This window comes from Nicotiana attenuata, chromosome 6, assembly GCF_001879085.1.
Source record: "Nicotiana attenuata strain UT chromosome 6, NIATTr2, whole genome shotgun sequence".
NCBI lineage: Eukaryota > Viridiplantae > Streptophyta > Magnoliopsida > Solanales > Solanaceae > Nicotiana > Nicotiana attenuata.
Genome location: NC_031994.1, coordinates 84,196,370 through 84,268,458, shown reverse-complemented (window position 1 = coordinate 84,268,458; position 72,089 = coordinate 84,196,370). Strand labels below are relative to the sequence as shown.

General features: G+C 38.5%; 2 protein-coding genes and 1 long non-coding RNA gene across 3 annotated transcripts; all 3 read right to left on the bottom strand.

The window, feature by feature from the left end:
• LOC109228049 lies at positions 31,879-35,585 on the bottom strand. Its single transcript, XM_019393234.1, has 6 exons — positions 35,453-35,585; positions 33,166-34,484; positions 32,890-32,903; positions 32,770-32,776; positions 32,473-32,673; positions 31,879-32,361 (listed from the first exon to the last, which is right to left on the bottom strand). The coding sequence occupies exons 1-6, from the start codon at positions 35,583-35,585 to the stop codon at positions 31,879-31,881; spliced, it is 2,157 nt and encodes a 718-aa protein (XP_019248779.1).
• Positions 39,303-42,488, bottom strand: LOC109227346. The gene is made up of 3 exons (XR_002068257.1): positions 42,383-42,488; positions 41,227-41,284; positions 39,303-39,824 (listed from the first exon to the last, which is right to left on the bottom strand). It is a non-coding gene; the product is annotated as an uncharacterized LOC109227346 (long non-coding RNA).
• On the bottom strand, positions 43,772-53,388 carry LOC109228048. Its single transcript, XM_019393233.1, has 7 exons — positions 53,246-53,388; positions 52,865-53,186; positions 48,780-48,901; positions 48,230-48,527; positions 47,803-48,036; positions 45,119-45,184; positions 43,772-44,224 (listed from the first exon to the last, which is right to left on the bottom strand). Exons 1-7 carry the CDS (start codon positions 53,386-53,388, stop codon positions 44,075-44,077), a joined length of 1,335 nt encoding a protein of 444 aa, XP_019248778.1. The 3' UTR covers positions 43,772-44,074.

Genomic DNA, 72,089 nt, shown 5'->3' with positions numbered 1-72,089 from the left:
ACTCAGCTTTCTCGATGCCTATTCGAGGTACAACAAAATCCGGATGGACCCAAGCGATCACGAAAAAACTTCATTCATCACTAAATACCGCACCCATTATCATAACGTAATGCTGTTTGAATTAAAGAACGTCGGTGCCACTTACCAAGGCCTAGGGAACCTGATATTCGAAGAACAAATAGGAAAATCAGTGGAGGTTTCTATTGACCACATGTTAGTTAAGTCCATGCGAGCAGATGACCATTTGGAGCATTTGCAAGAAACCTTCAGCATATTGAAGAAGTACAACATGAAGTTAATTCTGGAGAAGTGCGCATTCAGGGTCGGGTCCAGGAAGTTCCTCGAATTCATGGTGCCTAATAGGTTACAAGTACTTTGGTCATAAGTACTCCGCTTTATATTTTGATGATCTGACAAACTTACTATCCAGAACCAGATAAGGAACCTATTACACATTTACAAGACCTTAAGATCACAAGGTTCCAGGTTGGGATCCAACTTGCGTGATGATTCAACTCTTCAGAGTGAAAGGAACAGCTGAGGGAACAGGTCCCTGCCAATTCCCGAGGAGACTCTGCGAAATCAATTCTCCAGCTGGAAAGTTGCTGCCTGCAGATGATACAGTGCATGAAAAATGCAGCAGTCAACTTTCCAGGGACGACTTTTTACCAACCTTGCTTACTCATTGTAAGTGATGTCACACATGTATATATACAATCAAGGGAGGTAAAATACATTAACCTGAACATTTTAGAAGCTCACTCACGTGACTATCCAACAAGCAAGTTTCAAGTGCTTCAAGAACAAAGAACAAAGCAACTACGGACCAGTTCCCACGTTGAGTCATTGTATGTCCTTAGTTGAGTTGTAACTTTGTAATAGTTCTTCAATTGTAATTCCTATCTATCTTGTTTAGAAGCATTCAATAGGAACCCCTTTGTAAACCCTAAACCAGTGTGTTTGAGTCTTGGCTAGGTTTAGTCATGTTGTAAAGTCTTTGTAATAGAGTTATTACAAAGTGGCTTGTAATAGGTGTGTTACAAGTTAGTGAGGGATTAAGAGGTTAATTCCGAGATTACATAGGTTGTAATCTAAAAGTTGCTCAGTAGTGAAGTTTAAATCCTATAAGGATAGGTCGTGGTTTTTAATCCCGTTGAGTTGGGAATTTTTCACGTAAAATTGCTCTTGCCATATAATTACTATTGTGTGTGTACTGATTGAATCTGATAGAGAACCTTGTTCTCTACAGAGTTTGGTGGACCCTTATATTCTATCAATTGGTATTAGAGCGGGTTCTTTCTATCAGGTTAACACCTAGAAAGGATCCTCATGGCTGCTCCTCCAAACTTCGAAGAAGGCCAGTCTACTTACAGACCACCTAGGTTCAATGGACAGTATGACGGATGGTGGAAAACTAGAATGCATGACTTCATCATAGTTAATGATTCTGAGCTATGGGATGTCATATGTGATGGACCTTTATTACTACCAAAAACCTTGGCGACCCACCAGTAGCCATTCCCAAGACAAGGAAAGAATTCAATGGTGCGGATAGAAAGACCATAGAGAAGAACTTTCGTGGTAAGAAAATTTTGGTGTGTGGTATTGGTCCTAATGAATACAACAGGATATCAGTATGTCAGTCAGCCAAAGAAATCTTGGAAGCCCTTGAGACAGCTCACGAAGGAACAACGCAGGTCAAGCAATCCAAAATTAACATGCTCACAACTGAATACAAGCTCTTCAGGATGCAAGACGATGAATCTGTCCATGAAATGCATACCCGGTTCACCTCTATCATTAATGAGTTCACTCCCTTGGCGAAACTATTCCAAGAAACAAGCTGGTTAGAAAAATCCTAAGTGTCTGCCCAGTTCTTGGGAAAGCAAAGTGAACGCCATTACAGAGGCGAAGGACTTGCAGGATCTAACTATTGATGAGCTTGTTGGCAATCTAAAAATATATGAAATGAAGAAGAAGAAGGACAGTGAAAGAAGAGATCCCAAGAGGGAGAAGAACCTGGTCCTCAAGACGGAAACAAAGACTCAAGTGGTGAGGATGGTGATATGGCATACCTAACAAGAAGATTCTAGACGATGGTTCGTAGGAATGGAGGCATCCCAAAAAGGGGAAGTTCTAGCAAGCCAAAGAATTATGACCTCTGTCATAAATATGGCAAGCCAGGACATTTCATCAAGGATCGCCCTCTCCTAAAGCAGGATCAGTACAAGGAACAACTCTAACAAAGCAGCCAAAAGGAACCTGGTTCCTGACAGACGCTTCAATAGAAAAAATGCGGCTGACAATGTCGTGGACAAGCTCTTGCTGCATGGGAAGATTCATCAAGCGAATCTAGAGAAGATGATGAACCAGGTAACAGCTCTATGATGGCAGTAGAAAGTGAAGCAACCGAGTGTGATTCAATTTTTGCTTTGATGGATCAGTCTGATGATGAAGATGACGATGATGATGAGCTAAATTTTCTGGATGTTCAGAGAAATCTGAAATCTTATTCTCCTAAGAAACTCATGTCTTTGGCAAATGTGCTAATCGACGCTTATCATAGTCTTATAAATGGCAGAGATGTCTTAACAGTTGATCTAGGAGAAGCAGAACAGTCTAGAGATGACCTAGTAATAGTTGAAGTTGATTTAAGAGAGTCAATTCAGAACCTGAAGAAATAAATGCCTTAGAAAAAAGGATTGAAAATGCATAACAAGAAAGAGATGACCTTGTAGTGGTAGTAATGGATTTGAAGGAAACCATTGGGAAACCTAAAATGGAAAGTAGGGCTGAAAACTATCAAAAAGGAAAGGAAGTTGCAAGCGAGGCACACATTAAGCTTGAAAGTGAGTTAAATTCAGTGAAGTTTAGTCTGTATGCTGAGCTTGAGAAAAACAAACAACTTCAGGAAGAACTAGGAAAAGTGAAGAGTGATCTTGAAAGATCACTCAAGTGGACCTGGTCCTGTGATGCTATCACTGCCATGTACACCAACAACGGGGGAAACAGGTGGGGGATTGGGTTTCAAAAGGAAAATATTCGTTACAACCGTCATAGCAAGTACGTTACTCTTCCTGACAATTGTCTTTGCACCCACTGCGGTAACAATGGGCACCTTAAAGAAACCTGTAAGGCCTGATTTCATCATATCAGAAAAACAAATCCTATGCTGAAAAAGTAACTACTTGTAGAGAACCTGGTCCCTCATTTAAAAAACGCATAATTCCTGCATGGACCAAAAAATCCCTAATTCACCCTTTTCCTCATTACAAGGGACCCAAATTAGTTTGGGTTCCTAAAGATAACTTCTAACTCTTCTTGTGCAGGGAACAATGAAAGGAAGCAGCCTACAATGGTACATGGACAGTGACTGCTCAAAGCATATGGCTGGTAATACAAATGATTTCCTTTCACTTAAGGCCCTGCAAGGAGGGAGTGTATCCTTTGGAAATGGCAAAAAGGGATACATTCTGGGAGTTGGTAGAATTGGGAAGTCTCTTTCTCACTCAATCGAAAATGTGTACTACGTGAACGGGTTGAGGTACAGCTTGCTAAGCATTTCTCAAATCTGTGACAAGGAAAACAAGGTGGAATTTTTGCCAAAAACCTGTGTAGTCACAAACCTGGTGACTGGTGAGGTGGTAGTAGTGGCAAAATGATACAAGAATATCTATGTAGCTGATTTTGAGTCTCTAAAGAATGGTTATCTAAGTTGTCTAAGTGTTGTTGATGATGATGATGAATTATGGCACAGGAGGCTGGGTCATGCAAATTTCACGTTGTTGAACAAACTAGTCAGCAAGGACCTGGTTCGTGGTCTGCTCAAGTCAAGCTTCAAGGAACACAAAGTATGTGACACATGTGTAATAGGGAAGGAAGTTAGATCCTCATTCAAGCCCAAAAAGGAAGTCAACATCATAAGGCCACTCGATCTCCTCGCATGGATCTGTGTGGACCTATGAGGGTGCCAAGCAGAGGAGGAAAGAAGTACATCTTTGTGATAGTTGATGACTACTCCAGATTCACCTGGACCTTGTTCCTCAAGACCAAAGATGAAACCTTTGAGGTGTTTGTTGCCTTTGTCAAGAAAATCCAAGTGAAGATGGCTAATAAAGTAGCCTGCATTAGGTCTGATCATTGGACGGAGTTTGACAATGTCAAATTCGATGAGTTCCGCACTGAAATGGCATCACTCATAATTTCTCAGCTCCAAGAACACCTCAACAAAATGGTTTTGTAGAAAGGAAGAATAGAACTCTTGAAGACATGGCAAGAACCATGCTAATTGACAGTGGGATAGCAAAGTATTCCTGCGCAGAAGCTGTCTATATTGCGTACTACTTGGTGAACAGGTGCATGATCAGGTCCCTTCTGAACAAAACTCCATATGAACTGCTGAATGGAAGGAAGCCCAAGCTGACACATCTAAGAACTTTTGGGTGTAAATTTTTTATTCATAACAATGGAAAGGAAGCTCTTGGGAAGTTCGATGCCAAAAGTGATGAAGGAATTTTTCTGGGATACTCATCTCAAAGCAAAGCTTACAAGGTATACAACGAAAGGACTCAATGTGTCAAAGAAAGCATACATGTGATCTTTGATGAAGCTCACCTCTCCTGTGAGAAGGACATACATATTGATCAAGATGGAGAGCCCTTATCTATTCCAGGTGAATTAATTGACATGGCAAATGGAAAGGCAGATATGATGAACCATGTCAAGGAATCCCGTGAAGAAGATGCAAATACATATCCATCCTTTGGAGAGGAATCTGGTCCCCCGATTACAACAGCTGAAGTTGAAAACAAAGTTGTTGATGCAGTCCAAGGAACTCCACTCTGTGAAGTAAGAAACGCCCAAAAACCCCAGTCTGATATACCTGGTTCCTCTACCAATAAGACTCAGGCACCAAATTGGAGGTTCAAAAGCTCACATCCACTTGACAACATAATCACTCCTCTTGACTCAGAGTTCAAACCAGATCGAAATCAAGAAACTCTCTTACCTTCTCAGCCTTTCTTTCCCAGATAGAGCCCAAAAATATAAAGGAAGCGCTAAAAGATGCAGACTAGATCATAGCCATGCAAGAGGAGCTGCATCAACTTGAAAGGAACAAGGTATGGCACCTGGTTCCACGACCTGCAGACCGAACCATTATAGGAACCAGGTGGGTATTTAGGAACAAACTTGATGAATTTGAAAATACAACAAGAAATAATGCAAGGCTTGTGGTTCAAGGCTACAATCAGGAAGAAGGGATTGATTATGATGAAACATTCACTCACGTAGCTCGAATGGAAGCCATTAGATTTCTGATTGCCTTTGCATCTCATATGGAGTTCGAACTGTTCCAAATGGATGTCAAAAGTGCATTTCCAAATGGCTATATAAAATAAGAAGTCTATGTCAAGCAGACTCCTGGTTTTGAGTGTCACGAGGACCCTGATCATGTGTTTAAATTGGATAAAGAATTGTATGGGTTAAAACAGACTCCAAGGGCTCAGTATGAAAGGTTGTCGAAATTCCTTCTAGAAAATGGCTTTGCAAGAGGGGAGATTGAAGACGCTCTTTTTCTGAAGAAAGAGGAAGGAACATGCTCATTGTTCAAGTGTATGTAGATGACATCATCTTTGAGGCTACAGCTAACTTTCTCTGCGAAGAATTTGCAAAACTCATAGGGAGTGAATTCGAGATGAGTATGCTGGGAGAACTAAATTTCTTCCTAGGACTTCAAGTGAAGAAACCTAAGAAGGGAACATTGATAAGTCAGCAGAAGTACATCAAGGAGCTGCTGAAAAGGTTTGTTATGGAAGCATCAAATGTCATCGACACGCCTATTGCCACAGCCACTCGTCTAGACATGGATGAACCTGGTTCTCCTGTAAATCAGACCATGTATAGAGGTATCATAGGGTCACTCTTGTATCTTATTGCAAGCAGACCTGATATTTTTTTTAGCGTGGGTAGCTGTGCAAGGTTTCAAGCCAATCCAAAAGAATCTCATATGAAGGATGCCAAGAGAATACTGAGATATCTCAAGGGAACGTAGGACCTGGTCCTATACTATCCCTAAAAAGACAGCTTTTATCTTATTGGGTATGCTGACGTTGATTATGCAGGATATGTGGTAGATAGGAAAAGCACGTCTGGAATGGCACATTTCCTGGGTTCGTGCTTGATCTCATGGGGTACAAGGAAGCAGAACTCTGTGGCACTTTCAACTGCAGAAGTTGAATATGTAGTAGATACCTTTTGTTGTGGCCAACTTCTGTAGAACAAGCAACAATTGGAAGATTTCGGAGTATTCTCAAACTGTGTGCCTCTCTTATGTGATAATACTAGTGCACTCAACATGGCAAAAAATCCAGTTCAACATAAGAGGACCAAGCACATTGGCATACGTCATCACTTCCTCAAAGACAATGTTAAGAAAGGGCATATATGCATGAAATTCTGCAGCACTGAAGATCAAATTGCAGATATATTTACCAAAGCCCTGAGCAGAGAACACATCGAGCAAAATCGTCTGGCATTGGGGTTGATAAACCCAATTGAGAACCTGGTCCCTCAATGATTGGCTATGAAAAACAAGTTCAGGTAAACTTAGCTAAAAGGTGTTTTCTAGAAAAGTCTAACTCATCTCTATATCGTTACAGGTAGACACGTTTGATGATTACAGAGCAAATAAGCATTTGAGGCTGTATATACTGGTAAAAAGGCCAAAGCTTACAGACAAGAGATCAATCAGGGAAACTGGTTCTCCTGACACAAGTTAGTTGTTTCTCTATTCTCTCATGCACAATTCTGAACAATTAAAACAAGTGCCACATCATTAGCATATCAGTTTTTAGTTTTGTGTCTTTTGAACCCAAAGCCTCACCAGTTATTAATCGACCCATCTCCATAAAACTTCCCGCCCTTTTTCTAACTGATCCCTCTGTCATCATAAATACATCTATCTTTGTCACTGCACTTCACACATCAACACTTCCAAACATGTTTCCTATTCTTTCTCTCTTCAACTCACCAAATCTTCTCTCTTCTTCCCACCATGGCTGAAGATCAAATGATCTCTAGTATTATCAAGTCTTCACCAGTCAAAACACCAACGCCAGACTCTCCTCCTCACAATTCTGATAACCAAAACCCTAGAATAAAGTAGCCCCCACACTCCATCTCCTCTCCTACCCATTCGAGTTCCTGCTCTCACAAGAGTCACCAAGCATAAACTCTCACAGGAACCCCAGGTCAGTACTTAGCCTACTCCCTCTCCTCATTTAGATGTTGAGCCTCTAAGTGTAATTATGCTTGAGACAAGCCCTGTGTCTGAAAATCAAAAGAAGGATAGTGAAGAAGATTCTGATAACATACCAATTGCCAGTCTGCCTAGGCATAGAGTAGCTATTGGTGGAGAGCCAACTCTTAAGCAACCCACAACAAGGTTGCAAAAGAAGGAGGCTCTTGAGTCTACTCTAAGAACAGTCAGACTAAATCAAGGAGAAGAAAATTAGTGAAAAATGGAAAAGATATAAATGAGAAGATAGTGCCGGTTATAAGTGTGGATGAAGAATAAGTGGAGGAACCTAGTACGATGACTAGGAAGTTATCACAAAAGCATGGTCTTCTCAAACAAAAAGGGGGATCTTCTGTGTCTACTAAACGTCTGACTAGGTCTGCTGATGCTGTTGCTACTGAGAATGTGGAGAAATAGTCAGGTGAAAAATCTATGAAGTCTGATAAAAAGGAGAATGGTGTTCGCAAGACTGCTAAGAGAAAGGTTGGTATTGATGAAGAGCTCGGTTCCTCATAGAAAGCCAAAGCTGATAATCCGGGGAGTGCTGGGAAAGAAAGATTGAGAAGTCAAAAGGTACTATGGGGGCACACATTTGCCTCTGATGTCTTGGAGGAGGCTGGTATGAGATAGTTAGTTGAGATCTGTGATTTCCAACAATGGACACACTTGTTCACAAGCGACGCTGCTAGGGTATATGACGAGGAAGTTCAAAGCTTTTATGCCGACTTGTACAAGGTTGAGGATGGTCACATTTGTGCATTGGTGAATGGGGTGTATATAGTAATAGACTCTGCCTTGCTGGGATCTATTCTTGGTGTGCCCACTAAAGGGCTCTCTAGTGTTCAGGGAGCTTGTACTAAGAAATTCAGAAACGCAATCTTGAAGAACAGAGCAGTTCAGCAAGGGGAACGGGTGTAGAAGTAGGCCCTCCTTCCTGTTTACCAATTGCTATTTGAGATGGTAAACAAAGTGTTACTACCTCGAGTTGAGCGTAGATCCATCACCTCTCGTGTAGACCTGTTCCTCATGGAAGCACTGGACGACTTCACTACCATCAATCTGCCTATGATCATGATAGAGCACATGAATAATGTGGAAGGCTTTAAAGATGGTAATCATGGGCTGACATATGGGTTCCTTCTTACTAAGGTCATTGATCACTTCAAGGTTCCTCTCGGACCAGTTAAAGTGGGTGCCAAGAAGCAAACTTTTTCGAAAAGCACTCTTGAAGAATGCGAGTGTATAGAAAAATTTGGAGGGGTGACAAGCACTTCTACCATTTCTCAGTTAATAAATGCTCAAAACAATGCTACTACTGAGATACAGCAATTGAAAGCAAGGAATTCTATCCTTGAGACTCAGATAAGTTAGCTGCAAGAGGCACCTGGTTCCACCTGCTCTCAAAGCGAAGAGGTTGCTCGCCTAACAAAAGAGAACGTTGAGCTGAGGAAATAAGTGGAGGACCTGAAAGAAAGACTGCTCAATGAGCAAATGTCAGTAAATGCTCGTATCGATGTAGTCCTCCAAACAATTTCCTCTGCCTCCAAACCATCTCTTCCTCGTGTTTCTTAAAGTCTGTCCCCTCAGTGTCCAGTCTATAACCTGGCTTGTGCTCCTGTCTCTTCGTGTCAGTTCTTATGATGATAACTTGTGGTATTTTTGTTAATTGTTCTACTGTGTGGATGTGGAAGTAACATTGACTCTGCTCCTGCTGTAACATCCAAAACTATGTTAATGCAAGATTTTCCCTTGTTGCTGTTTATGTCGTGCTTTTATGCTCTTTTCTTAATCACGACTGTATGAACACAAGTGGCATGAGTTAACTTAAAACTGGACTTCCTTCTTGCTTAAATGACCTGTTTCTGCTCTTTTTATGATACCAAAAGGGGGAAAAATAATTGGGGAATGTAGAAATTCAGGGGGAACTTAAGGTCTTTCTGGTTCACAGTCTGGTTCTATGTGGTTTTTCTGATTTTTTCAAATATGAGTTTGTCATCATCAAAAAGGGAAAAATTGATAGGTTACAAGTACTTTGGTCATAAGTACTTCGCTTTATTTTTTGACGATCTAAAAAACTTACTATCTAGAACCAAATAAGGAACCCGTTACACATTTACAAGACCTTAAGATGACAAGGTTCCAGGTTGGGATCCAACTTGCATGATGATTCAACTCTTCAGAGTGAAAGGAACAGCTGAGGGAACAGGTCCCTACCAGTTCTCGAGGAGACTGTCCGAAGTCAACTCTCTATCTGGAAAGCTGCTGCCTACAGACGCTACAGTGTAGGAATAGTGCAGCAGTCAAATTTTCAGGGAAGATTTTTACCTACCTTGCTTACATCATTGTAAGTGATGTCAGACATGTATATATACAATCAAGAGAAGTAAAATACATTAACGTGAACATTTTAGAAGCCCACTCACATGACTATCCAGCAAGCAAGTTTCAAGTACTTCAAGAACAAAGAACAAAGCAACTTTAGACCAGTTCCCACATCGAGTCATTGTATATCCTTAGTTGGGTTGTAACTTTGTAATAGTTCTTCAATTGTAATTCCTATCTAGCTTGTTTAGAAGCATTCTATAGGAACCCCTTTGTAAACCTTAAACCAGTGTGTTTGAGTCTTGGCTAGGTTTAGTCATGTTGTCAAGTCTTTGTAATAGAGTTATTACAAAATGGCTTGTAATAGGTGTGTTACAAGTTAGTGAGGGATTAAGAGGTTAATTCATAGGTTACATAGGTTGTAATCTAAAAGTTGCTCAGTAGTAAAGTTGAAATCCTACAAGGGTCGGTCGTGGTTTTTAATCCCATTGAGGTGGGAATTTTCCACGTAAAATTCCTCTTGCCCTTTAATTACAACTCTGTGTGTGTACTGATTGAATCTGAGACCCTAGTTCTCTATAGAGTTTGGTAGACCCTCATATTCTATCAATGTCCAACCGGAGAATCGAGATCAATCCCGACAAAATCAAAGCTATAGAAGACATCACCGTAGTAGACAATGTCAAGGTCGTTCAGAGGTTAACCGGGCGTATAGCGCCCTAGGCAGATTCATATCAAGGTCCTCCGATATAAGCCATCGGTTCTTCACATTGTTGAAGAAGAAGAATAACTTTTCATAGACCCCGGAGTACCAGAAGGCTCTAGAAGAACTCAAGCGGTACCTTTCGAGTCCACCCTTGCTTCATACCCCGAAGGCAAACGAGCAATTGTACATGTACTTAGCGGTATCCGAGATAGCGGTAAGCGGAGTCCTAGTCCGAGAAGAGAATGGTATGCAATTCCTTATCTATTATATTAGCTGGGCTCTAGACGCCGTAACAAGGTATCCTAACCTGGAGAAATTGGCAATCACTTTGCTAAGCGCCTCCAGGAAGTTATGGCCGTATTTCAGTGCCATCCCATATGTGTCGTAACTACTTACCTGTTGAGAAACATAATGAACGAACCCTAGCTCATGGGACGATTGGCTAAGTGGGCCGTGGAAATCAGCAGGTATGCCATCAAATATCGACCCCGAACCGCCATCAAATTTCAAATTTTGGTAGATTTTACGGCCAACTTCACGCCGGCCCTACTACCCGAAGTCGATAGGAAATCGTTGTTGAACTCGAGGAAATCCCTCGGGGATCTGAACCCTTTTTATGGACGGTGCCTCGAATGCGAAAGGGTCCGGACTTGGCATCGTATTGAAGCCACCCACATGTAGCATAGTTAGACAATCTATTAGAACTGTGAAATTGACTAACAATGTGGTCGAGTATGAGTCGATAATTGCAGGTCTCGAATTGGCTAAAAGCCTGGGAGCAAAGTGATCGAAGCTAAATGCCATTCCCTCCTTATGGAAAATCAAGTCAATGGGACGTTTAAAGTAAAAGAGGAACAGATGCGAAGATACTTAGACAAATTATAGGTAACACTATGTCGATTCAAAGAATGGACGCTAAAACACGTACCCTGGATCAAAATAGTGAAGCCGACACTCTGGCTAACTTGGGGTCGTAGGTTGATGACGATGAATTCTGTTCGGGGACGGTCGTGCAACTTATAAAATTGGTAGTGGAGGAATGCCACGCTGAGATAAACTCAACAAGACTAACCTGGGACTGGAGAAACAAGTATATAGACTACCTGTAGACCGGGAAGTTGCCCCCGGATCCAAAAGAATAGAGAGTGTTGCGCACAAAGGTGTCTAGTTTTAGCCTGTCCGAACACAACACTCTATTCAGGAGAACGTTCGATGGCCCACTCACCATATTCTTGGACTAGGAAACACCGAATATGTTTTGAGGGAAGTTCACGAAGGAACCTATGGAAACCATTCGGGAGCAGAATGGTTGGTTCATAAGATAATAAGAGTCGGCTCTTATTAGATCGACATGGAGAAAGATACGAAGGAGTTCGTGCACAAATGTGATGATTGTCAGAGGCGCGCACCAATGGTCTACCAACTAAGGGAGTTACTATACTCGGTCATGTCACCCTAGCCATTCATGAAATGGGGAATGGACATTGTCGGTCCCCTACCATGGGCACCTAGTAAGGCTCAATTCATACTATTTATGACTGACTATTTCTCCGAATGGGTTTATGCTCAAGTGTTTGAGAAGGTCCAAGAAAAAAAGCCATCGACTTCATTTGGGACCATATAATGTGCCGGTTCGGTATGCCGGCCAAGATAGTATGTGATATCGGGAAGCATTTCATCGGCAGCAAGGTAGGCGAATATTTTGAGGATCATAAGATCAAAAGGATCTTGTCAACACCCTATCATCCTAGTGGGAATGAGCAGGCTAAGTCTACAAACAAGACCATACTCCAAAACCTCAAGAAGAGGTTGACCGATGCAAAAGAAAATGGAAGGAAATTTGGCCCGAAGTCCTGTTGGCATACCGTATGAACTCAAAGTCTAGTACCGGGGCCACCCCATTTTTGTTGGTCTACAGTAATATCGGTCGAGGTAGGAGAACCGAGTCTCAGGTTCTGATATGCGACCGAAGAGTCAAACGATGAGGCAATGAGCAAAACCTGGAACTATTGGATGAGAGGCGCGAGGCCTCCCTCATCCAGTTGGCCGCCCTAAAATAGTGGATCGAAAGGTATTAGAACCGGAGAGCCAACCTTCGACACTTCAATATCAGGGACTTGGTGTTAAGGAAGGTGACACTGAACACCTGGGACCTGAACTAAGGGAAGCTAGGACCGAATTGGGAAGTTCCGTATCGAATTATCGGGATTAACGGTAAAGGTTTGTACAAACTCGAAGTAGGGAACGGTGCGCAGCTACTGAACAACTAGAATGTGACCCACTTGAAACTATACTACTGCTAAGGTACGACCTCATTCATTCTCTTTTCTTATATTGCGAATTGGACTAACACTTACAGGCAACAACCAAAGGACAATGTAGCTGTTAGGCCTGAAAGCACGTATTGCACTCTTTTTTTCTTGAACCGGTTTCATCCCAAATAGGTTTTCCGACAAGGTTTTTAACGAGGAAACAATGGATCGTGCTAACTTAGAGTTGAAGGCCGATTTTTGAATCGGAGTAGATGATCACATCAATAGTATCCGAGCCCTCTCAAAGATCAACCTCAAATACTGGGGGCCATGAACCTCGAGTTATCATTTCTAGCAAGGAAGAAAATTTCGTACTTGAACAGTATAGGCTCGATGGAAAGGATTTATTGTAAGAGCCAAACAGTCAAATGAATTGTGCCCCCATAGACCGCCTAAGCCATTATATGAAACTTTTACATGCTCACGATCTTGTATATTACGCACAGGAATGAAAGAAAGTTTCTACTTTGTTGATACAGATTTTGTTCCTTATGAGTATTACATTTTGCTCCGTAAGAATATCGAGCCCAAGGGACGCCTCTATCCGGATCTGAATTTCTTAAGAATATCGAGCCCAAGGGCTGCCTCTATCCATATCCAAAAGATTGCACCTATATGGGGACTATCATTAGGGACGAACTCGAACGGCTCGGGTTGCCGAAACCCGCAGGCACAAAGCCTATTAGGCAATGCCTAAACATAAAAGGCTAAGGCCACCCACACTCGGGGACTATCGTCCAATACAAACTCGGACGACCTGGGCTATCGAAGCACAGAGGTACAAAGCCTATTAGGCAGTGCCTAAACTTATAAGGCTTTGACCACCCTAAAAACGGTTCGGAGACGTCTGAAGTCCATTATAGAAACATAAGGCCTTCAAACAAACTTGCTCAAAGGGTACCTTCAGTAAAGATATAGTCTTAAAACCTTTAATCAAGCACCTTGGGGAAAGCTCCCGGTCGCCCCGAGCCCCCATGAGTTTTGAGCAAAGATCACACTGAAGACGGGTCTTATTCGGACCTCTGAAAAATGGCTTATTGCAACATTTAATTTCATGCTAAGGCATTTGAAATCTTTGCAATTATGAAAAGATGCTAAAGACAATAGTCTCAAAAATTGCTGAAAGGGAAAAAAAGCTTTATATACATTCCAAAATGTCTTTACAAAGGCCAAAGAAAACGGCCTCAACAAAATAAATATAAAAAGTGAAAAAATAAAGAAAAAAATTCCTAAGCCACCTAGGCCTTATCTTTATCGGAACCCGCCTTGTCACCAGAGCCATCGGGGTCTCTCCATCTTCGGGTTCATCGGAGCCCTCAGAGCCTTCTTCACCCTCGGGTTCAACTAGCTTCTTGGTCTCAACCTCGAGCCTCGAGCCTCTTCGATCTTGGCCGACAGGTCAAAACCTCGGGCATGGATCTCTTCGAGGATCTCTCTCTGAGACAACTGCTTCACGTACTCAACAATGACTTTCAGGCGGGCCTCGGTTGCCTCAACATCAGCCCTATACTAGGCCACCATCTCTTCAGCATCAGCCCTGGTTGTTTCCGACTCAGTCCTTGTTATTTTGAGCTCCTTGCCAAGGGCATCCCGTTCAGCAATAGCCGAGCCTAGTTGAGCTTGGAGGTCCTCATTTTTTCAAGCTCGTGCTTCGGCCTTCTCTTTCGCCACCCGGGCATCTTACAGGACGGGTGATGATTATCAACCTCTTACGGCCGAGATCCATACTTGGGGTGGGGAACCGGTTGATTAACTTTCGTCTCGAGCTCAGCCCGCCGACCTCTAAAGACGGATCCTTCCTTGGCACCTACAAGTCGCCCAACCCGAAGAGGTTCTCTAGAGCGGTCGAGTCCACCGGGCCCAGTGTGAAGGGATAAGTGTAAACACTTAGATACCCCTCCACATGGGTAGTAATGGCATCCTCAGGCCCGGGGACTACGACGTCCTTGCCTGCCCATTTGCGATCCTTTTAGGCCGCGAGAAGGAAGTCTTCGGTAGTAGAGCATATATACCTTGATACTCTCTCACCTTAGCCCTGCACCGATGAGGGCTTTTCGACCTTAAAGTCATCTACGATCGAGCACCCCTCGGGGATAAACATTTTCATTGGAGGCTTGGCAGTCAGTTCATTAGGAGCCGCACCAGGAGCAGGTCTCTCGAGGAAAACCACATCAGGAGTGGTCTTCTCGATTTCAGCGGTCGGTTGGGAAGAAGAAGAAGAAGAAGAATAAGAAGAAAAAGAAGAAGCGACTTTTTGGGAAACAGATTTGGATGTTTTAGCCATTGTTATATGGAAAAATTTTGAAAAATATGAAGAAAGATTGAGAGATGAAAGGTCAAGTGCGCTGATTTGGGTAGAAAATAAGTAAAAACTTGCAACTTACTGAGAAATCTTGAAGAACGAAGGTAAAAATATGGGAGTATAAAGAAAGGTAGTGATAGCCTAAAAACTCGAAGGTAGAAGCTTGGTCAAAAGGTAAAAATTGAACGAAGGATAGAGGTATTTATAGAGGGTTCACGTCGTTTCGCATTCAGGGATCACCTGCCGACGGCTGAAGCATGTTTGAATTCATAATGACACGACTGACTGGATGTTTCGGATTCTTTGTCGTTTCTTTCACGGCATATTGGAGAAGGAATCGAAATGCATATGTTGTTTCTCATTGTTTTCGTAAACTTACTCTCCGAGAAACGAGGGAACTATTTGTATACGGGTGAAACTGAGCCTTTTGGATGCCTCGGTACATGATCAGGTAAATAGAGCAGAGATGTGACTGTAAGGAACTTAAACCGGGCCAAGGAGCCTCTCGAGTAGGGGTCAAGGCAAGACACCTGCCCTCGGAGGAATTGGGGCCATGCCCCTTCCCCCCCCCCCCCCCCCCAGGCCCAATTCGTATCCCAAAACCTCGGAGAACATTATCATATAATCAAGCACGACTAACAAAGGGTCGTGATATCCGTGTCCAGCTGTATGTCACGGCGTGGATCTCGGCACGTATCGGCAGAAAAATAGTGATTAGTAAAACGGAAGATTTTTACCTTTTACGAAATTGTACTTCGGTTAAAACTTCCCTACTTATAAAGGGGAGTCTGACTATTCATTAAAACGCATTGTAACACACATATCAAGGTAATATACTCTCATTTTCTCTGTTATTCGAAGTTCTTGCTTTTGTTCATCAGTTCTTCATTATTGTGAGTTCTGGATCGAAGGCAGCCATTTCATTAAAGTTGTACTGAGTTCGGGGATCACTCCTCTTAAGTGGTCTGACAATTTATTACGTCATTTATTTGTTTAATCTAACGCAATTTATCATTTGTATTGAATGAATCCTCATATCCTTAAAAATCACATATAAATTTAGTTGTTATCCGTTTTTGAGGGTAAACAATGTCAGAATTCAAATCATGTTATCAGACTTCAAAATTTTAATGTGTTACTCATGTGGAAGTAAGAAACTTCCTTTTATACATACGGAGGTCAACATAACCAATGGCGATAGACGTTAAAATCTGGAGCCCTCTAATTACCAATTCAAGTTCATATATATAGTAGTACACTAATCTCTCTGTGCGTGCATTGCACGTGTATTTCGTATTATTTCCTAATTGAATATATAAAATAAAATATTAAACGCATACATATTAGAATAATAGTAAATTTAATTATAAATTATAAATTGGATATATTGAAACCTAGCTAGTATTCTCACATAATCTTAAGAACCTTTATTTAAAAAAATCAAAACGCATACTCTATCTCAATTCTTCTGGCCATCACATTGTCAATTAAATTTAGTTATACCTCCCTTCTGAAGTTTGATTCTTTCTATAGATGATGTCGAAAGAAGTATTCTTTGATAAACTTTGTCTTCTCTGTATCCTTCAACCATAACAGTATCGATTGTACTTTAGAATAATTGGCTTCTCAAGGTTGATTGCTCTTTTCTGAAATATTCATGTCCGATCTTTTCTATTTTAATGTACATGTCATGCACAAAAGCTCCAACTTCATCATATACACCTATAAGTATAATTTATCTATACATCAATAAGTGTTAGAGTTCAATCTCATAAATGGATATGAAAGATTAAATTGCATAATAAGTTATTTTTTATCTAGTTAGTAAAAATTAAGTAATCAAATAAGATAAAATAAAGGGAAAAGGTCCATGTATCCCATGAACTATTTAAAATTAGTCGATTTGTTATTTTTCAATAAAATCTTATAGCTTGATGTCTTTCGCAGGTGACGATTCCTTCACACGAGGCTTAACACCACAAGAAGCTCTCCTCTATATTAATTCAACAAAGAAACATTTATAAGATTTGGCAAAAAATTAAAATAGGGCTTAGATAAAGAAGAAAGCATAGAAGAGATTGATACATTTATCAAAATGGTGGGTTTTAGTGTTTCTTGGCCCCTCTACTTTCCTGAAATAATCCACATATAATAAAAATATATTACTTTCTAAGAAGTATATTTTTTATATTAATGTAATTATTCGAATGCAACAAACTAAAAGAATAAAATAAGGACTCACAGAATTGTAGATAAATATATGTGTGATTTCATCTTTATTAAATTTATTTTGGATCTTGTCTGCAAGAGTAAGAAACAATTTATAGTAGAGTTATATGTCATATGGCAACATATTTCATTGAACATTCATATTCTGGAGCAATTTGTATTATGAAATTTTTTAGTACAAATATTTTCGATACTTCATTAGAGTTATCTTATAATCGTATTTTACAAGGAGAATCTTGGGATAAATTAGAGAGAGAGACAACGAAGAAAAAGTCAAATGTCAATGAGAAGGAAGAAAGGGGATGATAACTAAAGTTTCAACCAAACTTACATGTGCAATTTTTTACTTTTGTAAGGAATTGTTTCATTGTTAAACTTATTATTTTGGTCAAGTCATATTTCATATAAAAAATTTGTGTATGTTTAGATATTGTTAAACCTTCCATGCAGGAAAATAGACATAGTATCTGAAACACAAAGTTATAGTTAGTATATTAAAGTATTTTTAATTATTAAAAGCAAAAATATCATCAATGGTGTGAGCGAGTAATCCAAAGAACATGTTAGAATAGTACAAAACAAAATTATATTTGAATACAATATTAAATCTATAAGGGAAAAATAGCAATTTTCAACTTCAAGTTCGTTCCAAACAGATACTAAACTTTTAAAGTTTGTTCCAAACAAACACCAATCTTGCAAGTAACGGTAAATATTTCTTCTTTGACGATATTCATATTCTATTCCCATTTCAATATAAGTTTATAGAAACTTTGCAATGATCGTTCAAAAAATATAAACTTTGCAATGATCAAAGCAGACAAGTCTTTATACTTTGAGATAGAAAGTCAACTAAGCTTGAAATTCGGTGAAGTCTTTTGGGTCAAATCTTACTGGTAGATAAAATAAAGAAAGCATTATTTTCATATTGTAACTGCTGCAATGGCACAATTTGTTTACTTGTACAGTAGAGTTCACCCGTAAATTCACTCATGATCACATCTTGAAAATTCAATGTACATCCAAACAATTCGAAGTTTAATCATACTTGCTGTTATCTTTATTTAGCTATTTGGATAGGAAACAAAAATTTTGCTTATTCTCGGTTAGATTGATATTCATTCTTTTAATTGGCAAGACATAAATGTAACTAATATTAATCAAGAAACAGGAAACCAGAAAACTACGGTTAATCGCCAATTAAGACATTATTTTACCATTCAGTTAATTATGTGTAACGACCCGACTGGTCGTTTTGAGCCCTAGCACGCCGTTCAGCAGTTTGAGGCCATGAGCAGCTTCATTTCAGGCATTACGACTTGTACGCGTGGTCAATTGAATTTCGGAAAGTTCGGGGTTGATTCGGAAGGAGAATTTTTATTTCGGAAGCTTTAAGTTGAAAGAATCGACTAGGATTGAATTTTTGAGTAAACGACACCGGAATCGGGATACAAAGGTTCCAACAGGTTCGTATGAGGATTTCGGACTTGGACGTATGCCCGGATCGGGTTTTGGATGACCCGGGAGCGTTTTGGCGCCTAATTTGAAGGTTAGCATTTTGGAAGAAATTTCATAGGTTTGGGTTGCAGTGCATTTTAGTGTTACCGACGTCCGTTTGGGAATCCGAATCTGGGAGTAGCTCCGTATGGTGATTCTGGAGTTGGGAGCGCGATCGGAAGTGAATTCGGATGTCCGTGGAGCATTTTGGAGTCATTTGGCTAAAGATAGAAATTTGAAGATTTTTGAGAAGTTTGACCGGAGGTGGACTTTTTGATATCGGGGTCGGAATCCGATTCCGGAAGTTGGAGTAGGTCCGTAATGTCGAATATGACTTGCGTGCAAAATTTGAAGTCGATCGGACGTGATTTGATAGGTTTAAACATCAAAAGTAGAAGTTTGAAATTCTAAAGTTCATAAAGCTTGGATTGGAGGTCGATTCGTGGTTTTAGCTTTTTTTGATATGATTTGAGGCCTCGAGCAAGTCCGTAATATGTTTTGAGACTGGTTGGTATGATTGGTTGGGGTCCCGGGGGCCTCGGGTGGATTCCGGGTGGTTAACGGATTGAATTCGGAGTTTGAAGAAGAACTGAAGTGCTGGTTGCTGGTGTAACCGCACCTGCGAGATTAGGGCCGCAGGTGCGGAGCCGCAGAAGCGGCCCTATGGTCGTAGATGCGAAATTGGGGGAAGTGAGCTGGGACCGCATATGCGGTCGTTTTGCCGCAGGTGCGGTATTGGGGGAAGTGAGCTGGGACCGCATATGCGGTCGTTTTGCCGCAGATGCGGGACCGCACCTGCGGTGGGCGAAGCGCAGAAGCGGATTTGGACTGGGGAGCCTCGGACAGCAGAAGCGGCTATTATTCTCACACCTGCTGAACCGCAGAAGCGGTCAAGCGACCGCAGGTGCGAAAACTGCCGGAGACAGAATGGTTCTTTTGAAAATCGGGGGTTTGGTCCTTTTCTCCCATTTTTCATTGGGTATGGGCGATTTTGGAGAGCTTCAAGTGGAATTTTCATCATCAACGATAAGGTAAGTTAATCCCACCTATCTTGAGTTAAATACATTGATTATGTATGGATATTAGCATGTAAATTGGTGAAAATTTGGGATTTTGGTAGAAAGACCTAGAAATTTATATTCTTGGGATTTGACCACGATTTTGGGTATGGAATTAAGAGAAAATTATATATTTGAGTTCGTGAGGCTATGGGTAAACTTATTCTTCAAAAATTTTGGAAATCCGGGCACGTGGGCCCGAGGGCGATTTTCGTCAACCTTTCGATCGGGGTTAGGAATTATTAAAAATTGGATTAATATGAGTAGTTTATCGTATATTAATGAAATTGCATAATCATTGGCTAGTTTTGGAGTATTTGGCATCGATTCAAGTCTTCGGAAGGGCGTGGAATGCCGGTTATGGATTTCCGTAGCGAGGTGAGTCTCCTTTCTAACCTTGTAAGAGGGAATTGTCCCCATAGGTGAAATAATTGGTTATGTGCTCCTATTTGTGAGGGCTACGTACGTACGAGGTGACGAAAGTCCGTGCGTAGCTACTATTATGCTTTAGTCCAGGTAGTTTAGGGCCCAAAAGCATGCCTTCTTGTAATACTTGCAACCTAGTTGACAGGCTTAAAATGCTTAAAACATATCGAACGTGTAACTGAATTTCTCAAAAGGCTAGATATCATTTCTTGACTTTTAAAAGAGGAACTTGCCTTTTTCTGAATATTTGCTCCTTGATGGATTACTGATTTGATTGTTTGAATGTGTTTATCTATTGTGGAACGGGTCGAACACCTCGGTAGATCAAATAGATGCATCTATGGTTTGCGCCATTCGACCCTCTGGTAGTGCACAGTTTAAATATTGTTGGATCGGGCCGTACGTCCTCGGCATGATTTGCGCATGCTAGTATTGCTTGCCTTGAGATTTATTGATATAGCTATATTCTCTCCCGACTTGAGATAATTGTTAATTAATGGCTTATGAATCCAGAGACTTTTAATAAAGAGGAACTTTTACCTGTTTAGTAATTCACTTGAATCTACTGTTGTTCTTAATAAATCTGTGAGTCATCGCATTAATAATATTATTACTAGACCTTTAGTAAGTGTCGAAGTTGCCATCTCGTCTCTACTTCTTCGAGATTAGGCGGGATACTTACTAAGTACGCGTTGTTTTCGTACTCATACTACACTTCTGTGCATTTTTGTTGCACAGGCACATGCATCTCTAGTGGCCTTGTGGGCTTAGCAGCACGGTTGACACGGAGACTAGGTGAGCTGTATTTCCTCGAGGCGACCCGCAGCTAGTATAGTCTCTCTCAGGATTCTATTTATTTTCTGTCCAATTGTATTCCGGACAGCTGTTGTACTTTATTCGATTTTTCTTAGAAATTGCTCATGCACTTGTGACACCGGGTTCTGGGATGGTTATGAAGTTTTGTATTAATTGCTTATCATTTAATTTGAATTGAGGCAATTATCTTTTTAATTGGTAAATTTGAAGGAAAATCATAGATTTCAAGAGTATTAAAACAAAAATTTAATTAAGTATTTTTGATTGGCTTGCCTAACACTGGTGTCCGGCGCCATCACGATCCTTAGTGGATTTTGGGTCGTGACAACATGGTATCAGAGAACTAGGTTCCTGTAGGTCTCACGAGTCATGAGGAAGTCTAGTAGAGTCTCGAGGATCGATACGGAGACGTCTGTACTTATCTTCGGGAGGCTGCAGGACTGTTAGGAGTACTTCCCTTCTTGATTCCTCATCGTGCGATTTGGTTCCTTGAGGCTTATGCCCCTGTTTCCTTCCTACTCGATCTTATGCGACGCGAAACGCCTGTTATAAACCGAGAATTGAAGAATTGTAATGGTACTACCGATGTGGTACGGAATATTTCTTCCTGCATAGTTGTCTGAGCTATTATTATCGCCTTGTGAAAGGATATTCTGTCGTTTCGACTCAGTAGTGGTGCTTCTAAGAGTTCTGAGGCTAGGCACAAGTTGCCTTGATGCTATGAAGGATTGTTCCGCAGTATTGATATGATGGTAGGATGTTTGCCTACGTGTCGGGGCAGTGAATGACTTGAAGGAAGGTTTACTCAGTGCACGATCTAGAGGTTCGGTATTTTATTCCCGGCAGAGGAAGGGCAATCGGACTAAGAATGGTCAGATGTGGGCTAATGGAGTAATGAGACTTGGTATTTGCGAGCGTGGTGGAGTTTTCTTCTATGATGAGGTGTCGTTGTCCTAATTGAACGTACTAAATTCACCGATGTTATGATCTTCTACAATTCGCCTTTGGGGTAAGATATTGTGAAGTAGTATTGAAGATGCGACTGTCAGATATCGCACGGTGCGGTAGTGCAGGATTGAATCAGTGTTCCTAATATCGACGGTTTGAGGAAGATGATCTTCGGAAAGGTTTAAAAGTTAGCAACAATTGTGGGTTCAAGTGCCACGAAGATAGATTTTATTTAAGGCAACAACAGAGCAGCAAAGGATGAGGAAGGACATGTGGGGAGTGTCAGGCGGTGGTCAAAAATTTCTAGAAGGCCAGGTATAAGAAGCAAAGCTCGAGTAGTCGACTAAAGGGGTGAGTTTCGCCAAAGTGGGAGAGTTTGGAGTGATTTGGGAATTTTATTGATTGGTGATTTGGGCCTACGGATTAATTTGGAGTATGGGCTATTAGGCGGCAGGAGATTTGATATAACGGAAAGGAGCTGCTAGAAATGGAGAAGGATACAACCTAACTTTGAATTGGAAGGATGTTGCCTCGCACTTAATTGATGTCCACGAGGGGTGAATGGATTTGTGCAGCTAGAGAGTAAGCTTTGACTCAGGACTGTCATTAATGTCGTGGTGTTTGCACCCCGTGTAGCAGCGTTGGGAGACGTCGGCACGTAGATTCCACAGGCGGGATATCTCCAGTGAGCAGGTCGTTGGTCGCATGGTTGGCGAGGCTTCTGCAAAAGGTTCTATTGGCTATACAGCAAGGAGATCGGTCGTGTAAACGTGGTTGATGATTCAGAGCATAACAAGAGGGTTTTACAGAAAGATTCCGAGAATTTTGGCGGTTGATTGCGCAAGGTTATGTCAACAAGAGATAAAGGATCCCGGTGAATTCCAAAATTTGTGTTATAATGGCTTCAGGCTAAGTGGGAGAGTCCCACCGCCTATGATTAAGGATTGCCTGGTTAACTACTTGCGAGGTTTCTGATTATTAGCATATTGATGGGTTATTTCAGCTACAAGAAAGGAACATAAGTGGTAAATTGAGCAAAAGAATTATTAAAGGTGTGCTATGGTTGGCCTTATTGGCCCATGTTCAGACTTGGGGAAGGATTCAGGATTTATGCCTTGTATAGATGTGGGTTCCAAGGGAAGTGATTCTGCCGGGTGCTTCGCCGAGAGGGTATTCATGTGCTAGAAGATTTATGGAGTTGATTATATTCGGGTCCAAGTCAGAGCGGGTGGCTCTCAACAACGGTCCTAGTAAATTCAAAGGCTAAAAATACGGTGCCTAAGGATTCAAGTGCCTAAGGATTCAAGCCCGCAATGTGTTTAGGAATCGGGCTTGTGAAGCAGCTTATGATAAGAGGCTTAGAATGCTCTATGATGTTTTGACTTGCAGTGTAGCATTGAGAAGAAAAGGAGAAAAAGACTTCGGATTCGTAGAGGAATGATCAGAATGGACTTGCCAGTCGAGATGCGAATAGGCGCACAAGGAAGGTATGAAATGGTTTGTGGGATTTGGGACAGCATGGTCTCGTGTTTCAAGGCCACTCGGGTGGAGTGCACTATGTGTTGAATGAAGTTATTATTATTCTAAGACAGTTAAGGATGAACAGGAAGAGGCTGGATTGGATAGCCATGGTTGAAATGGCATATTGGTGGCAGTGATCAATTCCTTCAGCGTGATTAAGTTATGCAAGTGATTTGTGATGATACGTGTGAGGCTTGTCGACCGCCGTAATTGATGTTATTCAGGAGTATTCCACTGTTACGGCCTGTCATGTGTAGGCGGATCCCGGAAGGGCTATGGTGGCTTAGACCACTACTTAGAGATTTTCATATTCTAGGGTTATGAGGATTCACCTGTGTGTTGCAATGGTTCTCCTGAATTGAGTTAAGTGAAAAGTTTTATATGATGAAGTGTTAATCTATTAGTGGTTATGGAGTTATGATGAAAATCGTGTTCTATCATATATTGGCATGCTGGGTGTAGTGAGTGGTATGGAATTTGAAGTGAGGATCAAGGTTTCAGTTCGGTGTTGACAAGGATGTCACGAGCTCGGATGAGCAGTAAAGGAGTTTCGATGTTTAAAGTAAGTGGGTATCGTCTTCAGCATCACCTGAGATCGGTGTTTTGTGAAAAAGGCCTTGCATCCTGGTTATGGATTCTTGAACGCTTTCTCAGCGTTAGTGCGGCTTGTGGTATGGATACGCATACTTGTTGTCTGTTACGGAAGGTCGTGGGAGTGTGCCCCACAGGAAGATTGTATAAGTGTGGCATGTAGTCACTTGATTGATTGAGGATTTAAACCAAGTATGAAGACGGTGGTGATATCATTAATTTGAGAATTTATGCTTGTAGGGCACTCGACTTATTGGGTTGTGGACCGTGGAAGATTGCCCCGGTTATGATGGTAGTTCTCGTGTGTTATTAGAAAAAAAGAGTTATTATGGACCTTCGAAAGGTTATTAGCCTAGTTCAGTGTGATCAGAATCAGCTTGAGGTCTGTGGATGGATCTAAATGTGAATATGGGCTCTATATCAGGCCAGATGTGTTCATTTTAGCAATGCGCTCCTTTGGGCAAGTAGTCGGGGTACTATTTCGTCGTCAGCTATTTCATGTAATGATATATTGTGCCGTATGAGTTGTGAGATGGCTTGGTGAATTTCTTATGTGTTCGGGTTCCGCGTAGAGATGATGTTATATGAGCAGGATGGCTCTCGAGATTCAAATCGTATATCGCACCTTAGTTGTGCTTGAGCTTTGTAGCCTATGGCACTATATGTCTCCCCGGGGATGGTATTATGAACTTAGCGTGCTTGTGACCGATATTTGGTATTTTGTTGTAATGAGCAATTTAGCTCGATGTATATCTCCTTATGTGAATTCTATGAGTGGATCGGGTGGCACGCCTCCATGGGTATGTAATTTGGATCGGGTTGCATGCCGCAACAGTGTGATGTTGAGTACAATTCCCCGTATCTATTTTTATGTGTTTTCTTTCCTCTTTTCCTGAGAGGAACTTATATTAGTTGTGTGCCCGCGTCACATGCATGATTCGCGAGCGGGGTGCCTGTTCAAATATGTTGACCGCATCGCATGTATGATTCGCTAGCGGGGTAATTGGATTTCCTTTTCAGAGTTCGTTTTCCTTTTGTCACGTTCGAGTTCATAGCCTATTGGCACATTGTGGCATCATATGAGACTTTTGATCGTGTCCGGGGTGGCTTATTGCCTGAGCGGTTCGTACTGGGTGAGACGAGATCATTGGATTTAAGATCAGTGCAACCTGATTACATGAAGTATATTAAGGAGCAAATACCATTATTTGGTTCAAAATGAGGTGATGGTTCTTGTCAGGAGTCTAGGCTTGATGAATTGTTGGTTCGATAGTAGGTTATGAATTTCTACACACCTTTTCCGTCTTGGCGGTATTGTAAGAGTCAAAGCAAGACCTATGTAGGTCATGAGGTGCAATGTGAGCATCAGATTCGTGGAATTTTGATTTATTCTATCAGAGAATGCTATTGTGGTCCTGTGAGTAAAGTGGTGCAAGGCGTGAATTCAGCAAAGATATGCAGTTGTGTTTTGGTGCTGCGTGTAGTTATTGATATGGTTAGCGTATGTTGGAACAGGCCTGACAGAGAATTTCGGACGTTGAAACTGGGCTCCAAGGCTTATTTGCCTAAATAAAAGAGGTTATCTTTAGATTTGATCGAGCTGATATGCCCAACTGAGTTATGGTAGCACGGGTAGGTGCACAAGGTATTAAGCAGTGATTCCAGACAACCCCAGCACAGTTCCTAGCACGTTCGAGGACGAACGTATGTCTAAGTGGGAGAAGATGCAACGGCCCGACCGATCATTTTGAGCCCAGCACGCCATTCAGCAGTTCGAGGCCATGAGCAGCTTCAATTCAGGCATTATGACTTGTACGCGTGGTCGGAATTAAATTTCAGGAAGTTCGGAGTTGACTTGGAGAGGAAATTCTCATTTCGGAAGCTTTAAGTTGAGAGAATTGACTAGGATTGGATTTCAGAGTAAACGACATCGGAATCGGGATCTGAAGGTCCCAGCAGGTTCGTATGATGATGTCGGACTTGGTCGTATGACCGGATCGGGTTTTGGATGACCCGGGAGCGTTTTGGCGCCTATTGTGGAAGTTAGCATTTTGGAGGAAATTTCATAAGTTTGGGTTGAAGTGCATTTCGGTGTTATTGATGTCCGTCTGGGATTTCGAGTCTGGGAGTAGCTCCGTATGGTGATTCAGGAGTTGGGAGCGCGATCGGAAGTGAATTCGGATGCCCGTGGGTCATTTTGGGGTCATTTGGCTAAAGATAGAAATTTGAAGGTTTTTGAGAAGTTTGACCAGAGGTGGACTTTTTGATATCGGGTTCGGAATCCGATTCCGAAAGTTGGAGTAGGACCGTGATGTTAAATATCACTTGTGTGCAAAATTTGGAGTCAATCGGACGTGATTTGATAGGTTTAAACATCGAAAGTAGAAGTTTGAAATTCTAAAGTTCATGAAGCTTGGATTGGAGGTCGATTTTTGGTTTTAGCGTTGTCTGATATGATTTGAGGCCTCAAGCAAGTCCGTAATGTATTTTGGGACTGGTTGGTATGATTGGGTGGGGTCCCGGGGGCCTCGGGTGAATTTCGGGTGGTTAACGGATCGAATTCAGAGTTTGAAGAAGAGCTCAAGTTGCTGGTTGCCGGTGTAACCACACCTGCGAGACTAGGGCCGCAGGTGCGGCCCTATGGCCGCAGATGCGGAATTTGGCGGAAGAGAGCTGGACCGCATATGCGGTCGTTTTGCCGCAGATGCGGAACCGCATCTGCAGAAGCGAGGGCGCAGAACCGGAATGGACTGGGGAGCCCGGACCGCAGAAGCGGCAATTGGTCTCGCATCTGCGGAACCGCAGAAGCGGTCAAGTGACCGCAGGTGCGGAAAGTGCTGGAGACAGAGAGTGTTTTACAAATCGGGATTTGGCCATTTTCTCTCATATTTTCTTGGCTTGGGCGATTCTTGGAGGGTTTCAAGAGGGGATTTTCACCATTAACGATAAGGTAAGCTATCCTCACCTATCTTGAGTTAAATACATTGATTATGTATGGATTTTAGCATGTAAATTGGTAGAAGTTTGGGGGTTTGAGGAAGACCTAGAAAATTGATATTCTTGGAATTTGACCACAATTTTGGGTATGGAATTGAGAGTAAATTATATATTTAATTTCTTGAGGCTATGGGTAAACTTATTCTTCGAAAATTTTGGGAAATCCGGGCACGTGGGCCCGAGGGCGTTTTTGTCAGCTTTTTGATCGGGGTTAGGAATTGCTATAAATTGGATTGTAATGAGTAATTGAGCATATATTAATGGATTTGCGTAATAATTGGCTAGCTTTGGAGCATTTAGCATCGATTTCGAGTCTTCGGAAGGGCGTGGAATGCCGGTTATGGATCTTCGGAGCGAGGTGAGTCTCCTTTCTAACCTTGTAAGAGGAAATTATCCCCATAGGTGAAATAAATTGTTATGTGCTCCTATTTGTGGGGCCTACGTACGCACGAGGTGACGAGAGTCCGTGCGTAGCTACTAATATGTGTAAGTCCAGGTAGTCTAGGACCCAAAAGCATGCTATTCTTGGAATATCTGTGATCTTATTGACAGCTGAATTTCTTAAACGTTATCGAATCGGTAAATGAATTTCTAAGAGGATTAAACTTCTTTTTCTTAAATCATTAAAAGAGAATTGGCTTCTATTTGGATAAATGTCCCCCGATAAATTCTTAATTTGCTGTTTGAGCACGTATTTCTATGTATACCTGCGTCGCATGTATGATTCGCGAGCAGGGTGATTGTTTAGTTAAATTTGATCTCGTCGCATGTGTGATTCGCGAGCGGGGTAATAGATGCATCTATGGTTAGTGCCGCTCGACCCTCGGCAGTGCACAGTTTACATTTCTTTTGGATTGGGCCGTACGACCTCGGCGTGAGTTGCGCGTGCTTGAATTGCTTTTCTTGAGATCTATTGATATTGCTGTCTGCTCCCCCGACTTGAGATAATTGTTAATTAATGGATTATGAATCCGGAGACTTTAAATAAAAAGGAACTTTCACCTGTTTAGTGACTCATTTAAATCTTACTGTTGTTCATAATAAATCCGTGAGTCATCGCATTAATAATATTATTACTGGACCTTTAGTAAGTGTCGAAGTTGCCATCTCGTCTCAACTTCTTCGAGATTAAGCAGGATACTTACTGAGTACACGTTATTTTTGTACTCATACTACACTTCTGTGCATTTTTGTTGCACAGGCACATGCATCTCTAGTGCCCTAGTGGGCTTAGCAGTATGGTTGACACGGAGACTAGGTGAGCTGTATTTCCTCGAGGTGACCCGCAGCTAGTATAGTCTCTCTCAGGATTCTATTTATTTTCTGTCCAATTGTATCGCGGACAGCTGTTGTACTTTATTCGATTTTTCTTTGAAATTGCTCATGCACTTGTGACACCGGGTTCTGGGATGGTTATGAAGTATTTTGTATTAATTGCTTATCATTTAATTTGAATTGAGGTGATTATCTTTTTAATTGGTAAATTTGAAGGAAAATCATAGATTTCAAGAGTATTAAAACGAAAATTTAATTAAGTATTTTTGGTTGGCTTGCCTGACAGTGGTGTCCGGCACCATCACGACCCTTAGTGGATTTTGGGTCGTGACAGCGTACAAGTCATAATACCTTAAGTGAAGCTGCCCATGGTCTCAAGTTGCTGAATGATGCACTAGAGCTCAAAATGACCGGTCGGGTCGTTACATTAAATTTGGCTTTAGAGATGTAATTAGCTGAGGCGGATGTAATGTATCGGCATCAGGTTCAACTAAACCCAGTACTTTGGCATAGAGCATAAATTTATGTGCCAAAATTTATTAATATTGTAATCTATGGCAATATGAACTCATAACTTTAAAAATACAATGGATCAATTATAAAAACCTTAAATGTTGAACTCATAAAGCTCAAATCCTAGATCCGAGATTGGTAATTAGTCTTGTAGAAGTCAATCTTTTACCAATTGACCGAAAGTTCAAATCACATGAATGATAAGTAAAAATATTATTTATTAATCCTCGTGAGTAATGTTACACACAACATTCATACGCTAGTATAACATACTCCCTCTAATTCACTTAAAATGATTGTTTGGCCTTTTTTAAGTGGTCCACAACATTTCATTTTTTTAGATATCAAGAAGGAACTAACTTCTTCTTTCCAAAGTTGCCCTTGAAGTAAAGAGCCTAGGAGTAGTTTATTATATTTTCAACGGAAAAGGGCCAAATATACCCCTCTACTTTCAAATATTGTTTACTTGTACCCTTTGTTATACTATTGGGCTATCCATACCCCTACCGTCATACTTTGTAGCATTATTGCCCTTAATTTGGACGGAGTGCCACGTGGCAGCTCCTCAATAAAACTTCTTATTTTATTTTATACTCGATCCGCTACCCACTTAAACCCCTAACCCGACCCAATTAAAACCCAACCCACCTTAAAATCTACGGAAGAAACACGCACGAAATACACCCTTCTCCTTACACTTCTCCCCTCCTTAAAATAGATCCCCAAATCCCAAAACTAGGGTTCCTCATATTTCAATTTCTGGGTTCTTTCAGTTTGTTTATGTGATTCTTAAAGTCGCTCTTATCTTATTTCTTTTAATTTTCCTTGGCAAGATTATATTTTAATCTGCAAAGAAGTTGATAATGTCAGAAAGTAGCTGCTCGTCCAAGAGGAGGTGTCATTGCGGTGAAATTGCTCACTTATTCACTTCAAAAACTTTTTTTAACCCCGAAAGGAGATTTTATAAGTGTCCTAAGCCTGAAGTAAGTACTATGATTAAATGTGTTATTTCTTTTATATGAAAAGATTTTTGGTTTCCCTCATGGATTTAATAGTTGATAATTTGAAATTCTAAATTTTTTTTTGGGCAGGCCAATTCTTGTGGATATTGGGAGTGGCTTGACGAAGTATTCCCCGATAGAGCATTGGTGGTGATAAGTAATCTAAAGGTTCAATTGGATGCAACTATGATCAAAATCAATACTTTGAGTACGTCATTGGATGCGATTAAGATTGACAGAGATAAGTTAAAGGAAAAGGTGAAGACTATGGAGGCTATAAATAATTCCCAAGTGAACAAAGCAAGGGAATTAGAAGAGAAATTTATTAGATGTTTATTATGATTTTTGTGCGATGTTTGCTGGATTTATTGCCGCATATTGTTGAAGTGATGTAGTTTGTTAGGTTGTATGAATTTTCAAGTCTTTGTAATATTAGTTTGAAGGCTGTGTTTTGAGTTCTCAAGTTAGGTTGTATGCAATCTATGTTTTGAGTTCTCAAGTTAGGTTGTATGCAATCAGTGTTTTGAAGCTGTTTTGACTCCCATATCTTTAATTTTGAGGTTGTTTTAATTTGTGTTTTGTACCAGTTTAATCTATGTTTGAAGGTTGTGTTTGAGGCTATACACCAGATCTGGCAAACCAATTTTCTGTAAGTTCTATGAAGTATGACTATATAATGCTTTGCATTTCACAAGTACATACTGTTTCCTTCAATACTGCAGATGATCTACTTTAACAAGAAAAGATTTGATAGGGAAGTTCAAATACGATATTTCTAGCTGCTACATTACAAGAATAAAGCATTACAATCACGTTTGTACGCTAAACAAGATATTTCTTAAGAAAGTCTTGCATGATATGCTGTTCACAAAAGGTTGAATTTTTTGTAATTGTATCCTTCCATTTCCGTTTTTTTCAAATACATAACAAGAAAAGATCTGATGAGGAGTTCAAATGAGCAGGTCACATTCAACTTTAATTAATGCAACAATGCTACATCACAAGAATAAAGCATATCAATCACTTTTGTAACAAGATATTTCTTGATCCCTTAAATGTGATGCTGGTCACAAAGGTTTTGGCATTACTCGAATTAGAATTACACATAACAAGTTACATAGTATTGCTAGACCAAATTAACCAAAGTAGTAAATAAGCAGTCCAGAAGCTGCTAGTCCAGAACCTAATAAGTAATTAACCAAAAGAGTACTATCATATGCAGTAATTACAAAAGAGTACTGTCATAAACAGTAAATACATCACCAAATGAACCAACTAAAACACAAACTAGTGCAAATTAACCAAAAGAGTACTGTCATAACAGTAGTTACAAAATAAAATAGTCTTAAACAGTAATAAACTACCGAAAATGTCCGTTCTTTGACTTCAACTTTCCAATCTTTTTGACGTTCAACTTCCAATTGATTTGTAGTCATAGCAGCTTTTCCCTTCCACATTAAGTTGTCTGGTGTATATGGAAGATTAGTTGGAATACTAGCTCCTGTATGGTCACCTCTGAAGCTAATTTGCCTGGTCCCAATTGGTATAAGTTTTTGCTGCCTCTTTTGGAGTCTAGTAAGTGTTTCTGAGATAACCATGGGCCTTAAATCAGGGTATGCCTCATGCTCATGCTCAGAGCAGGGGTTCTCAAAGTCTAGAAATGAACCCCTACTGTTTTGCAATCCTGGAGTAGGCATGAATATACAAGTGTTGCTTTGGCTATCTTGTGAATGTTGGAGGGCTGATAGATTAATGTCTTCTTCAATTTGACCCGCCTCTTCTTCATCATTTAAACCCCCAGTAGGCCGTTGCTTCTTTTTTCCTTTAGATACTACTTTTTTTTGTTTTGGTTGTTTTGGTTGTTTTGGCTGCCACATAGTAAATTCAATTAGTAAAAGGTTTGAAAAAGTTAATAAAATTTGAATGACTAGAAGTTACCTTATCACATCCTTGAGCATTGTGATTTGGCTCTCCACAAATACTACAAGTCATTATTCTACCCTTCTTTGAAAGAGACCATTCTCCTTGCCTCTTAATTGCCTCTTCTTTCTGTCTATCTCTCTTAACCTAAGGCCTTCCAGCTAGCTTGACCAACTCTGGAGGTTCCATTGCTTGAGAAGGGTCAACTTTCCAGAATTTCTCTCCCCTTACAGGTTGCGACTTATGTTTACATGTTAGCAAGCATGCTTCCTTGCTATGGAACCAATGCATTTTAGTTAGAGAATCAATCCTCTTATACAATAAGGCCTTAATTGCATGTGGGTATGGAATTCCAGTGAGGTCCCATGCCCTATAAGTGCACCTTTTTATTCTCAGATTCACAATATGCTTGTCAGACCCTTCTGATACCTCAAATCCATTATCCCCATTGGAGTCAACTCTACAAACTTGGGCTATCTTCATATATTCATTGTATAGCTTCATTGTTTTAGGACTGAATTCACCACTCCATTTAGTCACAGAATCTTCATGTTCTCTCAATTGATTCATCACTTTGATCCTTATATCCTCGAGCATCCCAATGATAGGCTTGTACCTTTCTTCAAGTATCTAGGCATTAAATGATTCAATTAGATTATTATCAACTGTTTGATTTTTGCACCTTGTATCAAAGTAGGCTCTGCACCAATACTGTGGAGGATATCTCAACAAATCCTTTACAGCAGGTTCATCAAGCTGTCCCATATGGTTCAGTTGATCCTGGAATTCCTCCTCATAACTACTCCATGCACTCCACCATAGTAGCTTTTCCAGCTCCCCACCACCTTTACTCCATCTTTTGCACCAGTTTGACTCTATGTGTCTGACACAAAATCTATGGTGTGCTTCAGGGAGTACAATGTTGATTGCATCAATTAATCCCTACATATGAAATGCAAACAATTAATGTTTACAGTAGAAACAAAAACAGAAACAGAAACTAATTTACATATGAAACAAAAAACAGAAACTTATTACAGCAGAACTATGAAACAGAAACAGCAGAAATGAAAACAACAGAAATGTTTACAGCAGAACTATGAAGCAGAAGTAGCAGAAATGTTTACAGCAGAAATGTTTACATATGAAACTTATTACAGCAGAAACAGAAACTAATTTACAGCAAAAATAGAATTTTTACAAACTGAAACAGAACTAAACAGCACTTAAATAGAACTAAGTTAAACTCAAATAGCAGAAACAAAAATAGAATTTTTACAAACTGAAACAGAACTAAACAACACTTAAACAGAAATAGAATTGTTTTGAAACTGAAACAGCACTTAAACAGAAACAAAAGCAGAATTGTTTTGAAACTGAGACATCACTAAATAGAAACAGAAATTGATATTATTTGAAACAGAAATAAAGTACCTTTTGCATATCCGACATGAATGTTATGCCTTCACCTATCTGGAGTTCCAATGAATTGTGCAATAGCCCCAAGAACCAATTCCAAGTTCTTTTTGTCTCTTTATCTACAATTGCCCAAGATAAAGGATAAAAGTGGTTCATATTATCTTGACCAACAGCTACCAGTAATTGTCCCTTGGCTTTTCCCTTAAGGAATGTACCATCTAATCCAATGAAGGGTCTCAAACCTTCCTTAAATCCCATCTTCATTGCCTTGAAGAAAATATACATTCTAAGAAATTTTCTTTTACCTTTGGCAAGTGCCTCTTTAGACAGATTGATTACAACATCACTTCCCGGATTTGAGTCTCTTAGTTCATTGGCATAAGCCTCTAATTTCTTGTAACCATCTGTAAAGCTCCCCTCCAAAATTTCCAAAACCATCCTTTTAGCTCTCTTGCACTTTCCTTTACTAGCATTTAACTCAAATGCTTCTTTTAAATCAGTCCTCATTTCCTTTACCTTAAATTTTGGATTATCTTGTAATTTTTTCTTGAAATAATGAGCTATAGTAGTGTGATCAACCCTAGAGTTGTCATATGATGGACCACACTCATGTTTAGGATTTAAAGTTTTGATTTTCACTCTAGGAGAACCTTTTTCCTCAGAAATATGACATACAAATGGACACCCTGGAATACATTCATATCTCAACCTATGCTTATCACTTTTAACAACCTCTAACTCTACCTTATTGGCCAAACAATAAAGTTTAATGCACTTCCTTGCTTCTGGTATGCCCTTGAAGGACATATCCTTAAATAATTCTTTGTAACCTTCTAGACCCACAGTAATCTTTCTTTTCTTTTGAGTAGCAATTGATTCCAACTCTTCAGAGTCATATTCTGGACAATCAGAACCAGCTTCGCAGTCACTCTCACTCTCATTCTCACTACAATCAGTACCAACCTCATTAACCACAGAAAAAAATGATTTAGTATGTTGGACAATATTGGGAACTTCTACAGAAGGCTCACATTCATCTACTGCATATATGTTAATGATACGATACTCTTCAGAAACAAGGGAATATAACTTCCTAATCCCATCATCCCCCTCTATTTTATAGTATTTTCCAGAAGGAGCAGTTACAATAAGCTGCTGAATACCTACAAATCCTAACTCTGTAGTGTACTCATTTACTATGTCAATAAAAGATAAAAGATCAAGATCATACCCCGGCCAAGTGTGAACCAATTTCTTAGAGTATAGTAGATGTGGTTCTCTTATCCAATCACCACCATGATTGAAGAGTAAGTCAACTTTAATCATTTTATACCCTGCAAACATTTGAGGGGACCACTTATCAAAATAATTTCCAAGTTGCAGTAAAGAATAAAAAATACAACTACTTTGTCCTACTTAAAAGGGACAATAGAATTTAAAACATGAAAAGGGACCGCATTGTCCTACATAAAAAACAAAAAACAGAGCATACATGAGGAATAAAATAATTAAAAAGACTGTTAAGTAATTAAAAACGGAAAAGGGACAGCACTGTTATAGATGAAAAACACAAAACGACAGATGAAGAATAAAATACACGATGCCCTATTAAACTAAACCACACATCTCTTAAATTCAACATCCCCAAATTACTGAACCCCAAAAACTATGCAAAATCCAAAAGGACCACCACTTAGAAGTACACATGCAAACAAAATTTAGCACTAAACCTAAACAATAACACCCTAAATATATACATATACATATATATTGTCGATTTGAACCAACACCTAAAACCCTAGACTAAAAAAAAGTTTCTGAAATTCATAAATGACTTGGTTGTAAACCCTAAAAGAAACCTTAAATAATTTTAGAAACATATTTACCTTCTAAATAAAGGGAAAATACATAAGTTATCCCCTGAACTATGGACCAAATCCCTGTTACACACTTTTTGTCGATAAAAACCACCTCACACACCCAACCTTTTTAAAGAGTAGCTAAGACATACCACTTTTTTCTTCACCAATTTGTCATAAGATGTGTAATTTCACGCACCAACAAGATCATGACACGTGTCATAACTCAAGAAAACAAATAAAACACTTAATTTCCACCCTAATTAATATTCTTTCTTAAAAAAAGAAAAAAAAGGATTCTCCCAACCCATCTCTCTTCTTCCCCAATCCACTTTTGTCATCTTATTCATTAAAGTTTTCTCCTCCATTAAAACCCACCGGAATAACCTTCCAAATCACGGAACCTCCAATTTTCTCCATTTTTCTCTCATTTCATACCCAACAGCCGCCCAACTCCTCTCTCACCTCTACTGGACGTCGGACAACTCCACGCAGATCTGAGTTGTCGGTTGGCGGTGAAGTTCTGGCGGGATCTTTTCTGCATTTCCAATACCTAAACCTTCCATCTCCAGCCATTCGAGTTCCTACGTATTTAGCAAACTCACAACTCAAATGCACAAATTCAAAAACATGAAGAACCAAGAAACCCACAGCAAAAAAAAAATCCAAAAAGTACTACAAATGCATTTTTCTTGATAGATAACGTAAAGGTGAAAACTAATTATCTAGTCAAGTCGGTATTTCAGTTCCACTGATTTTAGCTTGCAAGCATTTCTGAAAGTTAATACCCATTTGAATGTTTCCAAGCGTGTCGAATTATAACGAAAGAATTGATTTCGATGCCCGATGAGTGTTGTTTGGATGCTCAAAGCTCAAATTTCGACTCCGACCAAGAAAGTACTCAGCGTCGATTCTGAAAAGTGACCTTCATTCTCTGTTGAGTTCCACTGATTATTGTGTGGAAGAGGGGTCAAATTGGAGGTATAATAATTGAAAATAGAAAAAAAAAAGACTCAAAAAAGTTTTAAAAAATAAAAAGGCTGGACATGTGGCATTTTGATAATGGTTCAGACTCAAAATTTTGTATTCACTCGCCTTATTTATGTGTAAATCACGTGCACGCCAGCTGTCAAAAGTGGTGTGTCTTAACTACACTTTGGAAAGGTTGAGTGTGTAAGGTGATTTTCGTTCGCAAAAGGTGTGTAACAGAGATTTGGTCCATAGTTCAGGGGGTAACTTATGTATTTTGCCTCTAAATAAACTTAAACAAAGATTTAATTAAAGAAAATTTGTACCTTGGTTGTACAGCAGAACTATGAAGAATATGACATTGAGGAACCCTAATTTTGGGATTTGGGGATCTGTTTGAACGAGGGGAGAAGGGTAAGGAGAAGGGTGCATTTCGTGTGTGTGTTTCTTCCGTAAATTTTAAGGTGGGTTGGATTTTAATTGGGTCGGGTTAGGGGTTTAAGTGGGTAGAGGATCGGGTATAAAATAAAATGGGAAGTTTTATTCAGGAGCTGCCACGTGGCACTCCGTCCAAATTAAGGGCAATAATACACAAAGTATGACGGTAGGGGTATGGATAGCCCAATAGTATAACGAAGGGTACAAATAAATAACATTTGAAAGTAGAGGGGTATAATTGGCTCTTTTCTGTATTTTCAATGAGTAAATTAAGATTAATATGGTAAATTTCATTGTTAATTTATGCAAAAATATAAATTCCTTAATCCGTGTGAAAAACGCCAAAAAATCACTTAAAGAGACCGGAGGGAGTATGGATTTCTTATACTTCTTTTACGTGATGGAACTGCTCAGTTATATATATATATATATATATATATATATATAAAGAAACAATATTTTATTACTGAATGCTGAAGGTAAATTAAAAGGAAGTCTAATTCTCCTCCATCTCAGGACTGTCTCCTTAAATGGTGCAAAAGAGGGAAGTCAATGCGGATACCTTAAAACACAAGCTATGTCGTAATTAGAATGATATCCTCCGCCGACAAGTGTGCACGTTCTGGTTGACGTTCCATGCTTTATTTCACCAAAACTCAGGTAGAAATGCACCATAAAAGTCGGTGAAATTAAAGATTTTTTTCCTTCTTTTCTATGTTCTTAATGGTGCGTGATATGTGCATTGAGTTTAGGAAATTTTTCCAATTAGAAGATAACTATTCTTATACTTTCTTCGGTCTACGATAAGTGATTTTTTTAGTTATTTTCACACAGATTAAGAAATTCATATTTTAGCATTAATAGGTAAAGAAATAGATTATATTAACCTTTACTATCTTTCACATAAACACTCCTAACACATACTCCAACACTATTTACTCCAAGGGCAATGTAGGAAAAAAACAATTAATTCATTCTTGAAATCTGAAAAAATCACTTATTTTGAACAATAAAAAAAGAGTCAAAAAATCACTTATTGTGGACCGGAGAGAGTATGCAATAAAAATTCATTACAAAGTAATATGAAATGAAAAGAAAGGGAAAAAGAAGCGCAAAATCCTGGCACATGCACTTTAAAAATTGTGTTTCTCTTTTTTTTTTCGTAGCAGAAATCTCAATATCTATAGTTATATGAACTTTTCGTTTGTTAATACTCTATAGTACAATGTTGGAATATTATGTTGTTTACAAGTGTTTTGTGGGACCTGCTTTGAGGATGAACAATTCAACTTTGAGTAGATTAAGGACATATGATTGCGTTGTGTTTTGGATTTGGTGTTTAATATGTGGCATAAAAGTTACTTATTTAATTATTTTGTAAGTGTTAAAAAGTTCATTCAATTTGTTGAGAATTTATCCAAAGAACACTTTTGTCATAAGCTAAAATTTATAGTTTTTTGAAACTGCAATTTAGTTTTAAAAGTTAAACCTCATTTCGAAGGCAATTTGCTTATTATCGAATGTAAGACTTTCTTTTTTGTTTTAGGTTGATTTATTATGTGTACTAGGTGGTGCTGGTCCATGCCAGCATGGCCCCAATATGATAAAAGCTGAAATTATTAATTTTTTTTAACTCTATTTTGATATGAAATGGCATAAAAGAGGATCAGATGCATACAGGGGCGAAGCTACAGTTACTTAAGGGTGATCAATTGACCACCCTTCGTCAAAAAATTACACTGTATATATAGTTGAATACCCTTCGACAAAAAATTACACTGTATATATAGTTAAAATATTAGGTTTTAGAGGTAAATAACATATATTGAACATCCTTTGCCGAGGAATTGTTTCACTTCTTTCAAGTTTGAACACCCTTCAAGAAATTCATGGCTTCGCCAGTGGATACATGTAAAAATTTATCAAATATAAACAATATTGCTGGATATAAGTAGATATAATTTGAAACAATTATCCACTCACGAATATAGTATGATCCCCAAATGATACACTGTTTACATCTATGAGAGCGCAACGACAATACACAAATGACAGTTTTCTTCCATCATAATGATCAGCCACAATAGTAAAAGAGATGGATTAGGTATGCCCTTGCTCAAAGTTTAGGCTTGATGATCTTGACATCTTTGCAGGTGAATTATATGTTACCATCAATGTTCTTGGGAAGCTCCCGCTCCTCATCCTTTTTTCTCTTTCGTGCTTTTTTCGTAATTGATCACGCCCAACTATGCTTTCTAAAAGGGACAAGCGGTCGTTGCAAATATAATCTGAGTATTTAGCCCAGACTCGAATCCCGCAAGGAATTAACCTACCAATTACTTTTGTTAGACTCACTAAATTCTTCGTAACCAACTTCCCAGATATTTGGAATAGCAATTGGTGATATTTTTACTAACTATAACTGAATGAAGTTAAGTAAATTAAGAACTAATTATGATTGAGTTGTTAACAAATAAGAGAAGGATCTAAGGTTGTGATTTCCCCTATTGATGGAATCCCTTCCTGTTATGTTTCGATTAGAATTGCCTAATCGTCTCTATCGATCATGAGCACTCTTACTACCGTGAATCTCTCCCGAGTAATTACGACAATTTACTAGACGCACTCTCCCGAGTTACGCTAGCTGGCTTTTATTACAGCTCACTTTAGATCACACCCAAGGTTTCGTTATCCCTAATCCCACCTTTAAACCCTCGGTTATTGATTCCTCATATACTTTGGGAGTAGTGTTGTTCAACAACTACCTAAATATACACTCTCTCCCGAATAATACATACTAAATAGGCACAACTAATTAAAGATCCTATCAATTAACTACAACAAGAACGTAGTTGAACAAATAGAGATTAAACTGGGCAAACTATATTAACACAACAAGAAGTTCATCCTCAACAGGTTCCATCAAAACCCTAGACTAAATAATTAGCTACTCATAATCATGTTCATAATAACAGCAAAATTCAACATGAATGATAAATACAAAAGGAAGAAAGGTAGAACTCAATGTCGAATTATCCTCCTTGCATCTTGCCTCTTCTTGCCTTCACAAAAATCTATAAAAACCTTGATAATGTCTTTTTGGGCGAGCGGGACCTTTTATAGGTTAAGTGGAATTACCCCCAAACTTCCAAGTTTACCCCTGAACTACTGCGCTCCAGATTTGACTAGCGCGGCCGCGCTCGAACCGCGCTAGTGGCCGCCCATATCGCTGAGTGTTCTGCCTCGATTTCCTGCTCTAGCGCGGTCGCGCTAAGGTCGCGCTAGAGTGAATCAGCCTTTTTTCTCTTCTTTTCTTTCTTCTTTTACACGTACTCAGCTCCGAGGGGCTTCCCTTGCTTTAATTTAGCTCCAAACACTGTCCTAAGTCTTCATAAGCACAACTTGCTCCTGTAAAACATGAAATTCACAATTAGAGCCAATTTATCGTCATTTAACCATCCTAGAGCAGTGAAGCATAGTCAAGTTGGGGCATAAACAGTCGCCAAACTACATGAATGTAGCCTATTATCAGTCATCATACAAATATTCTTATCATCCTTATTTTATTCTTGACATCCTCCTCCTAGATAAATAGAGAGGAATCATTGGAGTAAGACAATCATCAACAAAAATTTACATGGATAATGATATTGTACAAAAGTCACCCAAATTCAAAAAAAGAAAAGATTATAAACTAAAGCAATATTTGAAAGAACCTATATTTAAATGACAGTACACGATCCACACATGGATCAGTGAATAAAAAATTCAAATTCTTTTGAGTTTTCTGGCAAATTTTAAATGCAAGCTTATTATGATATCATATCTATGGAACAAATACATATCTATGTGCTTGTATTTAGTGCGCGCAAGAAGTTCCTATTCTTCCCATGTTATTATAATATTGAGCACTCTTTTTTTAAGAATAATATTTCTTTGAGAATTTTCGCAACACAATTTATGGGGAAAAGGATTAATCCTTAATCCTTACATTGGCATAGTGCCACTAATACTTCCGTTACAATAACGGAGATAGATATTATAACCTGATTTCAACTAATAAGATGGAGTAGTTGTTAAGACAGTCCTCCTAAATTTGATATAAAATTTCTTGTTGGAGTGTTCCTTGCTCAAGAACAACCTCATATTTCCAAGTTAAAAGGCCACCAAGTGCACTTGATACAAACTGGGATTCATGGTATAAACGTATGAGGAGCTACATAAACAGTAAGGTAATCTCACTTCTTATTACTTTCAAATTGTCATGTTTAACCATTGATATTTTATGTCCCGGTTCTTACAATACAGAGCACTCCATAATTATCAGGCACACAAATTGACTTCAAACCAGATTAACACAGGTACTTTCTTTCATTTCTAAGTGCCCTAACTTTTAGAGCTGATCAACATATATCAACAACTAATGGTAAACATAAAAATCAAAAACTTCCTCTCTGTCTGGTCACTAATCATATACTCTCTGCAAAACAACAGACTTCCTAAATTCCATCACACAAAGTGCTTTGATTGAACTATAATTTGATAACGTAATATACAGAGATTTTTTTAATGAAAAATAACCTATACGAAGATTTTAACATCTTGACCACCTTTCTACTATTATTTCATATTATTTGATTGAAATAAGATCAGTATTTTAAAAAAATATTCATTCATTAACTAAATTTTGATGACATAATGTAGTAAGAGAAACAATGAGAAAATGAGGGCATGAAAGTGAATGTCGCTGTAGGGTGGAAAGAAAGAATATAAATTGTAGAAACAAAACTTAATTGTGGTAAATACTTACTTGTCACTGGCATATGAGAACTACATCAAACAATGTATCCTCAGCAGTTGTCCAATACCTTTAATATAAATACCAGAAGGAGGTTTCCATCAAAAGTTGAACTAACATAATAATGAAAGATAACAAAAAAAATTCTCTGGTATGAACTGGTCTTAGCTACTTCCTTTAGCAACAAGGGATATGTGAATGAGAGGCTCATTGTACAGACTAAAGTACATGGCTCCACTCCCCAATCCAATAGTTCTATTTAGTTTTATCCCAAGAAAGTATTTTGGCTACAAATTATAAGTACGTAACTCCAAATAAGTAGCACTAAATAAAGAAGGCATATCATCAAACATCATAAGTGCATAATCCACTTCAAAATTTCAGTAATTAAGCAATGAAAAGATTATATAGGTGAAAGAAAAAATATATCATATAACTTCATATATGTATACATGTATTATGAAGAAGAAGTTTGGCGCAAATCAAGAGACCTAACCTTCCAGCATCAATTTTCATATGTCAGATTTTTGGTAGAACAGTTTAATTCTACACTAAATTAGTTGGTATCTGTTTGCTACTTTGCTTAGTTACCATCTTACTCTAGACTAAAACATCAAACCAGATTGGATTCTTTCATAAGTACACTCTTAGTCCCAACTCAACCAAAACCCTCTGGGGTTTCCTAGTTCTGGTGAAGTTCACATTTGTTCAAATGAAGCAGAGAAGACATCATGAATCAATTTCAATCTAATTTGACAATACTATTAAGTAAAGACAAAGAAGGGGAACAATCATAATAGATGAGCAAAATCATCAATATTAAGCTAATATATTTCTCCTTGTTTAAATTTGAAATTCCACCAAAAAGTATTTGAGCATAGACAATTCATATATGTAAAGAACAAATTGGGAAATAAAGAAAAAAATCAGAATAGAACTCAGCCAAGCATTGTAACAATAGATGAAGTCAATAGCTGGTGCAAAAATGATTCGCATCAGACAAAAAGTAGTGAAAAATAAGAAACAAAAAGAAGCGCAAAAACCAAATGCTCAGTAAAGTGCAATAAAAATTGACAAAAGGCAAAGTAGTTTACAGTCCAATTGAGAACATAAAAAGAAGATCGAAAGAAAGATATAAGCAAATTCAGAGTGAGGGGAAGAAACTAACCAGGAGCAGAGGCTAGGACGGAGAACAGAGCAGTTTGATCTGGTAGGTTGATCGAGCTCTGCTTTTTGCTGTAAGTTCCAAGGTGTGGCCTTTGCATTAAAACACACGTGGATTGCAGTGATGTTGTGGCTATACAATTAAGAGACAATGCCTAAATACGTGAAAAGTCAAAAATACCCTTGACTTCTAATTTATAGACAATAAGCACACAGGTCGAAACCTGTGGCTCTTCTATAATATAGAAATATTAATTAATGTTACTAAAAAGTAAGAAACTATATACTACATAATTTCTGATCTTTTTTTTTTTTTTTGGGTGGAAATTTCTGATCTTCTCTCTCTAAACCATATTCTCCTCATCCACCGAACCCCAAACGAACCCTTAATTGGAAAATACTATTTTTTTTATTTATTTATTTTTTAAAAATTTTAACAATCTCATTCACCGTCAAACTCAAAAAGAACGATTTAGTTCTTTGGTCCTATTTAATTTTAGGGAAACTTTCATGAAGCATTACAGTTTAGAGTATAATTACCGTGTGTAATTATACTTTGTCTAATTACCATTTAATTGTTATCAACTTGTATCACTTGTATTCACACGCACAACAAATACAACATGTGTTAATGTATTCGTTCGCGCAACGAATACAACCAATGTGAAGTACAGGGCGATACAAGTGATACAACATCTATTGACTATATTCATTCATGCAACGAATACAACCAAGGAAAAATACAGAAAATAAAATGCTTGAGTCGAATACAGGGGCATATACAAATGATACCACTTATATCAACTGTATTCGTTTCGCGCAACGAATACAACCAAGACAAAATGCAAAAATACAGAAAATAAAATGCTCTTAATATTGTTGCTTTCTTTTGAGTTCGAAACAATTGATCTTTTATTTCAGTACGATACGTAGATTTGCTATAAAATCAAATATTGCTAAAGATGGTAATTCTAAAAAAAATATAATGACGAATGATAAATATAATATATGTTTACCGTGTCGTTTAAATTTTCCAATAAACATACACTGCTGCTTGTTCTCAGGTGCTAATAGCCTCCAGAGTACTCCTTTCGGTCCACAACAAGTGACCATTTTACCTTTTTATTTTGGTCCAAAATAAATATCCATTTACATAATCAAGAAGAGTTAGTTTTATTTTTTCAAAATTTGTCCTTATTTACATATTTCAATGTGTTAAGGTAACAATTAATTAAGATTAATTTAGTAAATACATCTTTTTTTCTCTAGGAGTTCGTATTTCCTTAATGGGTGTGCCAAAAATAAAATGATCACTAATTGTGGATCGAAGGAAGTAATAGTTTACCAATTCTTTTTTAGGTAGACCAAATTGGTCCGTAAAAAGAGTTTTGACTTATGCAAAATCTGATCTATTATAGACGTATTTCCAAACATAAATTGGATAAATTGGCGGTTTACATTTGTGTTTGACATCCTAGTTACAACCACACAGGTCTAAGACAAAGGATCCAGCTTCGACCTGGCGGGATTTAATTCAGTAGATGTAAAAGGGCCTTAACCCAATTATTGGGTTAGGAAAATTTCTATACTATTTGTTTCCGAATAGCATCAGAGTAGCTGTAGTCTTCAAGGGGTCATCCCCATCTAGCAGGAATAACACTATGGAATCTCATTTGAAGCTTTACTATTCGGCCCTTTAACTCGCAGGTTGCACCCCGCTCCAAGCACGACGATCATCATCGTCTGTCCTATGGTTGTGATTATTCTGCAAGTATGATATGCCTGTCCATACTCCTCGAATAAGTAAGATACTAGCAAAAATTACGCTCCCGAGGGTGCAAAATACCTGGAAACCATAAAGACCAAAGTAAGGGACGATTCAGTCGAGGGTCTACTGGAAACAACCTCTCTATCCTCACAAGGTAGGGGTAAGACCTGCGTACACACTACCCTCACTAGACCCCACGGTGTGGGATAATACTGGGGATGTTGTTGTTGTTGTAAGGGACTATTCACTATAAAAAGGAAGTCCTCCAGATCAAGGGAACTAACGAGTGAAAAAAGACAAGATGGAACACTTATTTTCATACTGATTACAAGGAACTCAATTCACAGAGAAAACCGTAACAAGTGTTTAATCAACAAAGACAAGGACCTATTTTCACACTGCGGAAAATGCTGAAGTAAAGATTTGATTAGTGATCTGCAATGGTGCATAGTCTAAGTAGAGTAAGATTGAAGATATTCTCATGCTGCACAGCAAGATGAAGTAACATCCTACTAAAGCTTCAACTTTTGAAAATGAATCATCAAATGAAGTCCATGTCAATTTTGAAGTAAGAGTCCTTATTTGGTTTAAAGCGCTCTCAGACAAAAGGCACAATAATTAGCACAAGATTACATGTTGTAAATAGCAAACAACAATTTGAGTCTTCTAGACCGTGTTATGATGACAGCTATGTGCAGTACAGATAAGTTAATCTTTTCTCATATCTGTTTGATCAGAAGATGTACGAAACGAGTGCGCGCCAGCACACACACATATAAAATGCAGCGAGCACAAGACCCATTCAGCTTGAAAGAGTAAAAATGCTGAATAATTAAAATATTTGAAGCTCAATGTATTCCGAAGACCTACATGCCCAGAGGACGTGTCAAAAGAAGACTATAGAATAGAAAGTACATTACGAAGTAAGGCACCACATTGCACACAAGAACAGAAAATTAGTGGAAGAATTACCTCAAGAACTGCCTTGGATAGCCACAAAAATGTCAAAATTATAACTCCATTAACAGAAAATGCCACCTACATCCAATAATCACTGTTACTAACTCAACAACCAGCCAATGTGGAAAAATGTCAAGCTTTAGATATTCATACAAACAGGAAATATCATTGGGAACAGAATAGAATATGAAGGTTGAGGATCACTCTCACAGATTGCTAAATTGGAATAAGACCGAAAATCCATGAAAAGAAAATTGAATAAGAAGCTAATATATGGTCCGTTTAAAATGAGAAGCTAATAAATTCTTAAGCTAGGAATTTAAAAAATAAAAATAAAAATTGCATGGAGTGTGAGATAGCACAATGAATTATTGAATAAGGAGCTTATAACTCCTTACATAGGGACTGAGGAAATTAATGCAGGATACGTTAGCTAACATGTGGATTGCTCAGTCCCCTCCATCTATTTCCACCGAAAGGGTTGTCTACATCGCACCCCTTGAGGTGTGGCCCTTCTCCGGACCCTGCGTGAATGCGAGATGCTTTGTGCACCAGGCTGCCCTTAATTTTCTGATTCCTCATGGAGAAATATTCCCTCATTTTCTTGTTCATCAATCCTAATCTACTGAGAGCTGATCAGCTAGTATTCAATTGAGAGAACAATGTAGCTAACCATGTGATATACAGTACAAAAGCAGGTGTTCAATTTGCTATTGAGTTGATACTTAGATGACATAAAGAAACCGGGACTTTTCAAATCAAAGAGAACCAAAAAAAACATCTGAGGAAACATTAAAAAAGGATCTTCTTGAGAACTTAAGAAAATGTTAAATTAGTAGAGATCTTACACATTTAAAGCAAAGCACTGTTTTCTATATGTAAACAAGAAACCTAATACAATTAACTGTGTATAAGTATAAGAATAAATATCGACATATGGAGGATGAAAATAAGAGTGATTCCTCTGGAAGACATTCGTGCCAAACAGATTTTAAGATTATTTCTCATGGATAATTAATTACCAACATAATTTCACATCAGCATTTCTGCCATGTTACACATTGATTGGGATGCTAATTCTCCATTGCAAGGATGAAGTAAAAGTCCATTTATCCACACAGATGACTTTAAGATCATTACAGTGTCTAGTAACATGCATGGTATCACTGTAACTTCATTTACTATATCACTCGTCAAAGAACGTGAATATAAACAAAAACTTCAGTCTTCCACCAATAACATGCTTGTGGAAGATGACAGTATTTTCTCCAACAATAACCAAGTCAACTTCCTTATTTTTATTTTTTTTGAGAGTGGTAACAGAAAAAATAAATTTTTTTTTGACTTCCTTAACATCATCTCTACTTAAACTATAGTATTATCTAAACTTCCTTAGAGAGCAAACATTCACATTTGCACATATTGCAGCTGAAAGAGTTAACATTTTAACTCTATCATACTAAAAAGGGGCTTTCCATGTTCGGTACAGTTGATCATAAAATTCCAAATGGATTTACAGTGGCCCTCTGTGTGACGTGAATCCAGCAGGACCCCCGAGATCTTGCACCTTTTGAGTCATTAAGATCCATATAAACATGCAACACCCATCCACCGCCATTCCCAAAGATATGCCTTTAAAGATGCATCATTCTTCGCAGGCTAAACTTGCTAGGATATTAGGTAACATTTGGTAAGCAAAGACTGGTGTTTCATCCTTATGTTATCAGGTTTTATAACGAGAGAATAAGAAAATTATAGCCATATTGGAGAGAAGAAACTCAAGGTACTTTGAAACTAAAGGGAAATCAATCAGTATGATAAAGTAAAGGTGTGCTATTTGTTGGTGTAAGAAAGAATCAGATGATGCTAAAAATCTTATATAATTTGTAGGCACCCTAGCGCCTTATAGAACTGATAAGGGATGCAACTGTGGTCTTTGTAAGCATCATTCAGGACTACCAGGGACACTTTTCTGTTTCTATCGCACTATCTACAGCACTATCTTAGTTCTGTGATGCTTAGTGCTAATGAAATAATCTTTTACCAATCAAAAAAAAGAAAGGGAGGAGCTAAATCTAGCCGTAATAAAAGACAAAGTATCAGGACAATGAAAAGCATTGCATCCAAGAAAGAAAATCAATGAATTCCTATAACCGGAGTGTTAGTGGGCTGAGTAAAAGTTAATAGTGTCGATGACGATGTTCTCAAATCAAATCACCATTCAAGATGGAAAAAGAAAGACTTGCAGAAAGTTTAAGCACCTAACATGTATACCGAATCAGGTGATCATCTTGCTACTCTATCTCTGTTTTCCTTTGGTTTTTCTCTCACAATGTCACATTTTTAATGCACGCCTAATCCATTATTTTTCCTCCTTTGCGACTAAAAAATTTCAATTCTATGTCCATTTGCTCGTAGAAATATGATAGAGTATATTATAATAGTACGAGCTAGCATTGGAATGAATCGAACCTGAACAGATTGGAACGAGTATAAAGGATTCATATAGTCGACCCCAAATAATTAGGGACCGAGACATAGTTGATTGATTGATTAATATAAAACTGAGCTCAATGTCAAAGTTATAATTCTAAACTCCTTGAAAGCATGATTTAGATAAAAGATTCGATTTTTCTAAAAATAAGCAGTAGAAATTCATATCGAACCGTGAAAATGAGATACAAGAAGAAGGATACCAATTGACTGGAGATTGAAACAGGCAAAACGGACCGGACAGCTCTCCTAGCTTTTCGAGAAAGCTTCTTGAAAACATTCTGAACAAATTTAACCAGCAGATCTAAACTTCGATCCTCCTCTTCTTCGTCTTCATCATCGTCATCTTCATACTCTTCATACCTATAGTCTCCACTCACTACGCTGCCTCGATTACGCCTCCAGTTTCGTGAATGCCCAGCCAAATCATCACTTCCCTAAAAAAAAAAAACACAAGTCCTAAATAAGCATTAATGAAAAAAATAAAACGAATCAGAATTAGAAGGGTCTAAATAAAGTGGAATGGACCTAAAGAACTCATATATCCGATTCTGATTAAATAAAATTGAATTTTATTTTTTTTAATATATAAGAAAAGGCTACTGGATAGGGAGGAATAAACAAGAAAACCTGAGGAAAATTGGAAATGCGTCTTGAGGCTTGAAGATGAAATGTAGGGACGGGGCGGGGGTTGAAAAGAAGATGGGTAAAACGGTAATTTTTGTAGATAGGAAAGTGAAAATGATGAAGAGATTTTATGATGGACTCCATGAAAATGAGTAGCAGTTGTATTGTTGAGCATCTAAAAAGAGTCCCAGGTTCTGTTGCCACCTTTTTCCCATTTTTGCTCTTTCTTGCCCTCTCCGTTGTTCCTTTTTCCTGTGCTTTTCTTTTTCCTTTTCTTTTTCTTTTTTCTTCTCTACTTTGGCTTCAAAGTATTTTAGTTCCGAAATAACTTGATTACATTTACTAGATCAATATTTACAAAGCTCACAATGAGGTAATATTATTAACACCAAGTTAATTTCTTAATTTCATTTCCACGTCAAAGTTAGCTATTTCTTAATTAAATTTCAAACAATGGCTAAATATTACAAAGCAGTCCAAAAATAACGGATAGCTATTTCTTAATCAGATTTCAAGTAATGGCTAAATATTAAAAAGCTATCAAAAAAATAACCATCCATCCCAATTTTTACCAGAAACTGTAACCTGTTGACAACTCTTGACAGCGTTCCCAATAGTGCGGCCAACTTCAGGTAACTGATTGGGCCCAAAAACAAGGGCAGCAATCACCACCAGCTCAAGTAAAAATAGCACGGTATAGTCAGTTTTCGGACTGGTCAATCAAAAATAGCCAGCGTTTATCAAGTCAATGAAAAATAGCCACTATTTTGCTGCAATAGAGACCGGTCCAGCATAATATACTGGAGTTCGGTGCGCTTGTGTATGAACTCCAGCATATTATGCTGGACCGGTAAACTTTGCTGGCTCCAGTATAATATATTGGAGACTGGAGCACCGGTAGGGGTGTACATGGACCGGGTTGGTTCGGTTTTTATTAAAACCAAACCAAACCAACTATATCGGGTTGGATTGGCTCGGTTTTGTCGGGTTTTTCGGATTTTTTTGTTATGTGAATATTATTTCAATCTTACTTTGTTAAATTTTTATAAGTAAATATATGTTTAGTAAAAATTGAAAAACTTGACAAACATATGATCTATTTAAATATTTTTATGGTAGTATTTTGTTAATAACACATAATAGTTATTTTTTTGGTCCTCTGACAATAATTTTTCGTTGATGTATACTTATAAGGTTAAACGAATTTAATAACTAAACATAAAAATCAACATGATACCTAATTAATGATAAGTTCTATTTAATTTTAGATTATCAAAATACCACTTCAAATTTGAAAAAGATATAAGAATTTAATAAATCTTGATATATGAACAAAGAAGAACAAAGAAATTGACGCATTTCAGATGGAGTACTTGATAAGAAAGTGATCATATAACCATTATTTAAGGTTAGTAAAAATGGAGTACTTCATATTCTATTAAATATTACATTCCATAAGAGAATCCCAAATATTTCTTGAATTTTTGTAAAGAAAATTCTATATAAAGTCTTAAAAGTATATATAAAAATTATATATTTATATGTCGGTTTGGTTCGGGTTTTTTTACTCAATACCAAACCAAATCAAACCAAACCTAGTCGGGTTTTTTAATCGGTTTGGTTTGACTTTTCGGTTTGGTGCGGTTTTCCGGTTCGGTTTGTACACATATTTGACTTGTCTTTGATCTCTTAATGAATATTCCAAGAGTTTCATGGAATTTCGGAGATCTCATATTTGATCTAGCCTTATTTATAGGCATGAATTAGGGTTTGGGTGTAGTAGCCATCAAGTAACCCTAGTAGACTCCTAATATTTCAAAAGTTGTCTTGAATTTAAGATTTATCTGTCTACAAGAACTTAGAAGTAATTTTATGTATTTGATAAAATCTGATCTTTCTTATACTTTATTAAAAACCATTTATCTGTAACAAAGACGTGCTCACCATGGATTGTAAATCTCAACCAGCTAAAAGTATACGATCACAAATGATCCTACGTGGTACAGTTATTATCTTATATAAGGATTATCAAATTCTCTTAATTCCTAAAAAAAAAAGGGTGATATGAAATATTGTTTGATTAGATATATACTACTGTATATAACTGATACTAACATATAGACTATGAGGGTTGGAGAATAGTTGTGCCTTTTTGTTTGTTTGGTCAAAATTTAAATGCTCAAGACTGACAGTAACGTTAAAAGATTAACGATAATAAATAATAATATTATTTTGGTTGTTAATTTTTAGTTTGGTCTATTTTTTTGTGTTTGGTACAGTTTAGTTGAATATTTTCCAATTCTTTTTATTTATAATAAATGTGTGGTACAACATTCGTATTACTGCTTTTGATATTAAACATGATTTTACTTTGACGTGATTAATCGAAAGAATCAGTGGCTTTCATGCATTCAAGAGGAAGAAGCCAATTCTTTCCAAAAGCAAGGAGCATCGCTCTAATCATTTACATAATTTTAGATAGTCACTCCCTTCTCAGAGAGCCGTGCGTGAGACTTTGGCCTTATACGGCTCTGTCTTAAGGTTGTACGGTCCGTCTTGACATTAAAGCATTATTTATATATATATTTTTAGTCTGGACTAACGAATCTTTTGCTTCTCACACTATTAAAAAACTTGAATTAGCTAAGAATCTATCGCTAAATCGTTCGTAGCTGACATTTTTTTAATAATTTATTATTAATCCGTTGCTAAGTAGGATTAAAGATGAATTTTGTTATTTAGCTATTAAATTTCTCCGTCACTAATTTTTGTTATTATTAGTGTCNCCCCCCCCCGCGGCGGTCGCCTCTTTCATTTCTTCTTCCTAATCCACCACCTTATTTCTTCTCTCTATCTTTTCTCTTCAATGTAGGAGCACTTTAAGTAATTTTTGTTTTGGTTTCATAATACTAGGGCAGGCATTCTCATAACATAGCATCCTTCTAAAAGTGTGTCACCCACCCAAAACAGTACAGATAAGTATTAAATTAAACTTGAAATAATCGCCAAAACATGACTAAGTTGATTATATCACCTTTTCTTTGAATACTAAGTTGATTATACCATCTTCTCTTTGAATAGGATAAAGAAAGTATTAGTTGATTAAATTAGTAATTGCTACTGTTTGTAGCTTAAAAAATTAAAATTCATCGATTTGAGAGGTGAAATGTGAAGGAGAAGATTGGCAGCCATTAAAGAAGCTTGAGGCTAGAGTCAAAAAATTTGGATATGCAAGTTTGCAATATTTTCATTTGGATGTTATCGGAGTTTGTTGGGGATCTCTTAGGAGTTCATAACCTCAATTTTGGGTGATTCGCTGAAGCATTTGGGCAGTTTGGGCAAGAATTCAGCAGCCGGTTGCGGGAAGAAGACAACTGGGCTCGATTGATCTTGTATTTGAAATCTTAAATTGATTGTTGGGCCGGAAAAGTTGAAGAATACCTTACTGGTGCGAACTCACTAATAATATGCAGAAAATTTATAGATACAGTGCAAAATTGGGATAGGTTGATTGGGTTTAGGGATTAAATTTAAAAAATGCTAACTTGGATATCTATGTGGCAATTTTTTTTGAGGGATTGGGTACCACAGTGGATGTCCATTAGGGCTAGGGGCAATTTTAGTTACTTTGTCAATGGTAGGGGTGGATTTGAACGGAAAATCTAACGGGGAATAAACGTAAACTATTTACCAAAGTAGAGGAATAAATCCGACATTTTTTCCAAATAATATTTCTATTTTGAGTGAAGGTGGGGGGTTCGAGAGGTAGTGTGGGGGTTGGGGTGGTAGGAGGTAGGTTGGAGGTGGGTTGGGGGTGGCTGAAAATTTTTAATTTTACTACTTTTGTTATTATTCTTATCTTTGTAAGTATTATAAGATAAATAACTATCAAATAAAGTTCCAAATCTAAATTGAGGAAAGAAGTCATTAGAGTATAATAAGCGACTAAAATACGTAATTATAGCCTGTCATCAATTATTGAGATAGCAAAATGATTGATCAAAACATTTACTTACTATTATAAAGAATTATAGGAGTAATTATTTAAAATATACTACTTGTTATCATGGGCGAATCTATAGCCTAATGTATGGGGCACGCGAACTCATGGCCTCTCTACCGAACTAGGTATTTTATGTACATATTTTTCAGAAATTTAATATTACCTATTGACACCCATGCTCTATAAAGACTAAATGGTGCACTTGGTTGAATGTTGAGTTATTTACTTAGAGAAGTAGGGACCAATTCCACTAAATACTTTTATTTTTCTCCTTTTTAGTGGTGCACCCATGTTATAAAATCCTAAATTCGCCCCTACTTGTTATATGAAGTATATAATATGAATAATATTTAGAGCCCTATATTTTTGGGGGCCTGGGGTTGAGCTGCCCCTGACCAGCAACGCCACCTTATTGCCAATTAGCAATTAACAGTTCGTGAATTGTGGTGACGGACTAGCTAGCTCGGTGTTCCTCTACCTTCTATTGTTGTTGATAAAATATAAAACAGAATATAGCAAGCAGTGCTTTTTTTTGTACCAAAGATAAAATATTATTAATTAGACCGATGCGTACATATATATTGGTGCTCGGGTTGCACCCTATTACACGCTAAAGCATTCAAACTAGTAGTTACCATATTACAAACTAACATGTTACTAGTAATAACTATATTGTTTGTAGCATTCCTAGTCGAGCTATTAGTACAAAAGCAGTTGGAATCTGGGATAACTTGATCATGCAAGTGAGCTACTGGTAGTGGTATGGAATGTGTGGCTGACATAAGCTGTTGATCATTTTCCCAAATTTTCTTAACAAAAGGTGGTAGCTGATTCAAAACATGTATATTATAGGTCCCGTCCAAAAAACTTTCCGATTTTGCTAGCTGATCCGCTAATTTATTTTGCTCTCTGTACGCATGGCTAACTGTTGGATGATGGAGCATCCAGAGTAGGTGCCTGCAATCAGTTAATAGATTAGCAAAGTTTAAATTTCCGACGTGCAGTAAAGTAATTACCTCCTTGGCGTCAATTTCCACTTGGATTGGTAGTAGATTGTAAAGTTTAGCCAGTATAAGGCCATGTAGTAACGCATATAATTCTGTTGTAGTAACTGATTGACGGGGTATGTTTCCTCAAAATCATATAATCCAGTCCCCATTATGATTTCTAATTATTCCTCCAATGCTATTTCTGTTAAGAGCTGAGGAGTGTGCACCATCTGTATTTAGTTTATATATATTAGGTTTTGGTGGGATCCATTTTAGAGGTACCCTTATTCGTCGTTGAATTTTATGAGTTGAAACTGCTAGGTAGCAGAATTCAGTAGCCAATTGGGTAGTAAAATAAATACTAATTTGTTTATGAAGTCCAAATATTTCACAACTTAATGGCAAGTAGGTATGTGGATGGATATTATGAGGGAATTTTATTTGTTTATAGCTAAGTAAAGGTCGAAGCCATTGTTGTGGAGCAATAAAGTTAACTAGAGTATCTATATATTGTCCCATTCCTAGATTCTTCCAGTATGTTTGTGCATTTGTACAAGTTAAGAAAATATGAATTGTTGATTCTTCAGCGTTATGGCCGTACGGACATTCCCCATTTATGATGATGTTAAGATATTGGAATGTTGGAAGTCAATTAAGACTAAGTAGCCAAATGAAGTATTTAATTTTTGGGTGTATGGGAAGGTCCATATCCATCCAAAATTATACATTGTGTTATGGTCATCATCAAAAAATTTCTCCATGGCTTTGTACATTGACTTTACTGTAAATTGACCATTGCTAGTTAAACCCTAAAAAATCCTATCAGCTTTATTATTGTATGCTGAAATGTAAGGAGTACTTATAGTGTTTTTTATGTCATTTGTAAACTCAAATGACAGTAAGTCCTATTTCCAACCGTTAGATCATGAAGGGAATTGATTTTTATTGTTTGGGATTCCAAAGGTATTGGGCCACTGATTAGTGAGCGAACAGTTATCCCATTTCTTATCCAGCAGTCGGTCCAAAAATTAATGTGCGTGCTTGTTCCTATTTGCCATTGTAAACCTAGTTGGCAGTGCTCCCAACCCTTTAATATGTTGCGCCAAGTAGCGGAATAATATGTAGAAGATAATAAATGTAGGAATTTCTGAATTAAGATTTTAGCCCAAAGAGTTGGGGGGGGGGGGGGGGATGAAATGCTCTCCATGCTAGGCCAGCCAATAAGGCATTGTTCTTTTGATTAAGGCATTGGATTCCTAATCCCCTTATTTGGCGAGGCGTACAAATTTTTTTCTACTTTAAAAGATGTAGCTTCTTTCTCGTTGTTGTTGTTCCCCACAGAAAATTTTATTGATATTGATCCATTTTATTAATGATTGGTGTTGGAATATGAATATATTGCATGACATGATTTGATATATTGTTAGGCGTTGATTTAATTAGAGTAGCCCATCCCGCCATAGTTAGAAAGTTAGTTTTCCACCTTGCTAACCTAGATCGGGAGTTATCCAATATGAATTGGAAGTCTGGCTTTTTTTGGCATGATTGGAAAATAGGAAACCCTAAGTACTTACCGAAGTTGTTCCCTTCTTTGATTTGGAAATAACTTAGCGCCAACTCCTTATCATTTATTGTACAATTCCTTGAGAAGAACAACTTTGACTTTTCAAAGCTTATTTGTTGTCTTGAATATTCGCTGAAATGATTTATAACATCGATTACCGCATTGTAACTTTTAGGTGTTGTTTTGGAAAAAAGTATGATATCATTTGCAAAAAAAAAAGGTGGGACAGTTTTGGTCCTTGTTTTGCAATATTTATTGATTTTCATTGTAAGTAGTCGACAGATAAGTTAATGCATCGTGAAAATATTTCCATACATATAATAAATAAGTATGGTGATAAAGGGTCACCTTGTCGAGTCCCTCTTGAAGGTGTGAAATAAGGTGTACGTGAGCCATTGAGGAGAATAGAAGTGGAAGTGGTCGTAACACATGACATAATTAACTTTATCATAGAAGTAGGAATGGCAAAATAGATAACTGTTTTCCTAATAAACGGCCATTCCAGTCTATCAAAGGCCTTTTCAAGGTCTAATTTTCGAAGCATGTAACCAGTCTTTCCTTTCTTTTTTGCAAAGTGGTTTAAAGCTTCTTGGACTATTATGGCATTATCAGAAGCTCGTTTACCCTATTGGAAGCTGGTTTGCGTTGGTCCTATTATTGACAAAATCATAGGCTTAAATCTATTGACTATAATTTTTGTTATAATTTTGTAGATGGTGTTACAAAGACTTATTGGCATGTATTGTTGGATAGTCTGAGCGTGTTTTACCTTTGGAATAAGACATATAAGTTTGGTTTAGCAAGGTGGGTATGGTCTTAGTATTAAAGATTTCGTGACAAAATTGTTTTACCTTGTTACCTACCACAGGCCAGTATTTTTGATAAAAGAAAGGGTGAAACCCATGTGGACCTGGTGCCTTATAAGGACTAACATTGTATAGAGCTTGAGTGATTTCATTGTCCTTAAACGGCTCATCTAAAAGGTTAGTATGTAGCATATAGGGGTCTGCTTCATTAAAAAAATGAATTGGCTGATCATGTTTAGTAGTGAAGAGATTGAGGTAGTAATTTTGAATGATTTTTTTAATTTCATTTTGATCAAAATACCAATTACCCACTGAATCCTTTAGGGAGGTTCTATTTCTTCTACGTCTATGTAAGGTAGACATGTGGAAGAATTTGTGTTGGCGTCGCTATCATTTAGCCACTTTAATCTGGATTTTAGTTTTCAAAAGTCTTCCTCTATCCTAAGAATGCTACTAAATTCATTAGTCAAATGTGATTCTAGATTTTGTAGGAAAACACAAGTAAGGTAATGTATCGATGATTGTATTCCAGCTAGCCTAGCTAGTAATTTCCTTTTACATTTGAATATGTTTCCAAATACTAAACTGTTCCAGGTTGTAACTACATCCTGGAATTTTTTAGTTGTTTCCATTAGTGCTTGATTTTCATTCCATGTTTGGTTTACTAATTGAGGAAATTGTGGATAAGACACCCGCATAGTTTCAAACCTAAAATTTTTTGTGGTACTATGTATTTTGGCCTCTAAAGTTATTAGAAGAGGACAATGGTCAGAATATGTCCTTGGTAGATGTTGCACCGTAGCCTCAGGGTACATATCAATCCACTCATAATTAGCCAGAAAACGATCAAGTCCTTCAAGAATTGCATGACCATTTCTACGTTTGTTAGTCCATGTAAAACGACTTCCCCTAAACCCTAAACCAATTAGCTTGCAATAATTAATACAATTTGCAAATTTGTCTACTCTATTTCTGTTAGTTTATATGAGTCCACCCAACTATAGAGTACCTGGTCCTCTATGAGTTTTTACTGAGAATACTAATGGAACAGTAAGTAAAAGAGACACGGGATTTTTACGTGGAAAAATACCACACAAGGGGACAAAAACCATGATCTAAACTCGCAGGCTTTCAACTTCACTAACTTGTAAACACTCTATTACAAGCCAGTTTGTGACTCTATTACAAAGACTTCAACTCAACTAACATGTGATACTCTTACCACAAGTCACTTTGTCACTCACTAGTTACAAAGACTTTAACTTATGACTAACTCTTGTCACAACAAAAACTTAGAAGGTTTATGATTTTGGGTTTCCTAAAACAAAGCTTCTAAGAAAGAAAGATAGGAGTTACAACAAAGAACAAACAACAAGATTACAACTCAACTACGAATACACATAGACTCATTGTGGAACTGATCCTTAGTAGAGTTGTCTTCTTTTTCTTGATACACTTGTGACTTCAATGCTGGATAGGATCTTTAATTGCTTGAGAGAATATCACTAAATGCTTAAGTGAATATCTTGTGTCTTGCACCATGTTGTTATACCACCAAAGACATCCCAAGAATGCTGTCAATTCTTGGGTTGGTACACGCCTCTTCCCAATGAGAAGTGACTGCTGCACTGTCGCGTGTACAGTTGCAGGCAGTTACTTTATGCAGTTACTTTCCAGTTGTATAGTTGACTTGTACTTCTGTCAGAGAACACCCACAGATTAGGTCCCTGTCTTGTTCCTTTTTTCTCTTTATTTTCAGCAGTTCACGTTAGATGGAGTTCAGGCTGGACTTCGTTCATTTGTAATATGTACCAAGTGGGTCAGGTTTCCTATCTGGTTCTTGACAGTAAGTTTGTTAGATCGTCAAAACATAAGGCAAAAACATTGAAAACCCATCAATTTCCCCCTTTTTGATGATGACAAACTTAGACATTGATTTAGAGCAGAAACAACCAGATGAGGTAACAGGAACTTCACAAGTTCCCCCTGACTTTATGCTTCCCCCTTAATCAGATCCCTAATTCAATTAAGGTTCCCCCTTTTGGCATCAATAAAAAGACACAAATAGGCAAACAACATAAAGAAGTCTAGCCTAGCTAACTCATGCCACATGTGTGCACACAACATGACAGAAAAGAGAAGCAAAAAGGAGAACAACATTGTACAAGCAAAAGAAGAGTTATTTCATTGATAAGAAAATGGACTGATTAAACAGGAGCAGTAACGGTGAAATCCAACATGCCAGCACAACAAAAAGGCAAACAAAAGAAAATAACAGCCACAAAACATTATAACAGAAGACAACTGGTCACTGAGAGGTTTCTAAGGGGCACTAGAAGAGGAAGACTTGGAGAGGGAGGCAACAAGGGTTTTGAGAACCAGGTCCATACGGGTATTTGCAGATATCTGTTCTTCAAGCAGTTTTGCGCGAAGCTCATCATTTTCCTCGGTCAAGCGGGCAACTTCTTCATGGGAAGAATTAACAGAACCAGGTGCCCCAATAGCTTGACTAAGCTGAGTTTCCAGTATGGCATTGTGAACCCTCAACCTCCTGATCTCTTCGGTAGCAGCATTTTGAGAATTGATCAGCTGAGAAATGGTCGAGGTGCTTCCACCAACCTTTTCTACACACTCACATTCCTCCAAAGTGGTTTTGGAGAAGGTTTGCTTGTGGGTGCCCACTCTGGGATTATCCAAGGGAACTTTGTAGAACCTAAACACTCGAGTGATGAGAAAGCCATATGGAAGCCCGTGATTGCCACCTTTAAAGTTTGCCACCTTTTGCATATGTTCTATCATGATTGCTGGCAGATTGATCGGGATAAACTCATCAAGATCCTCCATTAAAACCGGATCAGACTTTGAAGCGATAGACCGCCTCTCAGCACGAGGTAAAAGCACCTTATTGACTAGCTAAAAAAGAAGTTGATACTCAGGCAGTAGTGCCTTCTTATGCACCCGTTCCCCCTGCTAAATAGCTTGCTCTTTCATAATAGCTCTCCTAAAGTTAGCACTACAAGCACCCTTGACTAAGAACATCCCTTCACACGGAATTCGGAGAACTTTCCCAAATGCTGACGCGTCAAGCACAATGTCTACTGCATTTACTAGCACACAGATGTGGTCCCCCTCAACAGTGAAGAGAGATGCGTAGAAATTTTGTACCGCATCTTCGTACACTTTAGGCACATTCTCTTGAAACAAATGATTCCATTGCTGAAATTCCACCATCTCTAGAACTTTCCTCATACATGCCATCTTTGAGATTGCCGGATCAAACATACGACTCCACAAGACTTTCTGAGTTCTCAATCTCTCCTGTCAGATACCACTGTCACTGGGTATGACCTTCATAGAACCAGGTCCCCCAACAGTTTCCCATTTTCGTTTTCTAGACACTTCATCAGACTTTCCTTTCCGGCTTACAACCCAGACAGTATCCCTTTCAGACATGATTTGCTCAGCGACAACCTTCTTGGACTTACTGCGTCCCTGCACAGAAGTTCCACCTTGTTTTTCAATAGCTTCATCAGAAGCTCCAACCACGGACTTCTGGGTTTTTGTAGATCGTTTTACTAAAGAACTGGGTTCCTCTACAACATCTTCGTCACCCTCAAACACTGGAATGCTTTTGTCAGACACAGATTCCCCCTGTTTCGTCGATCTCTTCTTCTTTTTCTTGACACTCCTCTTACTTTTCTTCAAGGCAAACTGGAAAGCCTCTTTCCGCTGCAAACTAGTAGTGGGTCGCTTGGAAGAGGATTCAGGGGTTATGTCACGACCCGGATTTCTCACTCTCGGGAGTCGTGATGGCGCCTAATAGTGAAAGCTAGGCAAGCCAACCATTTGTATTATTTACCCTTTTCCCATTTTAATCCTTTAACAATTAAGAACTAACATTATATAAATAGCGGAATTTAATAAGCGGAAGAACAAAATATAACCATTTAGACATTACCAATACAATCCTTAAACATAGACTACCCAGAACTGGTGTCACAATTTCACAGACTTTCTAAGAATACTATATATAATGGTCCGAAAGATAAATACAACGTTGTCTTTGAAATACATAAAAGAAACAGAATGAAAGGATAGAAGGAGACGCCAAGGCCTGCGGACGCCTGCAGGACTACCTCGGGTCTTCGAATGGACTGAAGGCAGCAACCTCACAGTGGTCCAAAAGCTGTAGCACTGGGATCTACACACAATGCAGAGTGTAGTATCGGCACAACCAACCCCATGTGCTGGTAAGTGCCTAGTCTAACCTCGGTGAAGTAGTGACGAGGCTAGGACCGGACTACCAAATAAACCTGTGCAGTTAAATAATATACATCAGAAAATAAAGGCTGAACTTCACAATTAAAGATAAGAAGGGGGAATCATGCTGCGGGGAACAACAAGTATCAATAGAAAACCAACAGTTAAATGTAGAGAAACCATAACTCAGTTATCATTAAAAATCAGGAAATCAAAGACAAGTGCACGGCATCACCCTTCGTGCTTTAACACTCTCTCACAATAACATGCACGACATTACCCTTCGTGCTTTAATACTCTCTCACAAATATCATGCACGGCATCACCCTTCGTGCTTTACACTCTTCTTCACCCAAGCAACAATCATAAAGCAATTTGGGCAAGTGAATCAATAACATCACAATAAAATCAAGTAACAACAGAAAATCAGTAAATAAACGTAAAGAACATCATAACTCAATTATCAGCAAGAATCAGGAAAATCAAGGACAAGTGCACGGCATCACCCTTCGTGCTTTTACTCTCGTCCTCACCATAAAAATCAATATAATCGGCACGGCATCACCCTTCGTGCTTTTACCTCACATAATCATGACACGGAATGATCCTTCGTGCATTATCACTCATATAAAGGCACGGAATAGTACATCGTACCGCACGGCATCACCCTTCGTGCATTAACACTCTCTCACAAATATCATGCACGGCATCACCCTTCGTGCTTTAACACTCTTCCTTACCCAAACAACAATCACAAAGCAATAAGGGAAAATGAATCAATAAAATCACAATAAAATCCCGGCAAGGGAACAATAGTACAACAATCATATCCCGGCAAGGGAAACAATATCAAAATCAATAACATCCCGGCAAGGGAGATAACATTAAAAGCAACAACGTCCCGGCAAGGGAGATAATATCATAATCCTCTTCTCTTTTTCACATTTACTTTCCAACTCAATTCACAACTTGAGCCAATGCTCTATAATGTTCAATTACCAATAACACTTCCACATATCATTTTACAACTTGAGTCAGCGCTGTTCAATGTTCAATTATGCAAATATTACTTCCACAAGCCTTGTTCAACAATAGAATTATCACATAAGGCATAAACAATAACAAACGGAGTCACATTAATCATAGTATAAGACTCACGGCATACTTGACACCAATGTATAGATACTCGTCACCATGCCTATACGTCGTACTCAACAACTAACACATAGAAAATAGGACACAACTCCTAATCCCTCAAGCTAAGGTTAGACCAAACACTTACCTCAATGGAACGAACACAAATCAAGCCTCAACTACTGCTTTACCTCTTGATTCCACCACCAATTCACTTATATATAGTCATAATTTACTTAACTATATTAATAAATGCTAAATGAATCAATTCTAATGCATGAAAATAGGTTTTCTAAAGTTTTTCCCAAAAGGTCAAAAATCGACCCCGGGCCCACATGGTCAAAACCCGAGGTTCAAACCAAAATCCGATTACCCATTCACCCATGAAACTCAAATATATAATTTATTTTGAAATCAGACCTCAAATCGAGGTCCAAATTCCCAAAATTCGAAAATCCTAAGTTCTACCCAAAACAATTTCCCCCATGAAAACCCTTGATTTTAAGTTGAAATCTTTTAAAAAGATGGATTAGATTGAATGAAATGAGTTAGAAATGACTTACAAATGATTTGGAAGAGTAGTTGTCTTTGGAAAATCGCCTAAGGTGTTTATGTTTTGAAAAGGTTGTAAAAATGGTTGAAATCCCGTCTGAAATTCAGTTTAGTAGGTCTCTGATGTCGCAATTGCGACCAAGGTTCGCAATTGCGAACCCTTAAAAAACCTGTTTTCTTCGCATTTGCGATCAGGGGTTCGCAATTGCGAACCCTGAGGATTCCTGTTTTCTTCGCATTTGCGAAGCTGATGTCGCATTTGCAACTCCTAACACATACTGAAGACTTCGCATTTGCGAAGTGTACCTCGCATTTGTGAGTTAATGCTGGCCCTGGGCTCTTCGCATTTGCGACATAATTCTCGCATTTGCGAGCCCTAATTACATCGCAATTGTGATGCCTGATCTCGCAATTGCGAGATCAGAGGCCTGCTATACACCTGCAACACACCAGCAATTCTCCTAAGTCCAATTTTACTCTGTGGCCTATCCAAAACTCACCCGAGCCCTCGGGGCTCCAAACCAAACATGCACGCAAGTCCAAAAATATCATACGGGCTTGCTCGTGCGATCAAATCATCAAAATAGCATCAAATACTATGAATTTAGCATCAAAATCAAAGAAAAATCTCATGAACTCTTAAGTTCCAATTTTAACAACCGAAGGTCCGATTCACGTCATTCCAAGTCCGTTTCTTACCAAATTTTACAGGCTTAACTTAAATCCCATATAAGACTTGTACCAGGCTCCGGAACCAAAATACGGGCCAGATACCATCAAATACAATTACATTCACATTTCTAAAAACTCTAAGAATTTCAGCTAAATAATTTTCTTCAAAAATTTATTTCTTGGGCTTGGGACCTCGGAATTCGTTTTCGGGCATACGCCCAAGTCTCATATTTTCCTACGGATCCTCCGGGACTGTCAAATTACGGGTTCGGGTCCGTTTACCTAAAATGTTTACCGAAGTTAACCTAAATTCTTTTAAAAAGGAAAATTCATCATTTTTCACAAATTTTCACATAATGGCTTTCCGGATACACGCCGGACTGCGCATGCAAATCGAGTTGAGACAAAAAGGAGGTTTTAAGGCCCCGGAACACAGAATTGATTTCTAAAACAAGTGATGACCGACCCACAGGTTACTGCTGGTTTGCGCATCTTAAACCGCGCACTGAGAGCTATATCATCTTCATCTTCAGGGACTTCACAGGGTGGAATGGATTCCAAGGGCTTAGGATAAACAAGAGGTTCCTGGGTTGATTCAACTGGAAGAGAATCAGGTTACAGGTTTTCTATGACTGTTTCATGGACTGGAGACTCAAAGAGTACCAAGGTTCTTTCATCCCCTAGGAATGGAGTTTCTTTCCCCTGAGATTCAGACAAAGGGGAGGCTCCTTAATTCAAAAGACTCTCAGCAGCAATAGCCATGATATTGTGAGCTGCTTCCTTTTCTGGTGACTCCGTGAGAGCCACTGAGTCCAAAATGGAGGGGTTCAGCTACTGATCAGGATCATCCTCAGAGATCTCTGACACCTGAGAGGTAACACTTTCTGAGTGTTCTTTGGTGAGATCAGAAGAAGGAGGAGACATGGAGTTTTCAACACATGGTAGGGAGACAAAGCTTGAGGGAGAGAGGAAAGCGATAGGAGATGAGGAGGAAATAGGTGTGGGTGCAGTAGTATTTGGGATAGTGGAAGAGTGGATTTCAGGGGGTGACTTTAAGGAAGATGGAGAAGTGAGAGTGGTGTTGATGACAGGAGAAGGGTGAGATTGTTCGTTTGCCATTGTAGGGGGATTTGGTAGAGAATTGGAGTGAGAGAGAAGAGAGGAAAGAATCAAAAAGATACAAAGAAGATAAAGGTTCAGGACTGCTATGAGAGAGAGAGAGTTTTATGAGAAGAAGGGCTAATGATGAGAAAGGAGAGGAACGGGTTCCAAAGGGTTTTTGAAACGACGGTAGGTTTGTGGGAATACATAACGTACAGAGGAGGTGAAAGGATTTGAAAGATTAGACGTGACATGCAGACTCTGAAAAGTCAGATGATGTGGAAATTGAATTAATTTTGTTATCCCTTTTGAGAAAGCATGCGAAAAACACATTACTACTAACTTGTGTTACAGGAACCTGATTCCCGGGCGGTTTTTTATAAAAGATTTTTGCAGCTCCTCTTTTGTAGTTCAACATTGTACCTTTAGCATCTACGACCGCCATGCGTGTTTACCTGCAACGGTATAGATGTGAGTTTGTCTTAGTCAGAAAACACTTTAGCCAATTTTACCTGAATGAGACTTTCATGGTTATGTAAGCAGAACCAGGTTCTCTCTTAGGTTTAATTACCCCAAGTGCCATCCTATTTCTCTCAAAGAGTTCCCTGCTTACAGCTTTTGTGAGGGAGTCTACATCAGCTGTTGAGAGAGCCACTGGTTTGTGTTTCATCGTACCCCATGAGGTTAGGCATGATCCAATAAAATAAGTCATTCCAGATGTGCTCTTCTTGACCACCAGATAACCTTGTTTACTTCAAATTGATGCAGTTCCTCTTGCATTGCTGAAATTCAGTTAGCATCCTTCAAGGCTTTCTTGATAATTTTTGGGTTCTATTTGGGACAGAATTACAGAGAAGACTAAGGAATTTCTGCCTTTTGATCTTGTCTGAATCCAAAGTCAAATCAAGTGTATGGGAGCTTTTGTGGTTCCACTTGGAGACTGACGTTTGATTAGTAGAGGAACTGAGTAAATTAAGTGGATTTCCCTACACTCCTACTCGTAGAGTACCTTGTATTGCATCTTCACCCCTTTCTTCAGCTTCAGTGATAGTAATTTACGTACCAGGTTCCTCTTGAGAAGTGGAAGAAGATGTTGCATTGTCTTTACCTTGTCTCCTTCATCTGACTCATCATATCAGCCTTGCCCTTTGAAACATCAGATATTTCCCTTGGAACCAAAAGTGGTTCATTATCTTGATCATCACTGTTTCCTCCTTTGTTAGAGGAGGGAGTCTCACTGAATAGCTCATGAACACTTTCTTCCACAAATTGTGTCCTTTTGTTGTGGATTTTGCAGGCTTTGCTTTGAGAGGAATATCCCAGAAAGATTCCTTCATCGCTTTTTGCATCAAACTTCCCAAGCTGGTCCTTCCCGTTGTTGAGAACATAGCGTTTACATCCAAAGTTTCTTAGATGAGTTATCTTTGGTTTTCTTCCATTAAGCAGCTCATAGGGGGTTTTGTTTAAGAGAGACCTGATTATACACCTGTTCTCCAAGTAGCAAGCGGTGTTTATTGCTTCTGCCCAGAGTTTTTGGCGATTCCACTGTCAATGAGCATTGTCCGTGCCATGTCCTCCAGAGTTCTGTTCTTTCTTTCAACAACACCATTTTGCTGTGGAGTCCTTGGTGCTTCTATTCCATCTTCACTTGGATCTTTCTTGACAAAGGCCACAAATACCTCGAAAGTCTCATCCTTTGTTCTAAGAAACAGTGTCCAGGTGAATCTTGAATTTGGCAGACCACGAACCAGGTCCTTCTAAATCAATTTATTCAGGGGTGAGAAGCTTGCATGCCCCAATCTTCTATGCCAAAGTTATACATCATTAAGAATTGCCTTCAATCAGCTCATATCACCCGCTTGTAGAGATTCAAAGTCAGCACCCTAGATGTTCTTGTATCTTTTGGCTACTAATACCACTTTGACAGTTACCAGATTGGTAACTGTTCACTCTTTTAATACGAACAATGCTTTGTTCCCGTTATCACAAATTTGAGAAACACTCAAGAGACTGTGCTTCAGGCCCTCCATTTTCTCCTTTTAAAACCCGATTCCCTACCTGTTTCCACTATTGTTGAAGTACATGGCAGTGACATCATCTGAGGACCAGGTCCACTTGAGGGATTTTTCAAGATCAATTTTTACTTTCTTCAATTCAGCTTGAAGCTTCCTATTTTTCTCGAGTTCATCACATAGACTCATTTTAACATCATTTAATTCCTTTTCAAGCTTGATGTGTGACTCACTGGCTACTTCTTTCCCCTTCTCAATACTTGCAGGCCTAAGTTCTGATTTGAGTCCCACAATAGTTTCCTCTAGGTCAGTGATTATCACCAAAAAGTCATCCCTCTCTTGCTCAGTAGCTGCAATTTTCTCTTATAGAGTGTGCTTTTCACTGCTAAAGCTTTCTACGGTTTCTTTCAAATCAATAACCACTACCATAAGTCATCTCTCTCATTTTCTACACTATTTATTTTTTCATTCAAAGCTTCCTTTTCTTTTTCAAGATTAGCTATGGTCTCATTTAGATCAACTACACAGATGTCACGACCCCAAATCCACTAAGGGTCGTGGTGGCGCCGGACATTGCTGTCAGGCAAGCCAATCAAACTACTTAATCAAATTCTCATTTAAATATTTCCGAAAACACTTCTTTTATACATTTAAAACAATACATAGTAAGTTCCTCCGAATAAATAATGAAACATTTAAAAACCTTTAAAATTTATGAATAAACCCAAATACATCCCAGAACCTGGTGTCACAAGTACATGAGCAATTTCTAAGAAATAATATAATACAACATCCGTCTGGAATATAGTGGACAGAAAGTAAACACAATATACTAGAAGAGACTATACTAGCTGCGGGCCGCCTCGAATAATGCAACTCACCTAGTCCCCGAATCATCCGTGTTGCTGCGTCCAGTAGGCCACTATAGTTACATATACCTGTGCAATAAAAATGCACAAAAGTGTAGTATGAGTACGAAAACAACGTATACCCAATGAGTATCCCGTCTAATCCCGAAGAAGTAGAGACGAGAGGTCGACTTCGACACTTGCTAGTGGTCCAATAATAATATGGTGATGATGTGAGCAAAGCATGGATTTATCTAGCAATTATAACTCACAAAGCAGGGAATCAGGTAACACCTTCTCAAATAATAAGGAAACTTGCAAGATTTACTTTTCTTTATCTTTATTAGTTTATCGCGGCCATAAAAAGGCAATATCAACTTAAATAAGTTTCAAGGTAAGCAATGCAAGCATGCGCAAAGTATGCGGAGGCGACGGCCCGATCCAACAGAAATAAATTGTGCACTTGCCGAGGGTCGAGGGCGCGCCTATAGATGCATCTATTTAATCTATCGAGGCGTTCGACCCGTTCCAAAATAAACACACAAAGACAGACAGTCAATCAAGAAGTCAACATGGAGCAATTATCCAAAGAAAGGCCAATCCTCTTTAATAGTTTAAAAAAATGGAGTTTAAATCTTTTTAGAAATTCATTTACTAATTCAATGTGATTTAAGCAGTACAAGCTGACAATAGGATTGCAGTTGTTCCAAGTATAGCATGCTTTTGGGTCCTAGACTACCCAGAAAATAGCATAATAGTATCTACGCACGGACTCTCGTCACCTCGTGCGTACGTAGCCCCCACCAAATAGGAGCACATAACCAATTAACTCACCTATGGGGACAATTCCCTCTTACAAGGTTAGAAAGGAGACTCACCTTGCTCTGAAGGTCCATAACCGGCATTCCACGCCCTACCGAAGACTCGAACCGATGCACAACGCTCCAAAACTAGCCAATAATTATGTAAATCCATTAATATATGCTAAGGTACTCATTATAATCCAATTTATAACAATTCCTAACCCCGATCGAAAAGTTGACAAAAATGCCCTCGGGCCCACGTGCCCGGAATCCAAAATTTTTTGAAGATAAAGATTATCCATGGCCTCACGAACTCAAATATATGATTTTCTCTAAATTCCATACCCAAAATCGTGGTCAAAATCCAAGAATACTAGTTTTCTACGTTTTCCCTCAAACCTCAAGTTTTCTACAATTTTTCAAGTCTAACTCCATATATAAACCTTGTATATACTCAAAACTAGTAGAAATCACTTACCTCATGCTTGGTGATGAAAATGGCACTCCAAAGTTGCTCCAAAATCGGCTCCCATGGAAGAAATGAAGTGAAAATGAGCCAAACTTCGATTTTTAAAGAAACCTCTCTGCCTCCAGCAATTTCATCTGCGGAAATTTGACCGCATCTGCGGAAAATTTCCGCATCTGCGGATATGACAGCAACCGGCACTTTTCTCGACACGGAGATGAGCATAACTCCCTCATACGATGTCCAAATTCGACGATTCTTTTTGCGTTGGCTCCGAAATTACGATACGTATCTAATGGCTCAATAAAAACTTAATTTGGAGCTCATTTGCTTAATATAGAACCCCTTTATGTCCAAAGAAACGAGGTTGAAACATCAAATAAGTGCGCGATACAACCCGAAACACACCCGAGGCCCCTGGGACCCCGACCAATCACACCAACCACTCCCAAAACACATTACGAACTTGCTCGAGGCCTCAAATCACATCAAACAACGCTAAAATCATGAATCAATCCCTAATCCAAGCTTTATGAACTTTAGAACTTCCAACTTCTACTTTCGATGTTTAAACCTATCAAATCACGTCCGATTGACCTCAAATTTTGCACACAAGTCATATTCGACACTGAGGACCTACTCCAACTTTTGAAATCGGATTCCAACCCCGATATCAAAAAGTCCACTTCCGGTCAAACTTCTCAAAATCTTTCAAATTTCTATCTTTAGCCAAATGGCTCCAAAATGACCTACGGACCTCCGAATTCACTTGCGATCGCGCGCTCCCAACTCCAGAATCACTATACCAAGCTGCTCCCAGACTCGAAATCCCAAACGGACATCGATATCACTGAAATGCACTTCAACCCAAACTTATGAAATTTCTTTCAAAATGCTACTTTCCATAATAGGCGCCAAAACGCTCCGGGTTCATCCAAAACCCGATCCGGGCATACGCCCAAGTCCGAAATCATCATACGAACCTGCTGGAACCTTCAGATCCCGATTCCGAGGTCGTTTACTCAAAAATCCAATCCTAGTTAATTCTTTCAACTTTAAGCTTCCGAAATGAGAATTCTCTTTCCAAATCAACTCCGAACTTCCCGGAATTTAATTCCGACCACGTGTACAAGTCATAATACCTGAAATGAAGCTGCTCATGGCCTCAGACTGCTGAACGACGTGCTAGGGCTCAAAACGACCGGTCGGGTCGTTACAACAGACCACCAGATCATCTCTAGATTTTTCAGCATCTCCTAGTATTAATAAGGCTATAATATGCATCAATTAGAAAATTTGCTAATGACATTAATTTTTTAGAAGAGTAAGACTTCAGATTTCTCTGAACATCCCTGAAATTTACCTCATCAGTATTTTCATCCTCTTCATCATCGTCAGACTGAGCCATCAGCGCAAACAGTGAGTTATATTTTGTTGCTTCAGTTTCCACTGCCATCATGGAGCTATTTTCTGCATCAGGTTCCCCTTCTGATTCACTGGAGGAGTCTCCCCAAGCAGCAAGAGCTTGCTTCACAACATTGTCAGCTGTACTTTTTCGACTGAATCATTTGTCAGGAACCCTGTTCCTTTTTGCTGCTTTGTCAGAGTTTTGTTTGTATTGCTCTTGTTTCAGAAGTGGGCAGTCTTTGATGAAATGCCCTGGCTTTCCGCACTTGTGATAGAGATCATTGTTCCTTGCCTTACTTGAGCTGCCCCTTTTTGGTATACCACCATTTCTTCGAACCATCTTTTGAAACCTTTTAGTAAGATAGGCCATATCACTATCTTCTTCACTCGAGTCACCGTTTTCAGCCTTGAGCACCAAGTTCTTCTCCTTCTTTGGCTCTCTCCTTTCACTGCCTTTATTTCTTTTCATATCCAAGCTTGTTTCTGGGAATAACATCTCCAAGTGAATGAAGCTCATTTATGATGGATGTGAATCTAGTGTGCATATCTTGTATAGACTCATCATCCTTCATCCTGAAGAGCTCATGCTCGATGGTGAGTATGTCAATCTTGGACTGTTTAACCTGAGTAGTTCCTTCATGTGCGGTTTGCAATGCTTCCAATATTTCCTTGGTAGAATCACAAGCTGAGATTCTATTGTACTCATCAGGTCCTATACCACATTCCAAGATTTTCTTGGCACGATAGTTCTTTTCTACGACTTTTCTGTCAATGTCACTGTACTCTTTTCTATTTTTCGGCACCATTGGTCCAGTTTCTTCAAGATTCTTTATAGGAACATGTGGAGCATCACAAATGACGTCCCACAACTCTGAGTCTTCTACCATTATAAAATCATGCATATGAGTCTTCCACCAGCCGTAGTACTGACCATTGAATCTAGGAGGTCTGTAGGTTGATTGTCCTTCCACAAAGTTAGGTGGAGCAGCCATTGAGATCCTTCCTAGGAGTTAACCTTTTAGAAAGAACCTGCCCTGATACCAATTGTTAGTTTATATGAGTCCACCCAACTATAGAGTACCTGGTCCTCTATGAGTTTTTACTGAGAATACTAATGAAATAGTAAGTAAATGAGACACGGGATTTTTACGTGGAAAAATCCTACACAAGGGGATAAAAACCACGACTTACACTCGTAGGCTTTCAACTTCACTAACTTGTAAACACTTTATTTCAAGCCACTTTGTAATGACTCTATTACAAAGACCTCAACTCAACTAACTTGTGATACTCTTACCACAAGCCACTTTGTCACTCACTAGTTACAAAGACTTTAACTTATGACTAACTCTAGTCACAACACAAACTCAAAAGGTTTATGATTTTGAGTTTCCTAAAACAAATCTTCTAAGAAAGCAAGATAGGAGTTACAATGAAGAACAAACAACAAGAATGCAACTCAACTATGGATACACATAGACTCATTGTGGAACTGATCCTTAGTGGAGTTGTCTTCTTGTTCTTGACACACTTGTGACTTCAATGCTGGATCGGATCTTTAATTGCTTGAGAGAATATCACTAAATGCTCAAGTGAATATCTTGTGCCTTCCACCATGTTGTTATACTACCAAAGACATCCCAAGGATGATGTCAATTCTTGGTTTGGTACACGCCTCTTCCCAATGAGAAGTGACTGCTGCACTATCGCGTGTATAGTTGCAGGCAATTACTTTCTGCAGTTGCTTTCCAGCTGTATAGTTGACTTGTACTTCTGTTAGAGAACACCTAGGGATCAGGTCCATGTCTTGTTCCTCTTTTCTCTTTATTTGCAGCAGTTCACGTTAGATGGAGTTCAAGCTAGACTTCGTTCATTGTAATGTGTACCAAATGTGTCAGGTTTCCTATCTGGTTCTTGACAGTAAGTTTGTTGGATCATCAAAACATAAGGCAAAAATATTGAAAACCCATCACCCTTCAAATTTTTCACATGAATATAATACATCATTGAAATCACCCCCTATTAGCCATGGGATGTTAAATTTATCATGCAGATCCATTAAGTTTTCCCAAAGATTTGTACGTAATTGTGAAGAATTGCTAGCATAAATTGCAGATAGTAGCCATTTAGGTTTATCGGGACATACCTGGACAAGGCAGTGGTTTTCTTGTTCAGACATCCGTAGCTCCTCTACAGTAATTAAAGCTTAATTAGTTTTCCATTCTGGTTCCTGAGCTTTGTCAGTGTTGGACGAAGTTGAAGAGTGGTTACTAGTATTTTTCTCTTGATATTGTTGTGATACGAAGTAGCAATTAAAATTTGTCTGTCCAAAACGCCCACACTTTGTGCATAATAGGTTAAGCCCCTCGTAGAGCAATACCTGATTATGGTATCCTATGAGCAAGTGTGTTTTGAGTGGCTTTTCTAGTGGTACTTCGATACATATGCGCGCATACCTTCCCCTAGTTGTGGAAGATGTGCAGGCATCAACCTTTAGAAGTTGTCCCAATTTAGAACCCACCTTCTGTAGAATTTGCTCGTCATAAAATTCCGTAGGTATTTCCGGTAGACGAACCCCTATGGCTGAGTATGTTAGTTGTGTAGATGATGCTCCCATTTCCGAACAGACATGAAATGGTTTAAAACACACCATGGACCTCCATGCAGGGCCTTCATCATATTTTTCTCCTTTTGAAATTTAATAAGGAAGAAGTCCGAGCCCAAGGCAATTAGAGGTAGGTCCTCAGTTGGGTTCCATAAGGTAAGAAGTTTAGTATGCAGAAGTTGATGTGTGATCTTCTTACCAAATACCTTAACTATTATAGAGTATTTCCACGGCGTATAGAGACAACACTTGTCTTCAGTAGTGATAGGAATGAAGATATCTTCATCTTGGCTGTTGTCACTGCTCTCATCTGTTAGATCAAAAATGTAGTGGTCATCACACTGTTGTATATGCGGAGTTGATGACAGATGAGTGTTGGAGAGTAGTGTTTGTAAAAACGATTTTGGAGGTGTGTCCGGGGTTGTATCATCCAGTTACATAGTGCCGATGTCTGGAGGTTCAGTTATAGTATCGTTAGAAACAAACTGTTGTGGAGAAGTGTTCATCTTTGATTGTCGAATGAGGCGCTTGTTGGGTATGGTTTTAGAGGGTATAGTAAAAGGGATATTTGCTGCAGTATGTAGAAATCTAGAGAGAGAGGCTCTCACATCTTTCTAAAGCTCCTATAATATAAGCAACTC

Bases quoted from the DNA above. Each gene is read 5' to 3' on its own strand.
- LOC109228049 (XM_019393234.1), bottom strand. From the start codon at position 35,585: ATGGCTGGAGATGGAAGGTTTAGGTATTGGAAATGCAGAAAAGATCCC. The intron at 34,485-35,452 runs GTTGGGTATGAA...AAATGTTTGCAG, and splicing joins GAGAGAGGAGTTGGGCGGCT to GGTATAAAATGATTAAAGTT. The intron at 32,362-32,472 runs GTAAAGGATTTG...TTTAATGCCTAG, and splicing joins GACAGCTTGATGAACCTGCT to ATACTTGAAGAAAGGTACAA.
- LOC109228048 (XM_019393233.1), bottom strand. From the start codon at position 53,388: ATGGGGACTGGATTATATGATTTTGAGGAAACATACCCCGTCAATCAG. The intron at 48,528-48,779 runs GTTATTTTTTTG...AATACTTTGAAG, and splicing joins GGTAAAAATTGGGATGGATG to CCAAAGTAGAGAAGAAAAAA. The intron at 44,225-45,118 runs GTAATTCTTCCA...TATGGTTTCCAG, and splicing joins TATCCAAGGCAGTTCTTGAG to GTATTTTGCACCCTCGGGAG.